The sequence below is a fragment of the Fukomys damarensis genome, unplaced genomic scaffold, assembly GCF_012274545.1.
Source record: "Fukomys damarensis isolate Sample0158 unplaced genomic scaffold, DMR_v1.0_HiC HiC_scaffold_31, whole genome shotgun sequence".
Taxonomy (NCBI): Eukaryota; Metazoa; Chordata; class Mammalia; order Rodentia; family Bathyergidae; genus Fukomys; species Fukomys damarensis.
In genome coordinates this window covers 20,109,999-20,182,087 of record NW_022900943.1, presented here as the reverse complement: position 1 = coordinate 20,182,087, position 72,089 = coordinate 20,109,999, and the positions used below count along the sequence as shown (strand labels likewise).

The 72,089-nt window shown below is 39.2% G+C and overlaps 1 protein-coding gene across 1 annotated transcript; it reads left to right on the top strand.

Annotated features, from left to right (window-relative positions):
- Positions 1-31,527: 31,527 nt before the first annotated feature.
- Positions 31,528-45,099, top strand: CUNH9orf57 (chromosome unknown C9orf57 homolog). The gene is made up of 4 exons (XM_033757736.1): positions 31,528-31,594; positions 32,255-32,365; positions 40,539-40,661; positions 44,603-45,099. The coding sequence occupies exons 2-4, from the start codon at positions 32,314-32,316 to the stop codon at positions 44,728-44,730; spliced, it is 303 nt and encodes a 100-aa protein (XP_033613627.1). The 5' UTR covers positions 31,528-31,594; positions 32,255-32,313; the 3' UTR covers positions 44,731-45,099.
- Positions 45,100-72,089: the final 26,990 nt, after the last annotated feature.

The window sequence follows — 72,089 nt, the reverse complement described above, 5'->3', positions numbered from 1 at the left end:
CCTCTGCCCATTAGAGAACTACAAAACTAGAACAACAATTTGAGATTCTATCTCACCCAGAAAGAAAGGGTATCAAGAAATCAAATAATAATAAATGCTGGAGAGGCCTGGCAGAGAAAGGAAGGCCTACTCTTCGTTGGTGTTGTAAACTAGTACAACTACTATGGATATACGTATGAAGAGTCCTCTAAAAGCTAAAAATAGAAATTCCATTCAACTTAGCTATTCCCCTTTAACTTTCCCAAAAGTCATAATATTACAGTGAAACATGCATACTCTTGTTTATAGCAGTACAATTCATGATAGCTAAGTCTTAGAAGTGGCTATGTTCATCAACAGATGAATGGATAAACAAAATGTTATTTCTATACATTGGAGTACTACTCTGCCATAAAGAAGGATAAATGTTAATTCATTTGTAAGAAAATTGATTCACTTTGAGACCATAATGCTAAGTAAAATAAATCAGACAAACAAGCTTAAATATTACATGGTTTTTTTAAAAGTGAGAACTCCAAAATATAAATAAAGTGCAAAATAAAAGATAATAAAAAGTAAAGTTATAAAGATCAAAATGTACTAATAGATAGTATGAAATAGGAAGCTAAGGCCCAAAGGGAAAGGGGAAGTGGGAGGGGGAAGGGAAGGGAAGGGAAGGGAATAAATATGAGAAAAGGAAAAAAAAAAAAGGAAACAAAGTCTTTGTAAATAGGGAAGAGTGGAGGGGTGGAAGGGAGGGCAGAGGAACAGGGAAAAAATAAGAACCAAGATATATCATGTAAAGGTACAGATTCCCAATGATGAATGCCACCATATTGTACACCCAAATGTACCAATAAACTTAATGAATTATAAAAAAGATAATAAGAGGTTGGGATATATATATTTTACAAAGGGAATGAAGGCCAAGAAATGGAGAAAAGGGGAAGAAAGTAGGGAAAGGAAGGGAGTGGAAAAAGAACTAATTTGTGGTATGTACATCTACTAAGTTTCCATGAGGAATGTAACCATTATATACTGTAAACATGTACTAATAAAAAATAAAATAGGACTGGGGATTTAGCTCAGTGGTGCCTCTGCCTGACTTGCAAGCGAAAGGTCTTAAGTTTGATCCCCAGTACCAAAATAACAATAATAATAATAATAATAATAATAATAATAATAATAATAATAATTTATATCCTATATATATACTTGTAATTTATATTTTTACCTTACAAACTTCAAATATATTTCCAGATGCATACAAAGGACTTCAAAATAAATAATGTCTGCCAAATCTATGATTCTAGATTGGTAATTTTACTTTTTAAAATATTTTCATGTTTAAGTTTTCTAGTTGTCTTACATGACCAGTCCTTCGAATAATTTACCAAATATTTTAATGTATATTAATTTGCATAAAAATCTCTTTTAGACTAACTTTTCCAATTCTGTTATTCATATATTGAATCCCCTAGATTTATTCTCTACAGCACTTACCAGCTCTTTTAACTTAAAGCCATCTCTGTTTATACTCTATTTTTTTCCTAAATTCTACAATGATTACTTGGGTCTTGGGTTCCAATTCATTGATTTGTTTGAAAGTTGACAATCAGGTTTTCTGCCGTCTCAGTCTTTTCTGATTTTAAATTTCTTCCCATTTGATGATTACTTATTCTGATGTCCAATATGCAAAATCTTCAACAATCAGAATGTTTAAAACTTCATGTAAATATATTTTATATCATTACCCGGATAACAGCCAGAGAGTTGCCTTTCTTTTTGTGACTTTCAGTCTTTTCTTATTTACAGCTATTTACTGAGTTAAAGAGGGAGGTCAGGCCTGTCTGATATCAGTGACTTAAAATCTTTCAAAGATTATGTGGGTTTGAAATTCCAAGCCAACAAAGATAAAGAGGAGGGGGAAATATTTCAGTTTACTGTACTTTTAATTTTCTGCTTCACAAATACAGTTGCCTAATAAAAAAACAAAGAAGGTAAATAGGAGTATATATGTCCCCTCGGCCAGAGTTCCTTTGAAGTATGTGGTGGCAGCTAAGGTTAGCTAGGACAGCTGTCCCCTTCTCTCTCTGGCAGAGAGAGAGAATTACTAGCAGGCAACATGGCATTCAGGGTCAGCATAGAGTAACCGGGAAGACCCCAAGGCTCCTGCTCCTTGTGGTCCCCACGCACTCCCTTACCTATCGTCTCCAGCTCTTGCTGCTGCACTGAAGGTCAGGTTGGATTTTGCTGAGGTCCTTTTTTCACTGAACTTTCAGACTGCACAGAAACCTGGAGAGGCAGGTCTTTTCTCCACAGCCCCATCTTTATGGTGCTTAGCGAGGATTGCATTGCCAACATGTAAGAGGTTCCCTGTTTATAATATCTGTAGGTTATTTCCATAGAGAATGTGGATAGCACAAAGGATAGTTAAATGCATCCTCAAGTTGCCATTTTTAACTGAAAGCAATCTCTTTTATGAAATCTGGGACAGCTACCAAATTAGCACCCACATGCACTAGTAATGGCTGGCAAAGTAAGGAATCGGGGGCAGAAGATTTATGCTATATTCTTATTCCATGTCTCAGTCATCACCTCCAGGCAGATGTCTTCTACAAGAACATCAATTTAGAGGCCAGGAATGTCTAGGAGAGAAAACCAAGATGTTTCCCACAATGCTTGGTCTTCCAATATTTTTGATGTCTGGAAGCCACTGGATGGATGAAGTGTTCAGTGATGGTCTGCTGCTTTCCCCATTCTGGGGTCACATTTGGTGCTGCTGTCAGGCTTCAGGAAAATAGGGCAATGCCTATATAAAACCTCTGTTTTGCCATTTCATGTAAGTGACTTTACATTAGTGAGATTTACCATCAGGTGAATGACAACCCAAGTCATTCCTCCCATCTGGAAATTCTTTTCTTCTAAATTTAGACAGTCGGCACCCCATTGCACACGTATGTCAAAATAAGGACTTTTGACAAACATTCTCAGGTTGTTAAAGTGATGTCAAAGTTTCCTTTTAAAATTTTAGAAACACATAAAAAGCTTAATCATTTTACATTTAGGTTCTAGTCCTCAATTTCTGCTTTGGGTTCTGGCTGGATTTCCTTTATCTCCCACTAACACAAAGCATTAGGTAGATAAGTGCTCAAATTCACTGACTTTGAAGCAAAATTTGCAGAAGTTTGGCGTTTGGCTAAAGCCTCACAACTTCAGCAAGAAGAGAAAATATGCTAAGATTTCAGTTATTTCTGAGAGGTACATGGAGGAAAGTATACTTGAGGGGAAAAGCCTGCTGATGCCTGAGGTTTGGTACAGAGATAGCTAGAGGGGGTGACATGTACCGCAGCGTGTACCAAATCTAACTTCAGGAAAATTGCCATGGCCTATGTCATTACCAACGCTTAAGAGCAAAATCAGAAGCTTTTCACATTTATAAATGACTAAACAAATTTCCCAGAGTAACAGTGTTTGATACTGGTTACTAGCACTTAATAACATTTTTTCAAGTGGCTACTATGTGTCAGTCACTGTACTAAGAGTCAAGAATGCCGAGATTAATGAGACTTCCCCATGAAAACACGGTAAATTGAGGAGAATGATGCACCCACGATACCGTATCATCCCATGTAAACAAATTTATAATAGTTTATCAGTATCATCACAGAAGTGTCCACACCAAGCTGATTTACCCATCTAAATTTTTTTAGTTTTTTGAAGTCCAAATAAAGATCCATAGCTTACCACTGGGCCAAAGCTTAATTTTTACTCCTTATTTATCAGATTTCAAATGATGTTTCTCTGGCATCTTCCAAAGATGACCAATTAGTTTGCTTTTAGTATAATTATAAAACTATGGCTTTAAACCTATAAGATATGATAAAAAATAACTATAGTGTATGTTTAAATTATTAAAAATTATTATAGTAAAAGACATTTTACTTAACTTCCCTCAAAATACACCCCTTGCTTTGAATACACTTATTTCAAGGTTCTTGCCATTTTCTTAAGCAGTTTTAGATGTTCTCTGTCATCAATACCTGAGGTCGTACTGTAGCTGCTGCCTCAGTGTTCTGCACTGGATTCAAAACATGTTGACCTTTCAGGGTCATTTTGACTTTGGGGAAGAGCCAGAAGTCACACACTTGCAGAGGCGGTGAATAAGGAAGATGAGGACACAGTGTGACGTTTTTATAAGCCTCCTTTTCATTGAATGGCACCTGGCAGCAGCATTCATCACATTTTTTTTATCATTCTTTGTAAAGACACTCAGCAAAGAGGGCTCCCAGGACTGCTTCAGAAAGTAGCAAGGACGACTGGATAAGTGCGTTCAAAGTGAGAGGGAGCACTTGAAGAGAGACTAGTAACTACCTGTCTCTCACTGTAATAAAATTTAAAGATGTAAACATTAATTGTATATGTCAATCACCCCTTCTGTTGACTTTGGCTCCTGAGTACTTCTGACATATCCCTGATGGTCTTCCATAAATTTCTTAGTTTTTTTGGAATAACAAGATATTCCAGCATGTTTTCACATTTCATATCCTAGACTTCAGAATCATTTTTCCAGTGATCCCAGATTGCTATAACAGAGAAATAACATTTTACGTATCATAAACTGGATATACCAGGGGTGTTCACTACTATAGGATTCATCATTCATTCTGTCTTTTCAGTGGTTAGAACTAGGGAGTTTATTATTTTTAAGATGAACAATCATAAATACGTATTTATACATTCAATACCATGTTATAATTTAGTTATCACTTAATATCATTAATTACTAACCTGTATCTCATAGCAGTGACACACACACAGAACCTCGGCTCTCTAGATATTTGATTTTTTTTCCATACAATGTACAAAGACATCTCTGAAAACATATGGACACCATCACCGCCAACATGATTCCTGAAAGTGAATGAAAATAATTTACTTTTCTGTGACTCTTTTTACCCTTAGGATATGTCTTTAACGTCTACCCCTATAAAGAAATGCTAATTGTGTTTTAAAGTCCTTTTTAATAATATCCCTCTTTCCTTGATTATTACACCAACTAGATACATGGTAAGGCTCCTTTTTTTACTATTACTTTCAAATTCAGAGGTTAATATAATTGTTTAGTTTTGCTTTTATTTTTCTTTAAAATATTTAGATAGCTCTGAAGCCAAACCTACAACACAGGTTGTATCCCTTCTGTCATGTTCCTTCTTCCTCTTATAAGTAATCATTTACAACCTGCTTTCGGGGCTGGGAACAGAGTGGAGTGGTAAAGCATATGCTTTACATGTTTGAGGCCCTTGGTTCTGTTCTCAAAACAGCAAGGAAAGAAAAAAAAAGGTTTCATTGCTCTAAAAATATTAGCAATAAAAATTGTAGGTAAATACATACATTTACTTATATAAATGTATATTGAGGGCTGGGAGTATAGCTCAGTGGTAGAGCACTTGCCTAGCATGCACCAAAGCCTGGGGTTCAAACCAAAGCAGCACCACAAAAAATAACTAATTAACTAAACAGTTTTATAATAATGAGTACAAATATACAAACATTTATTTATTTGGATCTTTTGGCAAAATTTAGTTCCAGATGAATAAAAGTGAGTCAAAGAGCCATATGGAGCAAAAGAACTACCCAGATGACTCCTGCCAAGGTCCTTGTCCCACAGAATCATGATAAATAATAAATAATTGTTTTAAGAAAGTATGATTTTGGGTGGTTTGGGTGGTTTGGCAGTGATAGATAACTGGTACAGTAGTGTAGCCAGGAACTCATGCCCTAATAGTGTACAGAGAAGTTAATTTTGTTTTGTTTTGTTTTTGAGACATGGATGGCCCTGTTTTGTACTCAGAAAGAGTATGTTTTGTTTTATAAGAAACCATCATCGAACGGTCTTCCAAAATGGCCATACTATTTTGCATTGCCACCAGGAATCAATGAGAGTTCCTTTTGGTCCCTATCTTTACCTGCATTTGGTGTTACCAGTGTTCTAGATCTTGGCTACTCCAATAGGAGTGAAGCGGTATCACACTGTTTTTCTCTTTGCATTTCCCTGAGACTATGTTTCAGAGCATCTGTTTCTGCATTTATGTGCAATCAATATAACTTCTTGGATGAAAGTCTGTTAAGGTGACTTTGGTCCGTTTTGTAATTGAGTTGTTTTCCTATTGTTGGGTTTTAAGTTCTTTGTATGTTTTAGATAATAGTCCTTTATCAGATATATCTTTTACAATTTTTTTCTCCTAGTCTATGGCTTGTCTCTTCATTCTGCTTTTTAATTATTTTAAATTTTATAAATTTTAAGATTCACTTTTTTTTTTTGGATTGAACTTGGGTCCTTACGCTTGCAAGGCAGGCCACCGAACCGCTGAGCTAAATCCCGGGCCCTCACTTTTATTTTTAATTGACACATAGTAGTTGTACATATTTTTGGGTCTAGTGTGACATTTCGTACATGTATGTAATGTGTGATGATCAGGTCAGGGTCACTGGCATATGTGTCATTCAGAGGTGTATCATATCTTTGTTGTGGGTACATTCAAAATCTTTTTCGAGCTATTTTGAAAGGTTCAATTACTCACTAAGAGCCATAGTTATACTAGTATCATATACAACATTACAAATTATTCTTCCTATCCAACTGCATTTCTATAACTATTAACTACCCTCTCTCTAATTCCCCCACTCTTCACCCCCACCAGGCTCTGGTAACTGTTACTCCATTCTTTACTGCTCTGAGAACAATTTTTTAGTTCCACAAATAATTACAGCATGCAGTATTTGGCTTTCTGTGCCTGGATTATTTTGCTTAACATCACGTCTTCCAGTTTCATTCATTTTGCTGTAATGACAAAAATTCATTTTTTTATGGCTAGACAATGTTCCATTTTACATATAATCTTTTGTTCTCCATTCACCTGTTGATTGACACCTGGGTTGATTCCCACCTTCACTATTGTGAATAATGCCTAGTAGTAAGATTGCTGGGTCATACTGAGAGAGAGGAGAAGGACCTTGTGTCCCCCACCCCCAAGAGATACTTAAAGTCTCATATGCCCAATGGTTTCTCCAGGAGATACTTGTTTTGCCTGCAGCAAGCTTTGGTGCTGAGTCCATCCCAGATGATTCCTTCCCATCACCTTACTGGAAGACTCTGTCCTTCAGTAGATGCTTCAGATACCCTGGATCCAGTCCAAATGGAGCCCCTCCCCTACCCACAACTGAGAAGAAATCCTGCAGTTAGCTAGCAGGACCTTGCACAGGATGAGCCAGTTTTATTATCTAGATAAGCAAACCTTCCCATGCATTTATCATTTCAGTCCATACGTGGCTCCCTCTTATACTGCAGCGTAAGACCCAAACAAAGCCCCAATGGGTGGACTGTATCTTGCTTGATTATTATTCCTATCTGTGGTAGAGCAGCCTGAGCTAATCATGCTAAGAGCTGGTAACCCGAAAGGTGGCACTGCTGAGAAGCTACTGGTGGGGGCTGGTAATGCAGAGGGCGGGCAGCACATAGAACAGAGAAAGTGAGGGAGGGCAACAGAGCTGCAGGAGCCACTACGTCCAGCTGTTGGAGGAGTCCCAGAGTTGCCAGTAGCCACTGGCTCTGATTGCCATGACAGCCTCCCGGGGGCTGCTAACACTAAACGCTGAGAGCCACTGACATGCAAAGCTCAGGGATATTAACATAAAGGGAGCTGGACCTTGCCTATTCCTGCTTTCTATACAAACTGAGCCAACGAACGCTCAGTCAATTGGTGACAATTCCATTTCTAGATTTTTGAGGAACTTCCATACTGTTTTCCATTGAGGCTGTGCTAGTTTATATTCCCACCCTCTTTTTACATTCTTACCAGTATGGCTTACTTTTTACCTCCTTGGCAGCAGTCATTCTAACTGGGGTGAAAAAATACCTTATTGGGGTTTTGATTTGCATGTCCTTGATGATTAGTGAACTTGAATTTTTTTTCATCTATTTCTTGGCCATTTGTGTATTATCTTTTCAGGAACATCTTTCTTTGTCATTCGTTTTTGCTGACAATTTGTTTGAATTCCTTAAGTATTATGGATATTAATTCCTTTTCAGATTAATAGTTTATGAATATTTTCACCACTTTTTAGTTTCACAATATTCTATTTGTCAATGTTTGCTTTTTGCTGCCTGTGCTTTTGGGGTCCTATCAAAAGCATCTGTTCTCATACCAATGTCCTGAAGCATTTCCCCTATATTTTATTCTAGCAGTTTCATATTGTCTGATCTTACATTTAAGTCTTTGATTCATCTTGAGTTGATTTTGTATTGAGATAAGGGTCCTCTTCCTTTCTTCTGCAGATGGATATCTAGTTTTCTAAGTACTATTTATTAAAGAGATTTTCTTTTCTCCCATGTTTATTCTTGCTGCCTTGGTCAAAACTGAGTTGGTCATAAGTACATACATTTATTTCTGGATTCTCTGTTCAATTACTTTGGTCTATATTTTTGTTTTTACAAAAGTAGCAAGCTGGGTTTTTTTAAACGATAGTTTTGTAGTATGTTTTGAAGTCAGGCTGTGATGCTATCAGCTTTGTTCTTTCAGAGTAAAAGAAATTAATTTTAATAAAGTCCAGCTTATCAGTTTTTTTCTCTTTAGATCCTTCTTTTGTGGTATTGATGTACAAATATTTAGTGTGCATCAGAAAATATCAGGTTTCTTTTCTTCTTTCTTGGAGAGTAACAGGCTGAAGAATCATTGATAGGATCATTAGGTTGACTTAACAGAGGCATTTGCCTCACAATCAGTGTGATCACAAAGATACCATTCTGCAAGGAGAAGCATAAAAATATATCATTTCCCGGGTGTGTATGATGGCCTAATAAAAATCATTTACACATATATTTGTACATGTGGCAATCTTAGACTTCCTCCACTGAGCTCTAGCATACTAGTGTGTATAGCTTTCATTTAATACATATTACTGCATTTTTTGAAAGCTCTTATTTAACACACATCTCAAAGTCCTAGATCTGCCACACCAAAGTGCCATAAGTTAGACTGGTTAAAAAACAGAAATGTATTATTTTGCATCTCTGGAAGTTAGAAATTTGCAATGAAGATGTTGGCAGAAACATCCTCTCTCTGAAGGCTCTGAAGGAAGAACTTTCCTTACTTTTCTCTGTGTTTTTGGTGATTCTCATCAATGCTACATGGCCTTCTTCCATGTTTGTGTTCAAATTTCTCTCTTCTGAGGAGGACGCCAGTCATTGGAGCAGGTCCCACCCTAATCCAATGTGAGCTCCTCAAAATTTTTTATATGTTGTGTTAATTTTTTTGCGTCTCTGCAAGTCAACTTAAAGGAGGAAAGGTTTAGTTCCAGTGGTTTTAGTCCATGACTAGCTGGCTACATTACTATTATTGGGGGGGGGGGCAAAGCAGTAATACCATGGCAGAGAAAAGCTGCTCACCTAACAGCAACTGAGAATCAGAGAGCGAGGAAAAGTTCCAGAGAGTTCTGAGGTCTAGAATCATTTCCAAAGTCTTACTCCCATGATCACTCCCTCAGTTGATCTCCAACTCCTGCTTCTACCGCCTCTCAGTAAAGCCATTGAACTACAACTTCATCATTGGATGAACCCCTTGGTTAAGTTAGAGCCCTTATGATCCTATCACCTTCTAAAAGTCCATGCTCTAAACATAGGAACTTTAGAGAACGTTTTAGATCCAAACCATAATATATGTGAAAGATCCTATTCCCAAATATGTTCACATTCACAGGCACTGAGGGTTAGGACCTGAACATATCTTCTGGGGGAACACAAATTCAATTCAACTCACAACATGTATGAAGTATACATATGTAACATATAGTACCTGAGAGACAAACTTTAACCAAATACTTGTTGAGTAAAAGTTCTTCAAAAGCCCGCTGCTCCAATGTCTGGGACAGAATACCCAAGCCATTTGAAGAATCAGAAAGTAGACTCTTTAAATTATGCAAATATAGACTCTTAATTTTAAAACACAGTTAAGCAAATATTGCTTAAATACTGGTAGACAATGCTCGTCACTTGGAAAATGTGGGGGGTTGGGGTGGATCAATTTGCTTATGAAGGATATTCTACAAGGCAAGGGAGCGAAGACTCTGCTGTTCTCTCAGGCCCTTTGGAATGAAAGGGTTCTTTGGGGATGAACTGAGTTACCTCCAAGCTAGGCAACCTGGGAGGGCAAGACATAAAACATTTAAAATACAATTAACTGAACAGAAGGAAGCCTAAATTGAGGAGCTGTTTCAACACAGAATGTAGCAAATGTCAGGACTCTCTCAGGGCCCTGCCTCCAGGGCAGGCTGTGATTTGGAAAACAATGGCAAATCATGAGAAAAATAGGTGCGTTGTGCCTACTGCATGTGTTTGACACCCAAAGAGAATCTCTTGGGTTTTTAAAAAATAAACCCCTCCTTTACATGACAAAATTATTTTCAGTAATAATAATGAAAGTAAATAAGTACATGTTGCATGTAAACTAAAATTTGAGCTTACCAAAAAAGATGGTACCCCATCACAGGCTACATCTTCTTACTGCTTTAAATTTTAAATAAAAATAAGAGTTCATGGGCTGGGCATTTAGCTCAGTGATTCTGCCGCCTGCCTTACAAGCACAAGCTCCCAAGTTCTATCCCCAGTACCAAAATCCAGCCAACCAAACAAACAGAAAAATAAGAATTCACATGGAATGGCAGGAATCAAAGTAACTTACATTCATTCTTTTACATTTTTAAACCAACAATGATTGTGCATATGGCAATAATTTCCATTTATTGTGAAAATGTAGTACCACAGGACTATGACGCATGAACTGCTCTGAAGCAAACTGGAACAATTCCAGACTTTTAGGAGCTCATTCATTTTCAAGAGCGAATTGGCCTCCATGGGAGTTCCCTTGAAGAAAATTCCATGCATCACAGTGTTTATTAAGAGACAACAAGAACAATGTGGGGCTGGGGATTTAGCTCAGTGGGTCTGCTGCCTGCCTTATAAGCGCAAGTTCCTGAGTTAGATCCCCATACCCGCCCAAAAAGAACAATGTGGTCATCTGAAGCCCGCATAGCACTGAAGTGCAATAGGAACCCTAGCACTTATTTAGAACAGTGGTTCTCAAACTTCAGTGCTTTTCAGAATCAACCAGAGAGCTGGTTAAACAGATTTCTGAGTATACTCCCACCCCACCAAGTTTCTGACTCACTCAATCTGAACTGGGGCCCAGGGATCTGCCTTTCTATCAAGTTCTTGGTTGAAGTCTATGTTGTTTCTCCAAGACTACAACTTCAGAACCACCGTTTTTTGAAATTTAAGCCAACAAAAGACTTTCAGGTAAGTGTAGCTTCAGCGATAACATGTCATCACCAGCTCAGGGTGAAAATGAGACAGTCTGCCTTCTGATCACTGGTATTACTATAGATACTACGTTAGTTAGGAAATAGTATAAGACAGCTAAGCAGGGCTGGGACCTCAGCACAGAAGGTAATTATGGCTGGAGGCACAGTCACTGAAGGCCAGGCTTCAAGAAAAAGAGGAAGGACTATATCCACATATTTCCCCTAGGGATGAACAGCAGTGATGATATTTGAAACAGGCATTAATCACCTTGTGTGGAGAACCAAAGCCTCCCTACCCAGTTCTTCCTGGAAAATCGTCATTCATTCCAAATATGCTTGCTACATGACTTGCTTCCCCATTTGATCCTCATTTAATCAATATTACCTAAGTGACTATACTTGTAATCTCTTTGTTTGTTTGTTCATTTGGCACCGGGGAACAAACTCAGGTCCTTGTGCCTTGGGAGTCAGGCAGCGGAACCACTGAGCTAAATCCCTGGCCCTACTTGTAATCTTCTTAGTTAGTCAATGTTTTGTCCCACCTCATGCCCACATTGTGATTTCCCATTGGATCAGTATTACCTAAGTGACTATACTTGTAATCTCATTTGTTGACCATAATTTTGTCCCACCATAAAACACCCTTGAGAAGCAAGGTCACCAGGTAAACCACTTTGTGGTCCCTCTTCTATCTCTTTTAGACAGAAGCTAACTTTCTCTCAAGAAATTCTTACTACTCTTAACCTCTGTCATTCCTGAATTCATTCTTCAGTTTTAGAGAGCACGAAATTAGCGTTTCAGACATCTAGCAGGTTGGGAGTTACAATATTTTGGAGGTCCCTATGATATAGGGGGAATAGATGCAACTCCCAAACATACTAGATATCCAATGCACTGAGTTTGTGTTTCCCAAAATTGAAGAATGCATTCTGAGGAATGACGGAGGTTAAAGGTTGGAAATTTTATTGAGGGAGAGACAACTGCTGAGAGAGGCAGGAGGGGACCCAGAAAGTGGGTCGCTGCAGACTCCACTTACAGGGGAGGTTTCATAGAGCCAAATCTGGGGTGGGTACAAGGTGGACAAAACTGTGATTAACCAACAGGATTACAAGTATAGTCACTTGGGCCGGGGATTTAGCTCAGTGGTTCAGTGGCCTGCCTCGCAAGTGCAAGGACCCGAGTTCGATCCCCGGTACCAAAAAGAAAAAAACAAACAAAACAACCAAGTATAGTCACCTGAATTGTTCCAATGGAGAAGCAAGTTATGTAGCACGCGCATATGGATGACATCATTAACCCTGATCAATAAATCAAAGTTTTAGTCTAGTCTTTGTCTTAGTAGTCTTAGTCATAATCTCAGGTTTAGTCTTAGGGGTGAAGAGATGGCCCACACTTAATAAGATAATGGCTTATTTATGGATCTCAAAAGGGTGGCAGTCAAGCTTTTGCTCACCCCTCAGAGATACATAGGCATTTTGCCTTAATTCTGAGGCCTGTCAACAGATGTGCCTTTAGCCAGTTTTGATGTATTCTCACCTTTTGCACTGATTCCCATGAGGGCCTAGCCCTGTCTGACTACAATATTTCTACCTAACTTAGCTGTCTCTATCACATATATCATACACCTTATATCGTGATGTATTACTGTTTTAGAGTCTCCACAGGCCACAGGTAGACGGCTGTCAAAACCCTCACCTGGCATCACAGTAGCTTTATCTTGTGATTAGATCAGCACAAGGATTTCATCTGCTGCCTACAGGGGTTATCTGTTGAACGGCAGGACTGACGCACAACAATCACTCCACACAGCCACAAGAGATCCTATGACACTATGGAAATGATGATGATTCCTCTCTTCTACCTGTGGTTTCCATTCCATCATCTCCCTTTAGATTGAACAAGTCTTCTTGGATAATACAGATAGAGGAAGTTCCAGAGGAATATTGCACTGATGATAACAGAGTGATTAACTTGGGGGAAAGGCAAAATGAAAGTGATGTACATGACACATATTGACCATGTGAAAATATTTAACTGATCTATGTCATGGTTTAGCTATATGAATGAAACAAGAAACTTGGAGAGATTTAAGCTTTAATAGACTTGCTGAATCAGAGTTTTGAATAAGGAGCCTTAGAATCTGTATTAAACAAAAGTTCCTCTGAGCCAGGGATTTAGCTCAGTGGCTTTGTGCCTGCCTTGCAAGCACAAGGTCCTGAGCTCAATCTCCAGTACATTAAAAAAAAAAAAAAAGTCCCTTTATTCATGAGGAAGTAATCACTCTGTACTGAAAATATGTACTAATAAAAAAAATGGAAAAAAGTCCCTTAAGATAATTTTAATCTTGAAGACCAGTAGCATATAATGAAAATGTGAATTCATTTTAACACACCAGGAAAGTAGAAGGGATCCTGTGCCCTGCATCCTAGTCAGCATTCTCAAATTCAGTTTCTTTCCTTTGATTCTCTTAAGACCACACTGCTAAATCAAAATCAAAAGCCAAGAGATAATTGACATCATTGCTATGTATCATGTCTCTGCTTGAGAATGTTTCTGGGTTCTTGTTGATATCTGGCAGTCTTGCCAGCACATCCTCAAATAAAAAAGCTGCTTCTAGCAGGGAATTGGAGCAACTCCAGCTAAGAATCAATCCGGCAACAAACAACTCAATTTATGATGGTATAAAAAAGCCTCAGCTGTGGAATATGCTTAATTAAAAAGAATCCAGTGAAGATTGAGGTGTGCTAAGATGAACACTCTCCTCTCCTTTCTCTGCCCTCTGCACACACACCCACCTTTTCTTTTCATAGATTCTCACAGAATACTCAGTAAGAAATTATTTAGTTGAGCTGTTACTCAGACAACAGACTGCTATCTAGAATATACAAAGGACTTTAAAAACTCAGATCCACCACCACCAAATTTAAAGACCCAATCCAAAAATGGGCATCTGAAACAAATGGGCACTTCTCAGACAAAGAAGTAGAAGCAGCAAATAAACATGAAAAATCATTCAACATCACTGGTCATTTGAGAGATGCAAATGAAAACAATGCTGAGATTCCACCTCACCCCAGAAAGAATGCTAATACTAAGAAATCAACCAATAACAAATGCTGGCAAGGATGTGGGGGAAAGGAACCCTGCTCCACTGCTGCTGGGAGTGTAGGCTGGTGCAACCACTGTGGAAATCACTGTGAACATTCCTCAACAAACTAGATTTAGAGGTCACATTTGACTCAGTTATTCCCCTGCTGGGCAGCCCAAATGCCTATCAACTGATGATTGGATAAAGATTTTTAAAAATAAAATGGAATACTACTCAGCCGTAAAGACAAACTAGAGACATTTATAGCTAAATGGATGCATCTTGAGGCCATACTCTTAAGTGAAATAAATAGGACACATGTGTAAATACCAAATTGTTTCTCTGCTGTAAGAAACTGAAAGTGTAAATGACGGCCAAAATGTACGATAGATATTGTGAAATAGGAAGAAAAATATTCAAAGGTAAAGGGATACTAGGGAGAGGGGAGTAGGGGAAAGGAAAGAGGGAAAGAAAAAGAATGAAAAAAGGGGGATGAAATGGAAACAAAGCTTTTGCAAATGGGAGAGGTAGAATGGTTGAAAGGAAGGAGGGGGAATAAGAAAAAAAAAAAGAACCAAGATATACCATGTACAGGTACAGATTCCCAGTAATGGATGTGATCATGAGGTATACCTAAAATGTACCAATAAAGTTAATGAATTCAAAAAAAGGAAAGAAATTATTTGGTCTGTTATGTGGGCATTTAGGCTGTTTGAGTGAATAACAGCCTGAAACTGGGATAATCTTAGAGGACGAGGATGCCCCCAACAGCCCTTGCAAAGGCAGAGAAGCTTAAGAAAAAAGACAGAGTTCTTTCTGAGACCTACCATGAGGCCCTCTGTGCTCTGCTGCCTTTCTCCACTCTAAAGGGGAATCAGTAATAGGAGCCTGTCCCCTGCGCCCTACCCCATCACTGAGCTCCTCCTGGGTCAGTTAGGGTTAGCTTTAGCTGCAAATAATACAAACTCTCACATACTAGGGATCTAACCAATGTAGACATTTATTTTTCTTCCACAAAAACAAAGTCCAGAGCCAAGTGATTCACAGCTGGCTGATGAGACCACGGTTGAAACTGACCTTGCCTCTTTCTATCCTGCTGCTTTACCATCACCAAAATTAGTTTTCTCTCAAGTAGGTTCTTTGGTTTCCAGAAAATCAGGTTTATAATCAGGCCAGTAAGAATGAGAAGAGCACATTTCTTTTTAAGGGCGCCTAAAGATTGCCCAAAACTAAGCCACATCTGTCAAAGAAACTTGGAAAATATAAGGGCTACTGAAGGTGGCCGTGGGATTAGCTGAAATCTGGGGTTCCCTAAGGGATAACTGGAGGGTAGACAATTGGGAACAAACCCATCTTTGAGCCCAGCTCCTTAAAGGCAACCACTGTTGCTAGTTATCTGGTGTAGACTGTACGAGGTATTTTACATGAATATACACACGAATGTGCACACCCGTTTATATTCCTGCTTTTTGCTAAACAAACAGAAGCCTAGACATTACACTTTCCTATTTCTTGATTCTCTTTCTTCTGCATAAAATATATTTCGAAGATTATTACTTATCTGTAATACAGATTTATCTTTTATTAATGGCTGCAGTTTCCCACTAAAGTGATAACTAAAATCCTATTAATGACATTTAATTATGTTTTGTTGTCTTGTACCATAAATGACTGTTTTTCTAAGTCTGCTCACATTTGCAAAAAAATCAGTACAATATATTTCTAGAAGATATTACTAGCTGTAAATTTTGATAGCTACTATCAAATTACCTCCAAAGTGCTACATATTATACCTCCTCCAAAAATACATGAGAATGCCTACTTGCTAACATTCTGGCCTCACAGTGTGCTATATATATTTTACTTTTCACTTGCCTGTAAAGTGAAACATATTATCTCTGTGAAATTCCACTTGCAAACATCATGTTCTCAGTCACTTTAAAAGCCATTTGCATTTTTTTCTATGAACTGTTAGGTGATTTGATCATTTTTCCTTTGAAATGTACATTTTCTCATCAATTTGATCTCTTTAAATATGAAAAAAAAATTATCTTTTCTGGCAGATGTGCTACAAGCATTTTTTTCTGGTTTGCCCCTTGACTTTTAATTTGATAGTTTGCACACTAAAATGTGTTATTTGCATGTTTTAAATATGTGACTCAGCTTTTCAATATCTTCCAAATTGTTTCTTGCATAGAAAGGGCTTACCTATTCTGATACTATTTTAAAAAGTTTCCTGGGCTGGGGATTTAGCTCAGTGGTTCCACCTCCTGCCTCGCAAGCACAAGGACCAGAGTTCCATCCCTGATACAAAAAAAAAAAAAGTTTCCCAAATTTTCTTCTAGTACATTTGCACTTTCATTTTATTTAGGCTTATTTTCTTGTGTGGAATTTGTTTTGTCATTAGTACTGAGGAAGGAATCTTATCTTATGCTTGTGATAAGCTGTTTTCAGCTTTGAATTATATTATATCTGATACAAGAAACAGATAATTAGATGACCTGAGTCATCTACTGCATATCGTCTAGTTGCATATGTTGCTGTCAAACTAATGAAGTATGAGCTGAGATTTGACAAATTATCAGCATATATACAACAGGAAGAACACATTAATAATGCAAAAGCATCCCAAATGCACACTTTTATCTTTCAATAAAAAGCTGTGTGTATAATTGGAAGCTGTTGTTTTTCTTTAGAGACAAAGGATGTCATTGAGTTGTTTTTCTAAACTAAAACCTCAGTATTCATACTTAATTGTGGTGCTGGCATTTTGTGATAAGTGGGTTTGGGGTTACATTTGAGTAACACGGTCCCTGAAAGGGACTGACCACACTGAGGCACATCCTTGATCACAATGGCAGATGGAGAAAGCAAACAGCACTGAGCTCTGAGTCGGATACAAGGAGAAGGTGGGAAGTGGCTGTCAAGCAGTTTGTTGGACTTACCACCAAAGCTTTCAGGTCAGCCCCCACCTCTCCAAAGCTACACACAACTGGCCTGGCTTCTCACCACAAAGGGCAAGATGCCTAAGTTCTTCCTGGCCTGAACATAAACTTCTCAGGGGTCCTATGTCTAGCCTGAGCCCTCTCTGCAATTGTTTCTTGTGGCCTTCTCCCAAACTGTGGTAGGGTGACCCCCAGGGGTCCTGTGTCTAGCCTGAGCCCTCTCTGCAATTGTTTCTTGTGGCCTTCTCCCAAACTGTGGTAGGGTGACCCCCAGAATCCCCAAAGTGTAGTTGTTTTGTAGCTCAGTCTTAACTACTTAACAGTTTATCCCCAGTGTCACTCAGGCGGCATGTTTATTTATGTACTGACCGTGCCAGTATCACCCAAGCAGGTGTCATTTCAACAGGTCAATTCTTGTTTGAAGGAGATACAATCATATGTCTATTTGTTTTATATCAACTACTTTTTGCATACTTTTAATTTAGAATGTATTCACCTTTGCTATTTGTTTCTAGTGAAATCTAATAACAAGTTATGGTTACTTTTTTTTACTAATTTGTCTTTATTTTATTTATGAAGAATAACCTATAATTTTCTGCTCCAGGCTATAAAAACTCTTACATAAGTACGTTAGATATAATTTTTGTACTTCTCCAGAACTCAGTAATAGTCTTTTACTATACAAAATGGACATTTTGGGACATTGAGGCTGAATAGAAGTGCCAAAACATCTGCAAAAGAAAAACTGAAAAAGGGAGAAATGTTAGCATATCAGGAGGGAAAAAGTCTGCGTTATGAAATGGAAAGAAAAAAAATATGTTTCCTTGTTGTCAACTATTCATGATGCAGAAATGATATAATTGGAAAGAAGAAATGAAATTTTAAAAAACTTCAATAGCGATCAATGATTATAATCTATGGGTGGTGCTGACAGAGTTGCCCAACATCTAACAAGCAATCCTGTAATCAAATAGTGAGGAAAATATTATTATAAAATATTTATGCACCTTCTGGACCAAATAATAAGAAACTCATTTGTTATTTATTCAAAACAAGGGAGTTCAAAAAGTCATTTGTGGGCTGGGAATGTAGCTCAGGGACACTGCGCCTGCCTGGCAAGCACAAGGTCCTGAGTTCAATCCCCGGTACCAGAAAAAAAAAAAGAAACATCAACCAGGATGTCTAGCATCAATGTCTTCACCATTACATTTAGTGAGTAGACATTTTATTCAAATTATAATACCCACAGAAAGAAGGCAAAGACCAACGTTACAGTGTAAAGTGTGTTGTTCAAAGAAAGACAATAATTCAAAGAGAATTTGGAAAGAGGCTAGATATTATGTCCAAACTGCAACACTGTGTTGTATATTGAATGTTTTAAGATATGCCATACACAGCAAAACTATTGAATAAATTTGATAAAATTGTCACTTTTATATTGTTATAACAATAATAATAATCTTGTTATACTACCTTATAAATTAACAAATAATATTCAATTTTTGGTTATCCTGTATTTAAATAATTGGACTGGTAAGTAGTTAGCTCCCTTTCAAAATAGCTCCTGATAAAATCTGTCTCAACTATGGTAGGCACTGCACTGGATTCCTTCTCCACTTTTAGCTTGCCATGTGGAAGGAGTAAAGCCCCATGCTGTTTTTGCAGGTTACAACAGACATGACTTTCTGGGGGGCTACCTCTGCTGGCCCGTCCACTGTTTCCCCCTGGGGCTGCCAACCCTCTCTGGACTTAACCAGGTCCCCTTCCCGGGAGTGAGGTCAGCTTTCCCGGCAGCTTCATCCTTTTCTTGGAATTGTACTCAGTGTCTCCAGTACCTCTGTAGTTTTTAGTTTTCCTGTCAGTTTCCTCTCGATTTCTGAAGATCTACTCTTAAAATTTCATCTGTTGTTTGCCAAGTGTCTGGGAACACAGGTTCCAGAGAATCTGTATTTACTGCCAGCCTTTGCTCTGCCATTTTTAATGTCGTTAGTTTTTTTTTTATAAATATTTTTGAAAATTCTTTCTATACTCTGAATATCAACGTATTTGTATGAATTCTAAATACTCTCTCTACTTTTGAAGCTAATTTTCCCCTTTATTTTTGCATTTATTAAAGTTCTTTTTTATTTTTTTAAAGTTCTTAATTTTAATGTAGTCATATTTATTATTTTTATCTTTTACCATCAGTACTTTCTGTTTCTTGCTTACAAAATCACTGTGCTGTCATCATAAAGATAATTTTCTGTATTTTCTTCCAATAGTTTTGAAGTTTTGGCTTTCATATGTACCAGAATTAATATTTATCATGTGAGGCAGGAATCAAATTTCAATTTGATTACCTATTACAACAGGCATATTTGCCGCAAAGTCCTTATACAATGACCTGCAATGTCATAGCTTCCAGATTTCATAATGTCAACTTATCTCTTTATCTTTACACCAAGGCTTGTGATCTTATTTAGAAAACTTTTCAGAAAATCTTGGTACTTGGTCATAGTCTTCTCATCTCTTTTAGAATCAAATCACAAGGCAAAATTAGCTTGATAAGCGTTGCCATCTTGACAATATTATGTTCCTAACTACGAAAGTCGCACACACCCTTGCCCAGTGTTAGCAGGCTATTGTGGAATGAGCTTTTTGCCCCTCCGTAATTCAGCTGTGTTACACTGGAGGCAGCAGGGCCTGACTGAGTTCAACCCCGGTCAAGGTCAACTGACTCCAACTAAATTCTCCCCTTCCGAATTAACCATTTGTTCTCTTCAGCAAAGATATGCTTGAGCCCTCATTACTCAGTCCTGCCTGCTTGATACTTGTCATCAGCAGGTGTCCCAAGGCCTGCCCAGTTTCCCCCTTCCCACACTGGTAATGAATAAACACTGGATGTCCTGGGAGTCCTTTATCTTTGCTGCCCAGAGGAGCTTAGATCAGCCCAAGTCTCCGTTTCTCTCAAGTCTCTGTTTCTGAGTTTCTTTTAATCCCCACTTTCTTATCTCATGGACCTCATACCAGCTTGCAGGAGGCCAAGGCCACTGCCGGGGTCTCTGGCAACTCCCATTACCCTTCCTGTATGATATCCCTCCTATATTAGATTGAATGTTGACACGTCCATATTCTTACCACTGGAACTATGACTACAACCTTACTTGGGAAAGGATTTTTGCAGATACAATTATTGATCTCATGATGATATAATCCTGGACTATTTATGCAGCCTTAAATCTAATAAAATGTCTTAAGTGACAGAAGAGGAGGACAAAAATTATAGAGTTCTGCAGCCACCAAGAGTCACCAGAAGCTGGAAAAAGCAAGGAAGATTCTCCTCTAGAACCCTCAGAAGGAGTATGGTCCAGTCAATATCTTGATTTTGTGTCTCTGGCATGCAGAACTGTGAGAAAATAAAGTCCTTCTGTTTAGCCACCAAGTTTGAGTTAATTTGTTCAGGTAGCCCTAGGAAACTAATATATTTTCCATAAAGCTTTATAATTTCTTTTTAATGATCTTGCATTATTTTTTATATTTATTTCCAGATTCTCTTTTGTTGCTATTGTAAATAGCCCATCTTTTAAAATTTTACTTTTTTGTGCTTTATTGATGATATTTAAGAAGGTGATTAGTATTTTGACATGGATCTTGTATCCAGAAATTCTGCTAAATTCTTTAACAACATGTGATGGTGTCATATTAAAAACTTGCATGTAAGGAAGAAAAAATAATGTGCTTTATAGTTCAGTCAAAATATTTACTCCTGGCAGGAGGAACTTACTCCTGGTACGTTAGAAAAATAAAATGGATCTTCACTGTTAGACTAGATCTAGACAGAAAGAACTCCATCTCACTAAAGGTCATCAGCTCAATGACTGAGTCACCTGTGAGTACCATGGCTGACTGAATGCCAGTGTAGAACTCATGGATGTTGAGGATTGACTCTACTTATGTACGTTACTTCCTCTACCTAAAATCCACCCCCACTTCTCCCCTAAACCTTATCTTTCACAACTCAATTTAAAGTCACTTCTTCAGAGTCTTCCCCCAACATAAATTAGAATACCCTTTTACTGTTTCTTTTCATCCCCAAACCTTTCCTTACCAGTATCCATGGATTTTTCACTATTAATTTATTTTATTTTAAAATTCATATTCATTAGAATTCATCTCCTTTTGTTGTACATCTCTGAGATTTAACAAATGTATAGCCATGTCACCGCTACCACACACAAAATAGACAACAGCTTGATTACTTATCTCCAAATTTCTTCATACCATCTTTTAGCAGCCAGTCTCTCCTTTCACCTGTATCCCATGTAACCCCTCTAGTTTTGCTTTTTTCCACACTGTAATTTAAGTGGTATCAAACAATATGCAAGCTTCTGCTTCTGACTTGTGGCATTCACTCTAACGTAGCTGAGATCCATTTTTGCTGTTTGCGTATCAATAGTTCATTGCTTTTTTTTTTTTTTTTCAGCGTCCACCGATGATCTTTATTACTGGACACCATGTGGCCGAGGCGCAGAGACAGGCACCTGATTTTTTTGTTGTTGTTGTTCATTGCTTTTTATTGTTGAGTCATCCCATGGTGTGGGTGTGCCATGGTTTGTTTATCCATTCCACTGAAGGAGATAATCCTGGTGTGAAGCAATTACAAGCAAAGTTGTTAGAAAGATTCATGGACAAGTCTCTGACTGAAGACACGTTTTTAATTCTCTTAGCTAAATATGTAAGAGTGAGATGGCTGGGTTACCTAATAAGCATATGTTTGATTTTATTGAGAAATTCCAAACTATTTCCCAAGGAGGACATGAAATTTTGCATTCCCACCACCAACGGTGAAGACACATTACTTGCTAACAGCAGCTTCTGTTTTATTTTGTTTCAGCCTTCTAATAGGTATATATTGGCATCTAGTTATGATTTCAATTTGCATTTCCCCAATGACCAAAGATGTCAAGTATCTCTCATGTGCTTATTTCCCATCTACATATCTTACTTGAGAAGATTTCTGGTTTTGCCAGTATCAGTCAGTAGAGAAACAGACTTAGTGCAAGATATACAAATACATAAGAATTTACAAGATTGTCTTACAATGGCCACCAACAAAGTCAGGTGTGGCAGAGTGTACAAGGGCTGTCTGGAGACCCTAAAGGCCTGCAGCTCAGTGTAACATACCATACGAGCCCACATCAGGAGAAGGGTCTGTGATGGAAAGCTGAAGTCTGCACTGGAAGCTAGGAAACCAAGACGCAGGTGAAGACTGGAGCTCCTCCAAAGAAAGAACTAAGTCTTCCTTCTTTGTTTCCCTCTTATACCACTGTGGCAACCATCCTCTCTGGGGCTCTTCTACATGCAGAACTATGCTGAGACAACTTAGTTGGGTATTTCTTGCTCAGGTTGACACAATCAGTTACTAAACTGTCCATTTTCCTAAAATCCTGGACTATTTGTTTTCCTAACACTGAGTTTTGAGAATGTTTTATATATATTCTAAATACAAGTTCTTTATCAGACAGGAATTTCAAATATTTTCTTCTGTCTATAGCTTCTTGTTTTGTTCTTGTAACTGTCTCTTGGAGGAAAAAGGTTTTTAGTTTGGGTGAAATCTAATTTATCTGTTTTAGTCTTATTGGATATGCTTTCTGTATCTCATAAGTTTTTGATTCATCCTTACAAAAATTTTCCTTTTTCCTTCTGGGAAATTATACTGTAGTTTTGCATTTTAATTTATTTCTATGATAATTTTTAGGTTTTTTTTTAAAGTGTGAGGTATAAAGTGTTTTTGTTTTGAAAAGTACAGATAACTGTTTTAGCACTATTTGTTAAAGAAAATACCCTTTCTTGACCTTTGCTAAGTCAGTACCTATTGACCATGAGTAATAGACATAAAAGTCTATTTGATTTCATTATGATCAGAGAATCTATTTTGTAAGATTTCTATTCTTTACAATTTTAAGGTTTACTTTACAAATTATTAGTGATTTGTCTTAGTAAATGTTCCATGTTACAATGGAAAAAAAATCTCCAAGGCTTTGATATCCTTGCTGATTTTCTGCCTATCCTGTTGATCACTACAAGGCTGGATCTCTTGGCAATTACCGTTCTAAAGTTTGCTGCAGGGACTACAGTACACATACTTTTCTTGATCTACTTATAGCTAGTATTCTGCTATCTCTAATAAAACCAGGTGCCTTTCATACACATCGGTTCCTTCACATCTCCCCTTTTATATTAAAGTTGTCTGTATTACATTGTAACCTCTTTCGGTCAGTGCTAACCTTTTTGCTTTCAGCTATTACATATATCCGAAAGAACTTAAACGGAAAACATCTACCCTATTTATCCAAACCCTTGACATTTCTGTTGCTGATTTTTATTCTTGAAACTCCAAGACTCTCCCAGGTGTCAATTCCCTCCAGTCCAAAGAATTCAGAACTTCAGTATTTCCTTTACAGTCAGTCCGATGGTGACAAATTCTGTTCATCTTCCTTCGTCTGAGATTTTATCAGTTTGCGTGCATTTGCAGAGGATATATGGTTTTCTTGGATGTAGAATTCATGGTTGATAATTCTTTTCTCTCAGTAGTTTAAATTATGTTCCTTAACTCTCTTAACTTTTATGCTCATTTTCCTAAACATTTGTGTTATTTGCTTTTCTAATACCGAGTCTTGAGAATATTTTACATTTTCTAAATGTAAGTTTTCTATCAAATAGATGATTTTCAAATATTTTCTCCTGGTCTATGTTTATTTTTTCATCTTGATAAGAAATCCATAGTCATTTGAATCATTATCCTGAGCTTATTTCTTTTCTTTTTAAAAATTATTTTTATTTGGTTTTATTAAGAGTTTGTTAATTTTGCTAGCATTTTTAAGAGCCAAACTTTGACTCCATCCTTTCATTTCTGCCTCTTTTTTTTTACATTTAAATTGACTACAGCTATTTCTTCTTCTCACTATTGGTTTGGAAGACATGTTCTCTATTTCTATTCTCTTAGTCACTAAAATAAAAATAGATACTTGGCTTACCAGAATATAAAGTTAGTCTTTAACTATCTCACATACAAATATAAAGGTTTTGGAATACTTTAACTGGCTCTACCTTGTTGTTGCTTGTTATGCAATGTGACCCTGTATTTCAGCTCCATCTTAATTTTAATTTCATATCATAAGCACAGTTAGTATTTGTACTATTAGTACATCTGTACATTTTCCTATATGTTACCATATCTTTTCTATTTTATCTTACACCTCAAGAGATCTCTTGAGATGTCTTGAAGCATCTTTACCAGATTGTCTGGAGCAAGGGTTTTTTTTGGTAAACTATATTTCATTTGTCTTTTATTGAAATGGCTTTGTAATTTGTCTTCATTCTTAAAAATTGAACATTTTTCTGAGTATACTTCCCAGGTTTCTGGCTGTGGCGTCTCAGCACTCTGAAGACACCGTGCCATGGTTTCTGCAGCCCATCCTTAAAGTAAGGCATCAGGAACAGCATTGTCCTTCTTTTGGAATAGCTTTTCTCTGGCTACTTTGAAAATCCTAGTTCTGTAATTATCAAAATTTCATCAAATTACAACCACTGAAATTTTTTTCACCTCATATTTTAATCTTTTTGTACCTCTTATCTATCAATCTGTCACATTTTCACAGATGTTTGTATTTCTAAGCAGTGGTTACTTCTTTGTAACTCTATGTATACTGTTATTTACTAGATTTATTTTCCACTTCTTTAATTCTTACTTCGGCTTGAGTTATTTGCTCTTTAGCACTTCCATTGTGTTTTAAATTTCATTTATTTCGCTATCCAGAAGGTAAGTTCCATGAGATCAAGTATTTTTGTGTCATTTGTTCAATGCAGAAAATGTAATTACTAGGAGAGTCTGTCACACAACAGATGCTCAATAAATATTTGTTGGCAAACAATATCCCTAGAAATTTTATGGTTATTCCCAACCTATTTGTTCAGTATTCTCTTGTTGCTTGTTGTGTGTTATATCATCTTTTTATCTTAAACAATAACATTTTATTTTGTATCTTATATCCACTAATTCCAAATATAAATAATTTACTGCTCTAGTTCTGTTGTTTCTTGTTTCTGCTTACCCATGTTCAAAGTAACTTGTTTCCTTATATGTTTTAAGTTTGCCCGAATTTTATGTATGGGAACTCGTTGAGACCTGAAATGAAAAAGCAGGACTCCAGGGAAGCTTTGTGTTGGTTTTCTAAGTGCCTGCAGACACTTTCAGGCTATGTGGAACTACAGTCCTTCATCAGTGCTTCTTAGGAGCACGAAAATAATATAAATTCTACCAAGTCCACACAAGAGGTTTTTAGAAGAAAACGTTTGTTTTCTTCAATGCCTATCCAGCAACATATCCAATGGTGCTATCTACTGAGGAACAAGCTTTATTTTTCTAGTTCATCTTTTTTTTTTTTTTTTTTTTTTTTTTTTTGTTTTTTTTTTTTTTTTTTTTTTTTTTTTTTCCAGTACCGGGGATTGAACTCAGAATCTTGTGCTTGCAAGGCAGATGCGGTGTCACTGAGCTAAATTCCTGACCCTTTTCTAGTTCATCTTTACACAAGCACACATAGCCCTTCCCTATAAATGTCCTGCATTTATACCTGCTGATCTCTAATAAATCTGTGTCTTTTGCTAATGCTGCACTCTGCTTCAAATCCTTTATGCCCCAAAACTCTAGACCACTCATACAGTGGCTTCGGTACATGAAGAGGATTCAGGCTGTGTTTAATGTATCAGTCTGCCAGGGGATAACAGCAAAGTACCATCAACTGTGGTGGCTTAAACAGCACATAATGATTTTCTCACAGATCTGGAGGTTTAAAAGTTCAACATCAAGGGCTGAGGATTTGGCTCAGTGGTTCTGCTGCCTACTTTGCAAGCACAAGGACCTGAGTTCAATCCCTGGTACTACAAAAAACAAACAAACAAACAGAAAAACCAAAGGAATCAAAAGTTCAAGATCAAGATCCATGCTGACTCTGCTTCTGATGCGGACTACTCTTGGCTCGCTGTGTTCTCACATGCCCTTTCCTCAGAGTATGGTTGCAAGTGTAGACATAAAGCAAGCTCTCTGGTATCTCTTGAAAATCAATCAGATCAGATCAGGATCCCATTCTTATGATTTAATTTAATTTTAGCTACTTTTTTAGTGGCCCCACTTCCAAATATAGCGATGCTGGGAGTCAGAGCTTTAACATAAGAATTTGAGAGAGACATGAATGTTTCTTCTATAACAATTATCTCCAGGTTTTCTTGTTATACTTCATTCTTAACCTCATAACATTTCCACTGGTTTCCTAAAAGGCTCATGTGATTATTCCAAACGTTTTTTCAGTAAATATTTTCAGATGTCTTGTAGCCAATGTGAATTTCAGAATCACTAGCTTTCCACATTGCTGGAAAAAATATATCTCTCCTGTATGTATAATCTTAACACTAGACAGTTCCACCCAAACTCATATGCACTTAAAATAACAAATCAAATTTATATCTCCACCTTGAATTTTCTCCTGGGATTGAGACACATAGCCACTTGCTACTTAGCATCTTTAGCTGGAAGTTTATAGAATATCTAAAACACAGTACCTCAAATCAGAACTCATAGTTTTTCTAACAAATTTATGCTTCCCCAGACTTCACTATTTTTTTTCTTCATACTGGAAATGCAACTCAGGACCTTGTGCTTGCAAGGCAGGCAGAGCACCACTGAGCAAAATCCCAGCCCTTGACTTCACTATTTCAGTTAATATCATGATGAACTATTTCATCATGGTTGCTTGGGTCCCACATCTACCACTGACTCAGTGTGAAATCTTGCAATCTCTGACTTGAACTTCCTCGAATGGGAATAAAAAAATCTCTTCTATCCCTAATATTGGAAGCCTTGTTAAAGATAACTATGAATCTATACATGCTTTATAAAATGTGAAGTGAGGAACAACTGCAAGCTTGCATCATTATTATGATGATCGTGGCGATTAGTGGGACATTATTTGATCAGAACTTGTGTTAATGATGTTAAGATGCTCTTGAAGAAAAAAAAATAAGTGGTTGGTAAATTCAGGGAAGATCAAGTTGAAGTTTTCTTTGGCCCTTTCTAGATGCTAGAGATTAAACCCAAGGTTTTATGCATGCTGGGAAAGTGCTCTACTACTGAGCTATATCCCCAGGCCTAAAATAAAGTTTCATTATCTCAGTAATACAAAACTATTAATATTCCAAAGTATATTTAAGTTTTCCATTGAGAATAGCATATACTGCTTCTTTCAAACTTACCTGCCCATGAAACATCTTTTATTCAAAGCATCTCATAGGATTAGAGGTTGAGGAATGAATATCAAGTTGAATTTCTTTGGCCCTTTCTAGATGCTAGAGATTAAACCCAAGGTTTTATGCATGCTGGGAAAGTGCTCTACTACTGAGCTATATCCCCAGGCCTAAAATAAAGTTTCATTATCTCAGTAATACAAAACTATTAATATTCCAAAGTATATTTAAGTTTTCCATTGAGAATAGCATATACTGCTTCTTTCAAACTTACCTGCCCATGAAACATCTTTTATTCAAAGCATCTCATAGGATTAGAGGTTGAGGAATGAATTGGGGAAATATCTAGAAAACTCAAAAGTCACCTACAAGATACAGTAGACTTTTACACCAAAAATGGAAAGAGAAAAGAATTCCTAGTGTAGATGCAAGCAAATCATTGCCAACATTTTTTAGCTTCAAAGCGACATAACTTGGCATGGCACAGAATAAGATGAAAACAATTCCATGGGTAAATCTCCTTCCTTGCAGTGAGTATTATTGGGCTTTTGAACCCTGCTCTCACCATGCTGGGCATAAAATGAAAATTATGCCCTTTCATGTTTTTTATTATCACAATATTTATCACAAAACAGAGGAAAGCTTCCAGATTGTGGCTCACTAGTGGTACCCTGCATCATAAGCATCTACATACTCATGCGGATGAGCACATCTATGTGCAGACCTGCTCTTACTGTGCATGAGACTTCAAGGTTCCTAGGCTATAAAAAGTCATTTCTGACTGAGTATGAGTTGTCCAGCTGAAATACTATGATTCCTTACTCTGCTCCCTAAAACTGGAGAATAAAATAGAGCTACTAAGTTTACCAGTAGCTAAAACCATAGAAAATTGTAATCCAGACCCCTTATTATAGAGGATCATGTAGCGAGTTGCTCAAGATCTCCAGGGACCTTTGTATGCTCACAGAGGTGACCATCCAGGGAGGCAGACACCTGTGCCCTGATGTGCCTGGAGAGAGTGCTCCCAAGATGCTCCAGCTACCCAAATGTAAAGAATCCACTTCTAGCTAGCGTGGCTTCCTGGACTGCATTGGGAAGGCTGCATCCTAGAGACCAGCTACTTCTAACAACCAGCGGACAAGTATCTGCAGATACAACAAGACAACCAAGGAACTTGTAGACAGAACTGGAGTCTGATCATCCACTCAGACCTTAAACAACATGTTGGACTAAAGCCTGCACCAGCGCTGGGAGAGTTCTTCCAAATGCACAGCCAGTCCCAGTCACTCAATGTCATCTACCCTTCTCACAAACTCTCATCCCGACACTATTCTGGGATTCTCTCCCCAATCTTCCCACTGCCATTTGACATCTGCCTATAATGTGGAGGCCAGAACAGCAGATACCAAGATAGCATTTCTTCACTCGAGGTGTGAAGGTTGCTAAGAGAGCACACAGAGATAACTCCTGTCAAGGGCAAGTGGAGTGCTGTAGGTAGTGGAGGCCAGCACTGAGCTGCTCCTCATGCACAGACCGCTAAGGTTAGCATGGCCGCCTGAGTCCTCCACTCTTCTCTCGCCTAGTGCCTCTCTGCTTCTGCCCTGAGCTAGTACAACGCCTTTTGGCCATATGGACTTAACTGCAATTCACTTAGGGAACTGCCTCATGGATGAGTATTCATACTATATCTATCTTTGAATATGTCTTTATCATAAATTCACAAAAATGGCATTACAAGAGGACTGAGGCTATAACTCATTGATAGAGCACTTGCCTCGCTTGTACAAGGGCCTGGGTTCCATCCCAATATAAGGAGAAAAAACAAAAGAGAGAGAGAAGAAAAAGAAAAAGAAGGAAATGGACAAAACATTAACTTTTTCTAAGGCTTTTGTTACACATTAATAAACCGTTTTCCAGAAAAGTGATATCAATTTAGAGCTAGTCTGACATACTAAGTTTTAAATTCCTAGTGCTTACCACTGTGTCTGGACCACAATAAGCTATCAATCAATTTTTTTCTCTTCTACATATCCTTGATGTTTTGCTTTTGTTTTAAATATCTTTTTTATAAGCTTTCCTTTGGACTCAGTGAGTCACTATAAAAACTTACTCCTTTGAAAGAGGATGACATTTTCTGCTTAGCCAATCAGCAAAGATAATATTCATGTAAATATAAATTTTATTTATATTAATCTTGGGGATATTTCTCTTGATATATATTAATTTGATATCTATATTGCCTTTCCTTAGGGAAAGTTTGGTTTTCCTGAAAACGTTCAAAGCTGATGAAAATGTTCTGTATTTGATCTGAACAGTAGACATGTGCAACTATTCAACTGTAAAGAATTACTGAGAAATAAACCTTAGATTTGTGGATTTCATGAGATAATATTCAGAGGTATATATGTGTTCATTGCTTTCTCATTAGGGATAAGTCAGAAGAAGGCATGAAGTTTTAAAGAACAGAGAAAGATATATGTATGAGTGAAATATAAGGGATACAATAGGTAGAATATGATACCATTTTATTATTTAAAAACTCTAACAGGGCTGGGGATTTAGCTCAGTGGTTCCACTACCTGCCTTAAAAGTTCAATCCCTGCTACCAAAAAAAAAAAAATTAAAAATTAAAAAATTGGATTTAGCTCAGTGTTTCCGCTGTCTGCCTCACAAGCACAAGGTCCAAAGTTCAATCCCACTACAAAAATAAATAAATAAATAAATAATAAAAAATCCAACAAATTGATAATGTGGTTACATCTTAAGAAGACATCAGGCTGGGGATTTAGCTCAGTGATTCTGCCGCCAGCCTCGAAAGCGCAAAGTCCCGAATTTGATCCCCAGTACCAAAAAAATAAAATATAAAAAATAAACAAAGAAACCCCAAAAACTTCAATTTGGGAAAAAATGAGAATCCAGACTGGTCATGTAAAGGTACAAGATCCCAATGAAGAATGTAACTGTACTGTATACCTAAAATGGACCAATAAACTCCATGAGAAAAAAAAAAAAAGACGACATCAGGTTTGGTAGGAACATGTCAAGAATATTTCATGCAATGCAATATATGCATACACTAATTCCCAAGATGAATGTAATTACATATACTAATACAATTTTAACTTATTAATTTGGATAATAAACATATTTAAAAAATCAAATTACTTTTATGCACACCAAGTACAGCTCTACAAATTATATCTTTTTTTAAAAGTTAAGACCAAGGCTGAGAGGGCTTGGGATGTAGCTCAGTGATTCCAGCGCCTGCCTCGCAAGCTGAAGGACCAGAGTTCTATCCCCAGTACCACAAAAAAAAGTCTGAGGATGTATCTCAGTGTCACAGCACACAATTAACAACACAACACCCTGAGTTCCATCCCCAGCACCAAAAAGGAAAAAAAAAATCCAAATGAAAACTTTATATAACAAACAGATAAAATGCCCACATAACTATGTATATCCAAACTAACTAACCAGCACCACAGTGAACCTAGAAATCTTTAGCCAAATTTACAGTTTGTTGACTGGCTTAGCATTATTATATACATTTAATAAGCAAAGAGACTGAGTTCCATACAGATGAGAGTGTTCAACTACAAAATTTTCCTGTTTTCTTGGACAACTTTTATTGTTTACTTTTATTTATTTGTTTCTTATTTATTTATTAGTTTATTTTGGTTTTTTGAGACAGGGTCTCACTATGCAGTTGAGACTGACCTGGAACTCACTATGTAGCCCAGGCTGGTCTCAAACTCACAGGGATCCTCCTCTTCAGCCTCAGAAGTGCTGGGATTATAGGCGTGCACCACCATGCCCAGCAATTTTTACTGTTTAAACAGTTTGGAACTTGGTGGAATAGGCAACTTGCTGTTGGTTTCAGTTATAATTGGATTCAACCCATTAGGAATTTTACTTATCAAACAAGGAAAATTTCTGAAGAAGATAGGTAGGTCAAAAATAACTGATGTGGATATTTTCGCCAATCTGATGATTCCTTTCCTTGCATTTTAATGAATATCAAATTTTGCTAACTCTCAAAGGGAAGAGATGATATTTTCCCTTACATATGAACTTTGACAATAAAAGCAGTAGTATTTATTTATTTTTGAGACAGGGTCTCGCTATGTAGTTCAGGCTGGATTGTAACTAACTATGTACCTCAGGCTGGCCTCAAACTTGAGGTGATCCTCCTGCCTCAGCCTCCAGAGTGCTAGGATTAAAGATGTGTACCATCATGTCTGGCTGAAAGCATTAGTTTTTGAAGAAGCTTAAATGAAAATTTTCCTTTTGATCACTAGTTAAGATTTCTAACAGGAAATTATTCTACCAGCATCATCTATTTCACTTTATATTTTTACACTAAATAATTTTAATTTAGGGGAAAATAAAGGGAAGGAATGGTGTTTGGTAATAAGGAGACATCTCACCTTAAAAGGTCCTGAAATTAGAAGATTTATGGTAAATTTTTTATAAAGACAGGTGGCTGATTTTTCTTCCTTCACAAAATAAATGTACTTCTACTTTCGTAATGAAATAAATGAAACTCGGCGGCCATTTCCCCTTTTAAGATGGCTAAAATGAATGTGTAACCATATTATCTCCCCAGGACGGAGTTAATGGTGGGATGCCTTTCCATCCACCTTCCTACTGGCTGCAAACTGAAGAATGAGAAGGATGATCTTTGTTGGTGTGTTTATCTTATTCTGTCTCTTAGGAGGTAAGTCATCAAGAAAGCATAATTCGGGCTGGGGATTTAGCTCAGTGGTGCCACCACCTGCCTCGCGTCCCAAGTTTGATCCCCAGTACCAAAATAAAAAATAAAAAAAACAAAAAAGAAGGGACAATTTCTTAAGCTACTGCAGAGTTACTATATGACTTAAGTGGAAGGCGGATTTAAATATGTTAACTTGAAAAGCACATCACCTTCTCTTGCTTCTTGCTGTAAACCCTCTCCCTCTGACTCTAAAGAGTTTCTGCCCTATGAAATCTGAGTGCACCTAAGCACTAAAGTAACAATAACAGGAGCTAGCATTAATCGAGCACTTACTATATTTTAGCCTCTGTTCTAAACATTTCACTTGTATCTATTAACTCATTCAAACCTCATGACAGCCCTGTTAGGTGAGTCCCCTCCCCCCATTTTATAGAGGAGGAAAATGAGTCAGTAGATAGTGTGTTACATATTATGATTCCTAAACTAGAACACACATACCAAATTAGACTGAAAGTACTTATAATGATGGCAAAATGAGTAAATTAAATTGGAAAGAAGAAGCACAAATGCAGCCTCCTAACACTTTTCCTATTCTAAATGCTGTTTTTCACCAATTTGAATATTTCTTTATAAGAAGAAACACATAAGGATATAACAGAGTTTTCAGTTCATTTGGAGAAATGAAAGAACTCTTAAAGTGGCTCAAATGAGTAATGGACCAAAAGTTAACAAAACTGAGTCTCTCAAAGTTAGAGGATTGCAGCCAGAGATTTAGCTCATTGATTCCAGTGCCTGCCTGCCTTGCAAGAACAAGGACCTGAGTTCGATTCCCAGTACAAAAAAAAAAAAAAAAAAAAAAAGTCAGAGGATTGCAGAAGGAGCAGAGAAGGTGGCTGCAACAGTGTTATGTCGGAGACTCAGTGCACACAGGCATCACTGGGGGTGTAAGGAAGAGTTAGATCCAGTAGGTCTCAGATGAAGCCTGAGACTCCGCATTTCCCACAAGCTCCATGTGTGGATGGTGCCCATGGTGTGGAGAGCACAGCTCAGCAGGAGGAATCTACAAGGCTTCTCAGAAGAAGAGAATTCCAAAATTCATACTTGGAGACTTTCGGTTCCAAATCCTTAGGTCAACAATTCAAATGCCTAAAATGTTTGGCCAGATACTGTAAGCTGGAGAAACCAGGTAGCTACAACCCAACAGGAAAGGCTCTGATTAAAGGGGGCAGTGGATACCCAGCTATGGGCGTTTGCCACTATGGAGAAAGCAGAGCGTACCCCAGAGGCTAAAAACACAAATAGCCTAAGAACTGTCCCAATTTTAAAATATTGACAACTAATATAATTTTTGAAAACTATATGCAAGAGAAACACACCATGTCTAGCCCACAAACCTACAGTTAAGGCCTCTATTTCCTACACTATTATTGCTAAATACAGTGCTCAACAGTTCTGATTACTCCTGAAGAGACAGAAGCAAAACCACATAGCTTGGGTCTCTGTTGCATTTTAATTTCTTTCTTTTTTTTTTTTTGGTTTTTTGAGACAGGGTCTCACTATGTAGTTGAGACTGAACTGGAACTCACTATGTAGCCCAAGCTGGTCTCGAACTCACAGCAATCCTCCTGCCTCAGCCTCCTAAGTGCTGGGATTACAGGTGTGCGCCACCACGTCCACCTTGCATTTTAATTTCTTATACTTCTCCCCCACAAAAGAGAGGAGCATATGCTTAGGTGAAAAATAAAAAAAAAATGTTTTTTCAATGTTTTGGATAGCATGAAAAATGATTCCAGGGATTGCATTAATTGTGCTGAACAAAAGGAAAATGTGAACACAAAAAGAAAATTCAGCCTAAAGGGAAGCTTTGCTGTTGATACTTAACTTCTTCTTGGAACTTCCCATAAAGTAGAGGGTAGTTATTTTCTTTTCTTTTCTTTTCTTTTATTTATTTATTTATTTATTTATTTATTTATTATGATACTGGGGATTGAACTCAGGTCCTTGTGCTTGTGAAGCAGGCGGCAGAACCACTGAGCTAAATCCCCAGCCCGAGGGTAGTTATTTTTAAAGACTGTCATCATCCTGATTTGTAATACATGCTTAAATATCTATATCTATATATGACTGTATATGACATAGATAAATAACTGTATCTGGCTAGGCGTGGTGGCGTATGCCTGTAATCCCAACACTCAGGAGGCTGAGGCAGGAGGCTCTCTGAATCCGAGACCAGCCTGGGCTGCATAATGAGTTCCAGTTCAGTCTCAACTACATAATGAGACCCTGTCTCAAAAAACAAAAAAAAGAAACAATAATAATAATAATAATAATAATAATAATTGTATCTGGGTTGTTCTTCCACTAATAAAGTCATAGACTAACATACTTCAGAAATAATCATATAAGAAAAGTAATTATTTTACATCTAACTTAAAACATTGTATACTTAGTTGTTGAATTGGAATATATTAGGTAGTAGATATGTTAATAAAATCTGTACATTTTTAGATAAAAAGAGACTAGAAAAAGGAAATGGGATCTGAGAACATAATTGTAAGTATTCTGGCAACTGAAGAACTAGTCACCAAAAAGATTTGCAAATTAAGGTATAATCTTCAGCAGCAGTGCCGAACGTCAGGCAGAGATTTTAGCAGGGCAGAGGCTGTGGAGGCGAAGTGTGGGAGCAGAAGGTGGGACGTCTGATAGCGACAGAGAAAAGTGGGCACAGGTCTTGCCCCGACACAGTGCAGGGCATGTGAGCTCCCACCTCTGGGCCCCGAGCACTAGATCTGAGTACGGGGTGGGTCTCCAGGGCGAGTGGTGAGACTGATGATCACAAAAGCAGGAGGAAACTTCCTCTGGTGTATCCTGTAGAACAGCAGATTTCATAATCTCTCAAGCAGCTGACCCACTCCAGAAAAACCAAAGCCTCCAGCAAGAAGAGGTCACTGAAGTCCTGGAATACACAGAGGCAGCTGGGGACATAGTGTCCTTGACAAGAACAAAGGCGCGGACTCCCACAGAATTTTTTTGGTCTTTGTTTTTGTCTCTGGCATTCATCCAAGTTTAATTAAGGCTGCAGCTTCCCTTTATATGAAATGTGGGCAAATATAACTGGCTGAAAGGTATATTTTGGGACACAGTCACATGTTAATTGTCTAGGATAAGCTCCTTTCTTAAAACAATTTTTGTTGATTGAGCATTGATTAGGAATTGAAAATTTGTCATACTCAGTGGGAAAACAAACATGAATGTTCTTAAGTGTCACTAGAGGAGGATGAACCTAAGAATAGTCAACAGAGGTTAATAAGACTCATTAGACAGACTGTTTTCTATTAAAAGTTACCTCTTCTAAAAAATAAAAAGTAAAAGTTACCTCTTCTAACCCCTAATTTGGCAAAGGGAGGTATAAAATGTATCATACAAAATGTCTACTAATCTTTTCTTTCAGGGGATCAATTATTAACATTATTAAATTATAAATTATTAACTATTAAAGAGCTTTTGTACCACAAAAGAAATCACTAACAAAGTGAAGAGACAACCCACAGAGTGAGAAAATATTCTAGCCAGTAGTCCCTCAGACAAAGTACTAATATATAGAACATACAAAGACTTGAAAAAAATCAGACCCCCAAATTTAAAGACCAATCCAAAAGTGGGCATCTGAAAGGAATAGACACTTCTCAGAGGAAGAAGTACAAATGGCAAATAAATATATGAAAAAATGCTCAATATCACTGGTCTTTCGAGAGATGCAAATTAAAACAATGCTGAGATTCCATCTCACTCCAGAAAGAATTGGCTACTATCAAGAAATCAACCAATAACAAATGCTGGCAGGGCTGTGGGGAAAAAGAAACACTGCTCCACTGTTGTTGCAAATGAAGATTGGTGTGACCACTGTGGAAATCAGTGTGGCAATTCCTCAAAAAAATAGGATTAGAAGTCCTATTTGACTGAGCTATTCCTCATCTAGGTATCTTCCCAAAAGAATTAAAGGCATCATACCACAGCAGTATATGCATACCTGTGTTCATAGTGACACAGTTTGTAACAGCCCAAATGCCCATCAACTGATGAATGGATAAAAAAGATGTGGTTTTTCTATACAATGGAATATTACTCAGCCATAAAGAAGGAAAACTTGAGAAATTTATAGTGAACTGGATGCACCTTGAAGCTATACTCTTAAGTGAAATAAATAGGACATTTATATGTAAATATTGCATTGTCTCCCTGGTGTAAGACACTGAAAATGTAAAGAGGGACCAAAATGTATAACACACAACATGAAATAAGAAAAAATTTGTTCAAAAGAAGGGGGAACTAGAGAAGTGGGAGGGGAAAAGGAAGGAAGAAAAAAGAAAAAATGAGAAAAGAAGGAAAGAAATGGAAACAGGGCTTTTGTAAATAAGGAAGGGGAAAAGGGGTTGAAGGGAGGGGAGGGAAATGGGAAAGAAAGAGGACTCAGTGTACAGGTACAAATTCCCTATGACGATTGTGATCATTATGTACACCTAAACTGTACCAATGAAATTTTTAAAAACATAGTGGCGACCATCATATATTGAAAGATAGGAACAGTGAACATGAGGTTACATTTTGTCTCAATTACAGATCTGAGCTATTTTTTTAATGGTGATGAGCTCCTCATCACTGGCCAAGGCTTCCGTAGGAGCTACTATAAAGCAGAGTTCCCCAACCTCTGGGCCACAGACTGATATTGGTCTGTGGCCTGGTTCCTAACAGGAGGTGAGCATTGAGCAAATCAGGAAAGCTTCGCCTGTAGTTGATGCTCTCATATTACTACCTGAGCTCTGCTTCCTGTCAGATGAGCTGTGGCATCAGATTCTCATAAGAGTGCAAACCCTCTTAAGAACTTTGCATTTGAGGGATATAGGCTGTGTGCTCTTATGAGAATCTAACGCCTGGTACTGTGGTGGAACTGAGGAGGTGATGCTAGCTCTGGGAAGCAGCTGCAAACAGAGATTAACATTAGCAGAGCAGTTTGACTACTAGGGACCATAATAAATCAATAGACTTCAGATGCCTATCAAAACCCTATCAGTGAGTGGCAAGTAATAATTAAGCTGCATCGGGTGGCAGGTTTTATAGTGGCAGGTGAGTTGATGTATGTCAGTTTTACAACTGCACCTGGAGGAGGCTTAAGTCAGAATCTAATATTTACTTTAATGCATATGTGGTCTACCCATTATTTTATTTACCATTTCTGTAAATTTTCCTCCACATTGTGCTCTCATCTCAGGCACAGTTCTGGTAACTCCACAAACTAACCCTAGCCAAAATGAGTAAAAAATAAAAATCAATGAAGAGCTTCTTTGAAAAGGGGGAATGAGCCAATAATGAGATTAACAGAAGATTCTATAACTGATAGCAAAAGAAGAAAGCTGCATTTAAAGGAAATGTCAAGAGTCCTATTTAAATTATGACTTCATTGCAACAGATGATTTATATTCTTCAAGCCCACTCAATGTCATATGTGGTGACCTGCTGTCCAGCGAAGTCATGAAACCTTCAAAACTGCTTTGCCACATGCAGACCCAAGCACTGTACATTAAAAGACAAGCCTTTAGAGTTTTCAACAGAAAAAAAAGTGAACACAAAGAACAGAAGCAATTATTGAAGGCCACCACTTCACCAAATGTGTTAGCACTAAAAGCATCATTCTTAGTGGCTGATCACATCGCTAAAGCTAAAAAGGCCTTTACTATTGGTGAAGAGTTGATCTTGCCTATTGCTAAAGTCATTTGTCTTGAACTTTCAGGAGAGGTTACAGTTTTTAAAAAGCCAGCATGTGATCATCTTTTAGCTAGCACCATCTACACAAATTGATGAAATGGCAAAAGATATTGAGACACAATTGTCAGAAAGAATTAATGAGTCACTGTGGCATGCAGTTCAGGTTAACAAGTCTACTGATGTTGCCAACAAGGAAACAATGCTTGCTTTTATGTGATTTTTAGGAGGGTGTACATGAATATACACTATGGGCACTTTTTTTGCAGACCAACACCACAGCTGCAGAACTATGCAGGTCTTTGAATGATTATATATCAGGAAAACTGAATTAGTCATTTTGTGTTGGTATGTGCATCGTGTGCCTGTCATGACTGGATAGCATGCTGGTTTCACTACTCAGATCAAAACGGTCACTCTGAATGTGAGTCTACACATTGTGTTATCCACAAAGAAATGCTGGCTAGCCAAAAAATCTCACCTGAACTTGACAATGTTTTGCAAGATGTGGTTAAACACAATTAAACTACATTATAGTACATATGCTTAACTTATTTTTGTTCATGCAGTTCTGGAAGGAAATGAATGTGGAGCACACGTCTTTTCTTATATACAGAAGTGAGATAGCTTTCTGAAGGTAGATCACGGGCCAGAATTTTGGAGTTACAATGACACAGAATGGGTCACAAAACATACTTACTTGTGTGACATATTCAACCTGCTGAATGAAGTCAATCTGTTACTTCAGAGGAGAATGACAACTATATTCAAGTTGGCAAATAAAATGGCTACACTCAAAGCCAAATTGGAATTATAAGAGTGACAGTGAACACTGGGATTTTTGACATGTTTCAAACATTCGCAGAGATTTGAAAAAGACTAAGTCGAGATCTTCTTTCTGTCAGCTGATGCATGGTCTGCTACCTCTGCTTTCTAAAATGTTTGAGCATTACTTCCCAACCACAAAAGACCTCCAAACTTGGAAGGAATAGATCTGTGATCCATTTGTGAATAAGCTAGGCCTGCCAACTTTGTTCATTCCAGAAGAGGATCGACTGCTTGAGATCACAAATGACCATAGCCTTAAAATAGTTTGTTTGAGACAACTTCAAATCTCCATATGCTCTAGGTCAAAGTCAAGGCAGAATATCATATTACACTTGATCTTAGCCAAAAGGCCGAGAACCGATAAGGCAGAACATCATATTGCCACAAGCAGCAACCAGAATGAGTGCAAGCAGGCTGGAAAAGAGCAACACACTTTGGGTGTCACTGCTTTTCATCACCTCTAGATGGAACCATCTAGTTCTAGGAAAACAGGTTCAGGGCTCCCACTGATTCTGTATTATGGTGAGTGGTATTGTTATATCATTATACATTACAAAGTAATAATAACAGAAATAAAGTGAACAATGAATGCAGTAATGCACTTGACATCACAAAAACGTCCCTTCCCACCACTGCATCCATGGAAAAGTTGTCTTCCACAAAACTGGTCCCTGCTGCTAGGAAGACTGGGAACTGTTGCTATAAAGGGCTCTTGAAATGATAGACCCAGTGGGTCTCCAACACTGGCTCTAGCCAACTCATGTCCCTTCAGCTATGTCTGCCTGTCTACAATATAAATTCCCAAGGCCCTGCCTCCTATGTACTAACTCAGGTCCATGGTGTCTTAGGAATCCATGGATTTTATTTTAACCACTCAAATAAATCAGATACCCATGGAAATTTGGAAACCAATCTTCTAGATAATGTCTTTCCAACCTTACTTATATTGCCTAAATTCACAAATTTCTGGGTAGTTCTACATAACCAAAGTTAATAACATCTTTGAGCCACTGAATTTAAGTATTAAAGATAACTAATATGTATCATTAGTCAAGTAATAAATATTCATGAAAATCATGTATAATATGCTACCTTAGGCACTGAAATGAAATATGCTACCTTAGGCAATTCATTAATGTATTATAGGCCATGAAAGTTCCCTCACTAAATTCTCAAATTAATTCATTTTTTTTCTCATTGAGTTTATTGCTACATTTTAGGTATACAGTACAGTTACATTCATTATTGGGATCTTGTACCTTTACATGACAGGCCTTGGTTCTCATTTTTTCCCCTTGTCCCTGCCCTCCGTTCACCCCTCCTCTCCTCCCCCTTTACAAACACTTCAGAATGAAAAAATGGAAATGAAGTGTTGGTAATTTAAATTTTTTGAAGTTTTATAATTTTTAAACATTGCTTACTAAGCACAAGCTCCCGAGTTCAATCCCTGGTACAAATAAATAAATAAATACATAAATACTGCTTACTTTTTAAAGGTGAAAAATCGCTCTAATTTTCTTCATTTTTTTTCTCACTCTCTGGTTTTCGTCAATATTTTCACCTTATTTTTTCGTCTCTGTACTTGGAGATGTTGGAAGTGTGCTTTGTAGGTCATGCAATCTCTCAGTCCCCTTCCATGGATGCCTTCTAGACTTTGGAGTCTGCAAAACAAAGCCTGGTCAGTACTGTATACAAGAGAGTCATGTAAAAGGTAAGCCTTTATAAAAAAAAGTAAAGTGCAGGGGCAAACCTTATAACAGCAAACATTCACTGAGCACCTACTACGTTCCGGATGTTATACTAAGGGTTTTGCTGGGACTGCACTACACCAGCAATGCAATGATATGAGCACTAATGCATCTACACATTGCCTCATTTACACCATTCTCATCTTGACTTTTTTTCGGGGGGTGATACTGGGGTTGAACTCAAATCCTTCACATTCCCAGACCTCTGTGTGTGTGTGTGATGGAATTTTGCTAAGTTGTTAAACTTCCCAGGCTGGCTCCAGACACCCATAATTCCTGCCACAGCCTCCCACACTGGTGGGAAGCCGGGCTCTTACAAAAATTAATATATATTTTGTGGAACCCTTCTAAACACGCTGCTATGTAACACCACAGATCACACACCAGTGAAGCTTTTTTAAATATAAAAATCCAAATGATGAAAACAGTACAAAATAAACTGAAGGACATAATTTAAAGTTGCAAACAAACGAGGCCTCTTTAACATACAAAAACCAAAAGTCAGAAAGGAAATGATAGTTAAATTTGAATATATCAACACTTTCCAATTTATAAAATAAACAATAACTTCAAAATATCAAAGATAAGCAATAAACCGGGTGGAAGTAGTTAGAACATGGATAACAGAAATAAACACATCAATATCTAGCCAGAGTAAATAATTTCTAAAAATCAGTTTTGTAAAGGACTAACCACCAAAAAACAAAAAAATAAATCAAGTAATCATGAAAGGAATTCTTAGAAGAGCAAATATAAATAAACCTTTAAAAAGGTTGCTTGGCCTTGTTATTAGAAAAAAAAAGTATAAATTACAGAAATAATATAAGATTTTAAACCCCTCACTCATATTGGTAAGACACTAAGCAGGCACGGTAGCACACATCTGTACTTCCATGTACTTGGGAGGCTAAGGTAGGAAGACTGTGAGTTTGAGGCCAACCTAGGCAACTTAGTGAGACTCTGCCTTAAAATAAAATATAGAGGGCTCGGAATGTAGCTCAGTGATAAAAGTGTCCCTGGGTTCAATACCCAGTACCACAATCAATAATCAATCCATCAATTTTAGTGACAGTGTGGGGAAATGGTACCTCTTATACCTTTCCAATGATAGACCTGATTCAATATATTTAAGACAATTTGTATATTTTCATTAAAATTTAAAGGAGTACAGCCATCTACGAAGGAGCACTTTTCTTTGGTAGCTACAACAGAGAAATATTATAAGTAAAGGTATGTATCAGAATTACCATTGCAGCACTATATTTAACAGTGAAGCAATGGGAATGGCTTAAATATTTACCTAGAGGGAACTGTTAAAATATGTTATACTCAAGCCATGGAATGATGTGATACAATACTTGGAATAAATCAGATTCATTTGTTAATATGGGAAAAACCTTTAAAATGTTGCTCTGAGTACTAGTCAGGTTTCTTGCTGCTGAGATGCAGTACCCAACACTCATACCTGAAAAGGGAGAAGTTTAATTCGGCTCATGAGTTTAGGGGATTCAGTCCATGGGCAGCCTACTCAAAGGTGGGATCGTCACAATGGAAGGGCGTAGTGGAGCAAAGCTTGTCAGTTCGTGGAGGTGGGAAGTAGGGCAGGGAGCAGCAACTGTTCAAGGTGGAAGGCCTGGAAGCTTGTTGGTGTGAGTCTGCCCCGGAAGGCAGAGGAAACCAGACACTGATGTCCAAAGGCAGCGGCAGCCGAGACAAACCTGCTCACGCAGTCTGGAGCTCTTCCAAAAGAGCCAATTTCCTTCCTTCCCTTTTATTATTCTATCCAGGCTATAAGTCTAGTAGTTGGTGCCATCCACAAGCAGAGTGGGTCATCCCTTAGTTTATTGGCTTGCATGCCGATCATCTTTGGAAACATGCCACAGACACATCCAGAACTATGCTTTATTAATCTCTAGGTATTTATTAAGCCAGTCAAGTTGACACAGTTCACATTCATACTGTGTAAGAAAAAAGTCAGTTGCAAAATTGTACAGACAGTATATCACATATGAAAACACCTGATCTTAGCCAGAAGGCCAAGAAGTGATACCACATATGAATACAGATCAACAAAGCAAAACTCTAAATTTCTCCATGGAATTACAACTACAGAACACAATTTAAAGGGAATAAAAGTGAGCTGGGAGGAGGAGAATCATGGGCTTATTTCTCAAGGGCTTTTGTTATTCAGAGGGTTACTGAGATCTGTTCAACAACCTCCCCTCTAAGTTCTAGACCCCTTCTTTATCTACGTCAAGGCCCCTTATTACTATGAGTCATTGGCCCTCAGATCTTGCCTCCTAGACCAGACCTCTCTCCTGAATGAGGACAGTCATCTAATTAGACCAACATCAAAATAAGAATTAATTCTAAGCCTGGGAAAGAGCTAGAAGCTTACACAGCAGAATATTAACAATACTTCCTGATGGTCAAGGACCTAGAATGAATGAAAGACCACAATGGTGTGGGAAGAAGAGTTTCTTTCCTTGGATATTTTGCCATTTCACACTGAAACAAAGTAAAACTTACATTTTTTAAATAGTTTTTTTAAATAGGATTTATTTCTCAATTTGGACATTATTGACATCTGGGGCAATAACAGTAATTCTTTGTTATGGGGAGCAGTTGCTATCATTTGGAATTTCAAGGTCCCTGAAAGGTCCAGGTGTGTTGGTCCCCACATGCTGCTGGGAGCCAGTGGACTCTTCAGGAGGTTGGCCTAGTAGGAGGAAGTTAGGTCACTGGCTGCATGTTCTAGGATGGGATTTCCTCTCTTTTTTTGTTTCCTGGCTGCCATGAAGTAGCTTCCTTTGCTGTGCTTTCCCACTATGATTGCATTGCCTCACCACAGGCCCAAAAGCAACAGGCCAATTGACCATGGAATGAACCTTCTGCAACTATTAGCCAAAATATACTTTTCTTTTTAAATTGGTTATCTTAGGTGCCCAGCTAGCTCAGTCGGTGGAGTATCAGACCCTTGGTACTGGGGATCAAATTTAGGTCCTTGCGCTTGCAAGGCAGGTGGTGGAACCACTGAGTTACATCCCTGGCCCAAGTATGAGACTCTTAAATCAGTTATCTTAGAAATTCTGTCATAGTAAAGGAAAGCTGACTAATACAACAGTCTTCTGTATTGTAAGATGTACTGTAGCATCCTTACTATGCATCTTCTTCTGAGAATCCCCGGAGCATCTCCTCTCCCTACTTGGCTGCCTTGTCCAGTTGCGATAATAAAAATGTCTCTGGGCCTATTCAATGTCCTGGGATTGGGAGAGCAAAGACATCTCCAGTTGAGAAATCATTGTTTCTCATTTGCTGCTATCAGGGTCCTTTTGTCCTCCTTCATATAAGTGAAGCTCAGGGTGGCAGAATTGCGGAAAGTCACATCCTCTACTATGCATGCACTTTTGTGCATTTTTTTTTGTTTATGTTTTCTACAGTGAAGATACTTCTTAAGCCAGGGGAAAAATCAGTGGGTCATGGATAAGCCTCCATTTCTGAGAAGCAAGTCCATATCTCCATGATTCTTCTATGGATTTGACTAACTGATAACTTCTGACCTGGCTGAAATCAGCAAGCTTCCAAACAGCTACAAACACTTCAGAAATTTCTACACCATCAGTGGCAATCACATGGCTTTTATTAATCTGAAATGGAAATATCTTTTGTTTTATAATTTCAAAACTCATGTATTGCAACTAAACTAGTTTAAGCGGGAGTTCTTAAAGGCAAGATGATAATATGGACCATTTTGAGGTAGAAACTCTAGATTTGATGAACATAGAGGTTTTGCTGTGTGTCTTTAAAAAAAAAAAAAACAACCTGTTAGTTGTAAAGCATCTGTGGCTGGGTAGGTTGTGCCTCCAAGACATTCCCCCATCTCTACCTCTTTTTTTTCTTGCAGGTGGCATTCAATGGTTTACAGTTAAAGGTTGCACGGAGGATCACTCAGAGTGTTTCAAGAAAGAACATATAAATGCTTTTGAAACTCACTCTACTCACTGCTGCCTTCAACCAATGTGTAACTTTTGAAGAATTGGTCCATAGTTAAGTCAGTCAGTCTCAAAGTTTGACCTGTTTTTCACAAGATGGCAGCTACTGCCAATTAGCCCTCTTCAAAAACCTCAGACTTTTGTATGCCACGGAGCTGATGATCTGAAGTTGACTCTGGCATTTAAAGTGCCCAACTCCTCTCCAACCATCTCCAACTCAGAAATAATTTTTTCAACACCATCTCTCTCCTCTCTTCCTTTTACTTAATTCCATTTCCTGCCCCTGGTAATTTCAAGGCTACAAACAAGTGAAAATGAGTTTTCAAGTCAAACTAATCACATTATTTCTAATTAGTTTATTTCCCTAAATATTTCCATTGCAAAATACATTTAGGAATGAATCACAAGATACCAAGTGACCTGAGAGAGTTCATTCAGTTTCCAAAATAAATGCCTTGTTCCACTGGAGTGATTTATGGTATGGAGAAATTGACTTAACAAGTACCATAGGGGAAAAAATAAATGAAACAGTAAACCAGGCCAGTAACAACTATGTACCCAAATGGCAAAAAGACAGGGTGAGGGTTGGCATTTATTTCCTACATTGGAATCAGGGTTTGTCCAGATTCTGCATGTCCATATTTTAACCATGCCTAAGTGCTTTATTTACTCTTTGAACATTAACCAATTCTCGTTAAGTAAAGGACTAGGTTCTCATCCACAAAGAGTTTAAAAGGGATGTGAATATATTTAAACTACACTTCACATTTTTTACATATAATGTTTTCTATTACTCCAATTCAATGCCCTACTTTTGCAATCTAAAGGCTATTGTGTTTTAAAGTTAAAGTTGTTTCTCTGTATTTTCAAGAGTTTAGAAAATCCAAAACTAAATGGGGTAAATAAAACTTTCTCTGATTTTCTTTTTCTCAGGATTTAGGACATCTCACAAATGGCCTTCAACACATACTTTTCTATAAACTTGGATGAAGTTTAAAAGCCCAAGAAAACTAACGAGGCTTTATCCTCCACCCTCATTTCATCTCTATTCCTCAGATCATATTTCTGGGCCTAAGAAAAAAATTCCTTCAACCTCATATTTAAATCCAGTGGCCCCTATTCTGTCACTCTTTGCACAATCATACTGGTAAACAGTCGATCAGCACACTTCACAGAGATTCGATGTTTCAGGGTTTTTTTGTTTTTTTGTTTGTTTTGCCCAGTATCGTGGGGGAAATGACAAGATTATATAGTCAGTGGCTTGGTCACCTGCCAGAGGGTTTCCTCAGCACAGCTCACAATCCAGGAGACATCCTAAGAAGAGAGCCAGGAAGCAGGTGCTCATTCCTGTGTCACTAACTAGCCCTTGACCTTGGCACATCCGGTTGACCTCTGTATAGCCCAGGGGAAGGGACCACACAGACTCTTAGATCCTTCAGGTTTTCACATTTTACAACTCAAGAATGATTACACCTTTGCTGTTTACTTAGATCAAACATAAGACCTGGTGCTGCCCACAGCCCCAGAGGTAGCCGTGGCTTGACAGTTAACGATTCTCCAGATCTATATAATCCAGTCAGCTGAAAGGAGAAAAGGAAACCAGGAGAGCAGTCACTGTCTCTGAAGCCAATCTGACCCAGAAGTCACCACAGAAACAAAATGTCTGTCACACCTTGGTGAGCTTGGCCGAATTGTGACCTTCTACAGATGTCTACGTTCTAGTCCCAAGAACCTGTGAAAGGAGCTGTGCAGATATGCTTAAATTAAGGATTGTGAAGTTAGGAGAGGATCTCGGATGACCCACATAGGCCCATGTACCCACAAAGCTCTTAGAGTCAGAGATGACGCTGTGGTGGAAGCAGTCATCACAGGTTTGAAGCTGCCTCGCTGCCAGCTCTGAAGTGGGAGGAAGGGGATCACAAACCAAGGCCTCTGGGCACCCTCTAGAAACCGGAAAAGGCAAAAAGAGAAGCAGCACAGCCTCCAGAAGAATGCAGCCCCGCAGTCACATTTTGGCCTTCCTACCGCCAGAACTGTAAGATAAAATCTTGCTTTAAGTGTAGTACCTTGTCACAGCAGCCGTGGGAATGAACACATTGGTTGTGCAGTGGCTAAGGTGGCGTTAATCCTCCCCCAGGTTGACACATACAGGGCTTGGATTGTACCGGACGTGGTTTCTGCAGGGGCACCTTGGTATCCCACTGTTTTCCTCTCCTCTGATTCTCAGTCACAATTTCCCTTGAAACACACAAGACGGACTACAGGCTTGCAATGATATCTTCCCAGCTGATACCTCCCCCTCAAGCCCCTACCCATTCAGGATTTCTTCAGCTAACAAATTTATTCTTTTCAAATCTTCACACCTAAAGATAACGTGCTACCAGATTAGCTGGAATGTAGTCTATTTATAAGACATCAGGCTGAAGGACTAGCGAATAGCAGGATCATCTTTATTTATTTTATTTTATTTTATTTTTTTATTTATTGGTACTGGAGATTGAACTTGGGACTTTGAGCTTTTGAGCGAGGTGGTGGAACCACTAAGCTAAATCCCTGGTCCTAGCAGGATCATCTTTGATCCTCTGACTACCAGGCTGGCTTTCGTTTTTATTACATTTTTTCTGTAACTGAAATAGCAACTTCAGTGGTCCCTGTCTTTTAACTCATTTTAAAGAAAAGTCTCTACAGTTGATACATCAGTGACATCTGAAGGAACTGGCAGGGTAGAGACTTAAATGATTCTACAAGCAAAGGAGGAATATAACATTCTTCCTAGTGGCATTTGATTACAAGATGTTTGGATCGCACAAAATATGCTTTTTATAACAGACACAGTCATGGTTGCTTCCCCTGCTGTACTGATGAGGCATCTGAAGCCCCCCTCTGGGTAAGTGGCAGAGTGGGAAACTTCTGGCAAGGTGACATGTGAGCCTCGCGAATCCATTCCATAACACATCCTGCGGCTGGGCCAGAAGCCAAGCCTTTGGGATGCTGCCCTCTTGTTTCCTCAGAAATGAGACTTGGAGGGTCTCATAAAAAAACACAAGAGTAAAGAAATAGAAATCAGAGCCTGCTGACTGACCTTTTCTGTAGACAGAAATCATAACTTCTCAGCATAAGTGTATTTTCTAACTTCTCATCCCGATAGATACTAAATAAAGTGAATGGTTCTGTCATCCAAAATTACTGTGCAGAGTAGGGCACAGGGGTGTATGCCTATAATTCCAGCTACTCAGGAGACTGAGACAAGAGGATCTCAAGTTTGAGGCCTGCCTAGGCAACTTAGCAAAGCTGTGTCTCAAAAATTTAAAACTTAAAAGGGCTGGGAGCATAGGGCAGAGCACTTGCCTTGTGTGCACAAGACTCTGGGTTCAATTTTGAGCACAAGAAAGAAAGAAGAAAGGAAGGAAAGGAAAGAAGAAAAAGAAAGAAACTATTATATACAATGGAACACCCAGCAGAGGTGGAACTAGAAATTCTGATGCCAGAACCAGCATAAAACATGGCCTCAAGTCAACTTTGTAATATGTGGCAATTTGTGTTCTGGCTCACGTATGGGTGCTATGAATAATACTTCCCATCTGGTAGCTTCCTATTTTAACTATTCTTGCTAAGTAGGTGTTAAACTTAGCAGTATTCTGTGCATGTATATTTTAGTTCATTCTCTGTTGCTATAACAAAGCACCTGAGGTTGGATAATCTATAAAGAGAAAGGTTTATTTCACTCACAGTTTTGGAAGCTGAAAGTCTAAGACAAGATGGCCACTGCCGGTGAGAGCTTTAGCTACACCATGGCGTGGAAGATGATGTCACGTGGCAGTAGCCCATGAACAAGCCAAAAACACAGGGTAACCGCATTTTATAACTACTGGCTCTTGTAGTAACTAATTCAGTCCTGTGAGAACTAACCCACTCCTCCAAGGCCAGCAATCCCTTCTGCGGGTGGTGGCCCCTTGGCCTAATTATTTCCCAACAAAAAGATATAGAAAGAAGATTAGGCAATGATGACAGAAATTTGAAGCACACTGATTCCATAAATGTTTACTGAGCGATTTCTGTGTGTTACGCACTCACTCTTGCAGTCTCTTTCCCCACGAGAAACATGATGGAGATGTTTATGCATGTTTCTTGTGGGGCAAGAGACTGCAAGAATTGGCATTTGTAATGAAATCTGTGCTACGGATACATACAAGGTAATACGTGGGATTCACAGGAGAAGTATCTACCCCAGTGTGGTCAGAAGAGACTCTCAAAGGAAGTGGTACAGAAAACAATGTCTAAATGATAGGAAATAATCTGAAAGAAAAAATTGATGATTAATTTTATGTGTCAACTTATTTAGGCCACAGCATTCACATATCTGCATTATTATGCATTATCATGGATCGTTCTATGAAGGTATTTTTTTAGATGAGATGAACATTTAAGTCAACAGACCTCAAGTAAAGCTGAATGCCATCATAATATAAGTGGGCCTCATCCAATCATTTGAAGCCTTAGTAGAAAAAAAGACTAAGAATATAGGAATTCTGCTACCAGATTACCTTCAGACTCAAACTACAACTCTTCTCTGATTCAAACTCAGTACCTTGCACCTGCCAGGCAGCTGCAGCACCACTGTGCTACATCCCCCACCCCAGGAGTTGATTCTTTAAAATAAATCTCTCTGAATCTATGCAGATGGTCCCTGACTTACAATCTCTTGGCTTACAATTTTCCAAGTTTACAAAGGTGTGAAAGTATACCCTAACAACCATTCTACTTTTCATTTTCAGTACCAGTGTCCGATAAATGAGATAGCATACTCAACACTTTTATTAGGCTTTGTGTTAGATGATTTTACCCAACTGTAGGCTAATGTAAGTTTTGAGTGTGTCTGAGGTTATAACCAGGAGGTTAGGGCATACCAAATTCATTTTGACTTAGGATATTTCCAACTTGGAATTGGTTTATCAGAAGGTAATCCATTGTAAGTCAAGAAACATCTGGATACATCCTATTAGTTCCATTTCTCTGGAGAATCCATACTAATTATAGATTCTAATTAGTGATCATGCATGCCAGGGCCTTTGAAGCAGGAAAGAAACTTCATGTCCTCGATATTTGGTCAGAGAGGTCAAGACCCACATTGAGTAGAGAGAGCAGGCAGGGCTAGATAAGGCAGGATCTTAAAGCATTCTAAGATTTAAAGAATTTGATTTTCTCTACAAGCAGTGAGAGCCCCTCTGCTGTCTATTTAGTACCTCCCCTTGTTCTGGAAGCATCACGCTTTTCTGGAAGCCCAGCCTAACCCACTCCAACCAAGACACCTCCACCAAAATGTGTTTTACTTATTCTAACTCTGCCCCTGGTTAAGTATTTCTGGATTAACAACCAAGAATTGAAGTTCTTACCTGGAATTTTAAATGTTAAACGTGAATAAAAGGGAGAAACATGAGTCATCTGCCTGACGGGACGGAAGACCTAGAACTGGTGAGCCAAATGTGGAAAATGTCAGTCTGAGGGAAGGAGAATGAAGTCCGTAACACAGAGGGAGCAGCGAACCTCAGCAGCACTTAGTACCGTTTGTTCCCTTTGTTCCTGAAGTCCAACTGCGTCCCAGCCTGTATCACATTTTACTCTGTCCTTCCTTAAAATCTTGTGCTCCAGCGTCCATGTTTGCCTGGGCAAGTTGAGTTTCTGTTGCTTGAGATCAAGGGTCCATACTAACACAGAAGCTCCCAGATAGGTCTTAAGAAGGTTGTGATTTAACAGATTTTTGTTCTAGAAAAGCTCATGGTGCTTTGGTTTGGAAAATGACTGAAACTGTAGGCAAGGAGGACATTTCAGCTTTTGTAGGAAAGGAAGTCATGTGAAACATAATGGTAGCTTTTGTCAAGAAAGTGGCTGTAGCGAGCATCTAAGAATAAGATCAAATTCTTGCACTTACTATGCACGGGGACCTTGCTAGGTACCGAATATAGCAGTGAACAAATTTTTGCTTATAGATCTTCTATTAGAGTGGAAGAATGAAAACCAAAAATATCTGACCTAATTCCTGGAAACAAATACTATGATGATAAAACCGAGCAGGCTAAAGTGAGGGTAGGTGCTCTGATTTAGACAGGATGGGAAAAGAAAGTCATCTCTGAACCAAGACCGGAAAGGGATGAAGGAAAAATCTTTTACCATGTACAGGGTGGGCCCTGGAGGCATCGGAGACCTCTATGTTCTCTTTTAGGAAGTGTGTGTCACTGATTAGACAAGACACTCTGTTAAAGGCAGCTAATAAGAGATAGAACACAGATTTAAAGCTCATGGGAGAGATCTGGCTGGAGAGAGAGAGAGACTTGTTAGCAAGTCTACACTATCAAATGCTTTTGAACTGAAAAGAACAAGGAATGGAGTCCAACTTGTCGATATCAAAATGATGACTGATTATGTAAAGATACAAATTTCCAACAATGAATGTCATTATATCATATACATTAAATGCACCAATAGTTAATTTTTAAAAATGACACTAAGCATCTGGGCATGTGGGTATGAGGCTCAACTACAGATAGGTTTAGGCATCCAGCATACACGTGTAAAAACTGAGGTCAGTGTGAAGTGTAGAGGAGAAGACACCTGAACAGGACTCTCAGAAGGATATAGTTGATGACCAAGTCCACCAGCACAGTATCCAGTCTCATTCATTAGCTCACCCTTGCAGCAATCACACTGGTTTATTGTTTCATTTTCGTATGCCACCAAAATAGCTCACCAGCTTACTAAAGCCTATATACGAACCCCTAAACTTGGGCATCTCTTCAGCATCCTCCTTTGGATCCCCTTTCAGTTAGCAAGAGCTTCTCTTTATTCTTTCTAATAAACTGTACTCAGTTCATTTCCCATTGCTGTGTCCCCAGACTTTATATTTTGTCAACTTTAGGAAAAATACGCAGGGGGAGGAGAAAATTGATTACATCTTTGGCACCCAACATGGGGCATAGTTCTCCATGGAGAAGTACATGTGGCGGATATGACAGGACCTCACTTTCTCTATCCTTTTTACATTCTAAAAATCAGTGGGTACCCTGCCACCAGATAAAAGCTACAAGAGTGGTGCCACTCTCAAAGCAGGGGACAGGTTCCCTGGCAACTTCTTGGTTGATTAACCAAGTCTGCTGGCACCAAGGACAGTGGGAATGTTGGGCAGGCAGGGAGATGAATCCTTTCTGTGGCAGATCTCTGGATGCATGAAACTGGTAAAAGGCAGTGTGCAAACTATGGGACTCAGACCAGGGCTGCTCTCTGGTGAGTGCTCAAAGGTCCTCTGGTGGAAGCCAGGTTCTGACAGCACAACTGCAGCACAACTGGGTATTCATGAAGTGAAAGGCAAACTCTCTTGGTTCCTTCCAGGTACCCACTTCCCTGGGTGACCCTGATATTCCTCCATCAGAGCCCTCTCATAGGTCTCAACCTCTTCCTTCAGACTCTGGGAGAGGGACTGCGACTTCTCTGTGGCATGGCCAATTGGCACACATCCCTATTCTTTTGTTTGGTGGCTACTCTGTAAGGCAGTTAAGGCAAGGACAGGCTGATTTGGGCTGGCATGTTTTATCTCTAGTTTTCAAGGCTGATTATTTTCTAGCTAGCTCTTATTTTCTTTACATCCCTTTTTTTTTTTTTTTTACCAGGGATTGAACTCGGGACCTTGTGCTTGCGAGGCAGGCGGTGGAACCACTGAGCTAAATCCCCAGTGGCTAGCTCTTATTTTCAAGGAAAGAGGGTAGCTCACTAACTCAATAAAGCCTGTATATAAACCCCTAAACTTGGGCACCTCCCTTGGTGTCCTCCCTTTTAGCCCGTCTTAGTTAGTGAGAGCTTTACTTTGTTCTTTCTAATTGGTTAAAACATGTTGCCCTTGAAAGGCACCAGAGACCTTGTGTCAGGAAATGGGTTCCCCACACCTTGACTTCTTCCTCTAGTTGTATCTTGGTATCCTTGGGGTATCTGGTTTGCAGACACCAAAATCCATACAAAATGACATAGTATTTACATGCAACTTACACACATCCTCCAAAATACTTTAAATCATCTCTAGATTACTTAAAATATCTAATACAATGCAAAAGCTTCATGAACTACGGTTGTACTATGCTCTTGATGGAACAATAGTAAGTAATAAAAGAAGTCTGACATGTTCAATACTCACACAACTATTTTTTAATATTTTCAGTGCACAGATGTGGAAGTCATGGGTATAGATGGCTGTACATTAACTGGAATGGACAGAAAATGAGAAAGAAATCTGTGAAGGTCCAAGTGACTGCAAAAATGGAACATACTTTGAGACTTAGTATATGCAAAGTTGGTATTCCGCAACCCTGAGGCTTAGTTAAGAAGGTCCTTGGCATATAATGATCAGAGGATTTGGAGCTAAGAAAACAAACTAAACCAAGCCTGCAAGTTTAGTTCATCTATTTAGTAATCTTGTATTTGCTTGAACAAGTGGCCCTCCCAGCAGAGAATACCTGTTAACCAACCCTCCATCACTGGATCTCAAGCCTTCCGGACTTCCTTTGCCTGAGCTGTGTGCTTCTGCCATCTGGTGGCCCCATAGCAGTAACTGCACTCATCTTATCTGTACGCTCTTGCCTGGACCCACCAAGCCAGGATGCTCTGCTTACTCTCTTTCAGTCCCAGTGTCTCACATGAAATCACGCAAAGAAAATAGCCTGAGCTTTATTAAAATGTTCGCCAAATGGTATTTGTAGCAGGTAAATGAGTCAAAACCTGTAACAAGTCCTGTGGAAACAGTTTGAAGTCTGACAGAGTGGGACAGAGTATACAATTTGGGATGAAAAAGAAAAGGGGAAATGATTCTTGTGGCCTAATGAACTCACTTGGCCAAGGAGATTTTATAACTCTGAAGTTCAAAAAAGAATTGAGAATTCCATATGTGCTGTTGAGAACGATGGCTCTGACACCATTGTGATTATAATCTTTAGTCTGAGTTGTTGTTCTGAAAATTCAATTAAATACTTCTGCAAAACACCTGCCCACTGACTAGCAGACAGTAAGCGCACAGTCTTTGGTGGCTTTAACTTCTATTTACTTCAGAGGTGATTCAGTGTCAGAGTTCATTTTGTTAAGGCAAACTCTCGGCATATCATGTGTTTACAGTAAAAGAGATGCTAAAAATTAGGAGAGGGGCTAATAGGCAGAAAAATCTGAGGGAAAAGTTAGAAGTGGGTGTTTTTATTTATAGAGAAGCCATTTAAATGTTTTTAAGCTTTTAAAAGTTTTTCCTGCCAGGGATTTAGCTCAATGTCACCTCACCCGCCTCGAAAACTCAAGGTCCTGAGTTTGATCCCTGGTGCCAAAAATAAAAGTCTTTCCCATGAAGAATAATAAAAGATCACTGTCATACCTCAGGTCTACTAAAGAGAGAATATGAAGCCAAATATTTTACCAGTAATTAATTATGTCTGAGCCAAAAATACCTCAAAAAGGTTCATAGATCCCAGGCTGGGGATTTAGTTCGGTGGTGCCTTGACTAACTGGCAAGCCCAAGGACCTGAGTTTGATTCCACTACCAGGGGAAAAATTTACAGACCCCTTTATGTTTTTAATCCTGAAAGTATGGTATCTTCTCCACTCTCACAGACTAATTCCCACATATAGATTGGTTTATGATCTGAGTTGCCACCAAGGAACAAGCATAATGTAATCAATCCACTGAGGGTTCAGTGTTGCTCCTGATTCTCACACACTGGACATTCAGCATCAGCAGGAGCTGGCAGGTTGGTCTTGGAGAGAGGCAGCCCCTCCTACTGGGCAAATGTAGAGCCTCCATCCCCACCAGCATACATCCCGCATCCATGAGCCGCTGATTAAGCCTTCAGTGGTCGAGAAGAGTCACTGACTGATATTTACCGGTTAAGACAACTTGTCCAATGTCTCCTCTGTCAGACGCTGTCTTCTCAGTAGCATGTGCCTACTTCTGTAGGCCCTTCCTGTTTAATTCATTCACACTACCATAACAAACTACCATAAACAAAATGCCTTGCAAACTACAGAAGTTTATTTCTTGCAGTTCTAGAGGCTGAAGAGTCCAAGATCAAGGTGGCAGCAGATGTGGTCATTTCTCACTATGTCCTTATATGGTGGGAGGGGCTAGTTAATTCTCAGAGGTCTCTTTTATAAGGTAGGACTCTCAGGACCTAACCACTTCTCTAAAGTCCCAAAAGTGGAATACATCACTCTGGGGCTAAGTTTTAACAAATGAATCGGGGGGGGGCATAAATATTAACATCACAGCAATCCACATGTCTCCAGTCTTCTAATATTGCTGGTTTTATACTTCTGACCAAAGAACCAAGCCATCTTCCCCTACCTAGAAGCCTATGTATGTCCATACCCCTGGCTACCTTTCCCATACAAAGCCAACAACCAAGTACACTGGTTGCGTGCTCTCTTCTATTGGCTCTTCTTTTTTGCCTGATTCGCTTTCTCCTCTGGCTCACTCCTTTCTTAGAATTAGATCACAAACTATGATTTGTGTTCAAAACGCAGGATAGGGTTCGAGGTTCTCAGACAAATCCATGCAAATTTTTTCATCCTGAAGCCTTGACTGCAGCACAAGAATTAAGTACAGATTGCAAATCCATGTGTTCTGTACAGCTCTGCCAACTTGATATTACGTCTTGGGCCTGATCTTTAGTACATACTGTGCTAAAGGGGTGGGAGGGCAAGACTCTTTATATGCTTCCAAGGAAGCCTTCTGGCACTTATAGTTTCCCTTGAGCTAATAATTGGCTGACCCACATCTCTTCTCCTTCGAAGACTGTGGCAAAAACCCAGCCAACTCCGTCATCTCTGTAATTCAACTGCCCGATACTACTCAGGTGCTGAGCTTCTGAGCAAGTCAATGCTTCTGCTTCCATTTCGCCCCAACCCATCACACTGAGAGGCCTAGCAACTGTGAAGCTACAGGATGAAAGGAGTTAACATCACCTTCCTCACCAGCAGCCATTTCATGGGTCTGCTGTGTAGGTCTACTGCTGGGGATTTGCATAGTTTGTGATCTAATTCCAAGAAAAAGGAGTAAGCAAGAGAAGATAAATCAGACAAAAATGAAGAGCTAACAGAAGAGAGCATCATCAAGATCACTCCCACCTTGATCATCCAGTACCTCCTGGAAAGGTACAAAATTCCTCCGTGAATTGTCCCCCAAGGATAGAAGCCTGGAATGTTTACTTGTTGGCTCCTGTTTCTTCTGGTTGAAGAACTGCCCTGGGGACATTAACAACCCTCACTTGCAGGTTGCACTTGGCAGGGCCACCCTTCAATCTTAATTAAATCCATATTCTACCAACACGGCAAATCCTCAAGAATTTTCAGCTCCTTGCACACAATCTTTTCTTTAGTCCAATAAGTCTCATAAGCATACAGATAGCATTTATGATGGTTTGAAGTTTTATTATAATCCATTCATGGTAACACAACCTGTTGACTACATAAATTCAATGCGATAAGACCATTTTATAGCTTCTTTTCAGTTCTTTTCATAAAACTAGAGAGCACTAAAAACAAACCAGAGGGTAGAAATTTTAAGTGTACTGTGAAATTAAATATAGCTATTAATTTAACTAAGTTCAATAGTTCTACTATTATATCATTACCTTATTGCTTAAATTTTTTATTATTTGGGCACTGAACTTGAGGTTTCAGAAAGTTGCTCCTGTATGAATTTCATGTATATTAAATGCTATAGTAAAAACCCAACAAGCTTTTCTTTTTTTAAACAGGGTCTCACTATGTTTCAGGCTGGCCTTGAACTCACTAGGTAACCTAGGCTGACACTGAACTCAAGGCAATCCTCCTGCCTCAGCCTCCTGAGTGTTGACCATTGGGATTACTAGTGTGTGCCACCATGCCTGGCTTGCAGTTGTCATTATAAATACCCTTTTCAACACACAATTATATCTAATAATATATTTGAATATTAGAAAAAACGTGCATTAGAAAACAATCAAAATTTTAAGACTAATGAGAAATATGAAAAGTATCTGTAGGAAAAAAAAGAGCTGAAGAATGTGTATACACACGTGATCATGGAATTCTCTTGGTCAAAAAACCAAAGTAACTATGGGCCTGCCTCTTTGTAAATTTGAAAGATAGTAACTATCAAATGGGCCAGATCAAAAGGAAAACATGAAAAATAAGTCTGGGTGGCAAACAGGTCTGCTGCTATAGGTGAAGAAGACTTCCTCGTGGTCCTCACAACCACCTCCCTCATCCCCAGCAGGCACCACTCCGTCTTTGTGGGAGGAACTGCAGCTTCGGGCTTCTGAAGCTACGTGGTTGGCCAGGCCTGCGGGAAGGGTCCTATAAGCCCCTCCCAGCAAGAGCCCAGAGCCACCTTCTCAATCCGAGTATCTCAGCAGACTGAGTCCTAGCAAGGACATGTTCAGTGCTGCTGAGCCCAGGGTTGAGCACTTCGCCGGCAGCTTACGAGATGGCTCCTCCTGCAGACTGTAAGAGGCAGCAGAATGTAAGCTAAGAGTGTAGGTTTGGGGTTTAGGGACGTCTGGACTGAATTCCCAATTCACTGAGTCACGGTGGGTAGTATCCTCTGAACTCCTAATCAGCTACCACATGAGAAGGTTAATAACAGCTACGTTTCAAGGCCACTATGGTTATCAACACAGGTAATCTGTATAGAGCTCCTGTACACATGTCCACTCAAAAAAAAAAAAAAGGCACATTATGGAGTCGAAAGTGTAGGCTCTAGAGTTCTTAAGACTTACTGGTTAGACGATGCTTGGCGTATTGCTAGCCTCTGTGCTTCATGTTGCGGTTTGGAGATGAAATGTCCACATAGACTCGTGGGGAGAAGGCTTGGTCCCAGTGCAGCAGCGTCCAGAGCAGACGTTTTGAGGGACAGACTGAATTACAAAGACTGACTTCCTCAGTGGATTAATCCCCTGAGAGTCATACTTTGATGGCACTACCGGCAGATGGAGGAACCTGTAGGAGGTGGGCCTACTTGGAAGAAACAGGTCACTGGGACCAGGTCCTTGGGGTCTATCGCTTGCCTTGGCCTCTTCCTCTCTGCTCCCTGGCTTCCACAAGATGAGTAGCTTTTCTCCACCATTCCCCCCGCTTTTTTTTCCTTACCAGGGGTCAAACCTGGGACCTTGAGCTTGTGAGGCAGGCAGCGGAACCACTGAGCTAAATCCCCGGCCCTCCACCACCCCTTTCACCATGATCTTTCCATCTCATCACAGCCCCAGCACCAATGGTACCGCTGACCGTGGACTAAAACCTCTGAAACTATGAGCCAAAGTACACCTTTCTTCCTTTAAGGTTCTTAATTCAAGTATTTTACCACAGTGATGGAAGGTGACTGAAACACTTCATTTTCGTTCTCTATAAATTTGGAGTAATGACAATACTGTCCTGCTCCCACTGATGTCTTCCTGTCTCAGAAACTTTTCCTTTCCTGAGCCTGTAATGTATCTTTAAAGACTTTTCTTTGCGTTTTCTGGCTTACTGATTTGTAAGACCTTTAGAAGACACAGTAAGTCATCCTTAAGACTGAGGTACTGTAATAATCACTGTTGTCCTTACCTTTTATGGTTTGAATATGGTACGGCTTAAAAATGCTTCCCCTCAGGAAGTCATATTAACTTTGGGCCCACCACATAATTTTCAGTATTTTCTAATCATTAAGTACTAACTACCTCATTGTTTGTAGAAAGGATAAAGAAATAATGTACTCGATATGTACGTAAGTCCTATTCTGTGGCTCTCTTCTGTCCTTGGGACACAAGCTGAGCTTTTTACGGCACTTGTCTGGAGGAGCTCGCCCCACTACTTCCCTTCCCCTCCCTCAGCGGAGTGCACTGACTTCTTCCACTCACCAGACACCCCAAATCGACTCACAGCTCAGGAACTTTACCCTTACGTCTCCCTCCAGTTGGACGACTCTCCCCAGAATCGGTTGGCTGGTCTGTCTCTGGGCACTCAGGTCTCTCACTCATCAAATACCATCCTCAGGCAGGTTTCCCTCACCCGCTCCGTTGAGTGCTGTCACTCCCCACTGTTTCCTGTCACGTCGCCTTTCATTTTCCTCCTCTGAAATCGTTTTGTTCAATTATTCCTCTTAACAGTTGTCTGAGGCAAAGGCCTTGTCTGGTTTATTGCTCTCCCCGGTGTCCAGGCCATGCCTGGGCCATGGGAGGTGCTCACTAAACATCTGTGTTTTCTCTGTAATGAACACGCTTACATAGGAGGCAAGTGCACGGAGGCTGGATGACAGGGACTGGCCGTGGCCAAGGCAGCAGAGGAGCTGCCTGAGTCATGAAGGCTTTTTTTCTTAGGGATGCTCTGAAGGCAGCACCATGTCAGAAAAAAGCCAGTGATTGGCAAGGCATATAAAGTACCTCTGGGAAGAAAAGTGTTGCAAACCCTACAGCGAGGGAGCCAGCACTTCACAGCACCCATAAAAAGGCAGAGAGGAAAGCCGGACGGAGGCAAAACCACACAGAGCAGAGAAGGAACAGTGTTACAAACTGGGTCTGAAACTGGAAGGGTGACATGCCAGGGATCGCTGTGGCCTGGTTCACCCCAGCAGGAAGGTGCACTGTAACTGTGGTGTCACATGTGGTGACTTTTGCTCAACTTGCTTATTGTTAACTCCTCCCCAGACAAGACAGCCCCCAATATTGTGCACTTGGGTTGGGGCCCCCCGCCGCCACTTTCATGGACTACTGGATTGGAAGCAAAATATTCCTGGTGTGTTGTTATCTGCAGATTCACTCCCACCTGAATGACACTCCGATTCTTGTTACATTTCACAAAGACCGGGGAAACTGCGTGGAGCATTAGTGAGACTGGAATGGTTATCATGTGCCACTGTTCTTATAAAACTACTCCGAAAAGGCAAAAATGACAGATGCCTGGCATGTGGAAGCCAATTGATAAGACCTCTGAAAAAGTCTTTCCTAGATTACGTTACACACTTTACTGGCTTTGGAAAATGCTGTCATCGATGGTGTTATTCAGTGAAGGTGTTTGCTTTTGGCCCCAAGTGTGATTCATTTTCAGCAGTGGGAACAATGTTGGTGGTATAGAGGGCCGGGGATTTAGCTCAGTGGTTCCACCACCTGCCTCGCAAGCGCAAGGACCCAAGTTTGTTCGCTGGTACAAAAAAAAAAAAAAAAAAAACCAAAAAACAAAAATTAGAATGCTGGTGGCATAGATGAAAGACTTCAACAAAATACCAAACACCCACAACTTAAAGGAAGAGAGCTCAGTGGTAAAGTGCTTGCCTTGCTTGTACAAAGCCCTGGGTCCAATTCTCAGCACTCCCTAAATAAATAGGCAGAGGTTTATTTTGGCTCATGGTTGCACAGGGCATGGCGAAGGTTTCTGGCAAAGGACAGCTTCTCAGCCCCTGGCAGCCTGGAAGCAGAGAGAGAAAGGAGCCAGGGACAAGAATACACCCTTCCAGGTCACATCCCAAGTGACCCACCTCCTCCAACCAGGCCCCAACAGCACACGAAGCTGTAAACTCATCAATGGATTGATCTGCCTCCAGGAGCCAGGCACTTTCCAAAAGCCCTGTCTCCGAACTCACGAAACGGGGGCGGGCTCATTTTAGATCCAAACTATAACCCTGTCAGGATCTGCTTTCGACCCAGTCCTCCTTCCTAGACATGGAACTGACTTCTTGTTCCAGTACGGAAATGGGCCGGTGTGGTTCCTGTGCTTAACGAACTTGGGCCAGGTCAGTCTGATGCATGGTCGGTTCCCTTCGGTGGATCCTGGTTGTGGGTCCCAGCCAGTCTCGGTAGCCTCCGGGCCTGTACATGTGCTCTTCCTTCCTTCTACTGGGAACGGCCTCTTCCCAAATCTTTATGTACCTGCTCCTTCTCCCAGCCCCAGTCTTGACTCAAATGTTGTCACCTCAATCAGATCCTCGCATTGGAAAGTAAATTCCTGGAGAGCAGGCACCTCTGCCTGTCTTATTTACCTGCTATGTCCATCACTTTTTTTTTTGTATCGGAGATGAACTCAGGACCTTGTCCTTGTGAGGCAGGCATGGAGCCACTAAGCTAAATCCCCAGCCCTGCCCATCACTTCTGAAGCAATGCCTGCCCCACAGTAGGTACGCAATAAAAACCAACTCATTCACAGAATAGCATATAAATTCAGATTTCTTGCTGTTCTGTTTAGATCACAATTTTGTGCTGCAAAGATTTCTAATATCTATTTACTTTGTCAAGTATCTGCTTAGTTTCAAGCTTCAGAGTATTGACTTTAGTAGATTAGATCTACAACCTTGGGCAAATTGTCTCCTTTTCACCTCTATTTTCTCGGTAAATTTTACAAATCACTTCTTCCTCATAGGCTGATTTCAAAATTAAGATACAACATCTAAAAGACTTAATATGGCACTCAACGTGTTCTCAACCAAGACAACAGATAATATTATAAATTAAAGTCAGTGTTACTATTGGTGATTTTAAAACCTGTGTATGCGCTTGTCCTAGGAAGAGCGAGGAGGCCTCATGAACTCCGCAGGTGGTGGCTCCGTGGATCAAAGGCACCGTCCACACTCTGCAGTCTACACCCACTTATTTATGAAGCAGCAACTCCGAGCTAATCCTAAGGGACAGGTGGGGGTTGGAAAGGCTCAAAAGAGGCCCTTGCGAGCATTTACTACTGAAAAGAACTTGCTGATGGGAGACGGAGTTTGGCAGCTCCAGGCACAGAAAATAGCTCCACGTGGCCGGCAGTGAGTTCTATCCATCCCTTTATTCATTTGGGAAGCGTTTTTTCAATTTGTCTATTCATATGTTAAAGGTTGGGCTCCAAAGGACCGGAATGTGGTCCCTGCCCTGAAAGAGCACCGGCGCAAGGGCAACCCGCACACGGAAGCAAGGGGGCGACGGGCTCGGTGAGTGCGGGGAGCACGCGGGGCGCAGGACTGGGCGGACTAGGAGGCCACTTCGGGCACAGCCACTGGGTGCTTCTGCAGGGGGCCTGACGCAGAGCACGCCAGTAAATATTCACCTGAAATACGCTCTGAGTCACTCATCTGGAAACCTACACTACAAGTCTCTTCGTGTGGGAAGGGACATCGCGGCTTGGAACCGGGACTCTCACCCCGGGCTCCCTACGGAAGCACAGCTCCTCCTCTGCGGGCTCTGCGGCCTGCGGCCTGCGGCCTGCAGCCTCCGACGGTGCGGTTCCGCTCCATTCTCCAGACCTCGGATCACGCTGCGGGTCAAAGCGTGGGAAGCCGCTGGAGAACCAGCCCCTCGACAGCCGGGCTGAATCGGGTCCCGCAGCTCCCGATTCCTAAGTCGGCCCAGAGAAAGCACTTGGAGAACCACTGCTCACAGGCATTTAAGATGCTTGTAAGAAGCATAAGTGGAACGGGACCAGAATTTTGAAAGGGGACCTTTATATACAGGACCAGAACACTGACTGAAAGGATATATGGGGGGGCGGTGATTGTTAGGAAGCTCCAGGAAGACAAACAGGTCCACAAACAGTTTTCACATCATCTTATTACAGCCACTGCGCTCCAAAGGCCCTGAACGTAGCCCCGGCACTAAAGGAGCTCTGTCTAGAGGAAGAGCATCTGCGATGGGCAGGAAGCAAGAGACTTTGTTCCACGGAAGGAGGAAGCGAGCGGGCCAAGAACTGGGGACATGGTCATTTAAAATGTCTTTTCTAGATTTTATATATTAAATTTATAGAAGCTGAGGTGTAGCTCAGTGGTAGAGCGCATGTGCTGAGTTCTATCCACAGCACCAACACAGGACAGAACCTGAACCAACCACCTGGAGTAATGCAGCTTATACAGTACCTTGGAACATTAAGTCCTAAGTAATGACTGGCCCCTCCTCCCCAGCCCCTTTCCTCAGGGCCGTGTACATCTCCTATACACTGAGCAAGAGGTCTTCAAACCCTAGGCCCGTCAACAAGACCAAAACACACAGTACAACACAACGACAGCAGAAAACTCATCTCCCATTCAGAAATAAACTAAGTTTGTTTACCACCAAAAGTCTGCATTAAAGAAACATTAAAAGATATTTCTGGGACTGGGGATTTAGCTCAGTGGTTCTGCCGCCTGCTTTGCTAAGTGCAAGGACCCGAGTTTGATCCCCGGTACAAAAAAAAAAGATATTTCTGATGCTAAAAAATGATCACAAAAGATAGGAGGAAATTGATAATGGTATCCCTGGTACCAAAAAAAAAAAAAAAAAAAAAAAAAAAAAAAACCTAAAGAAATTAATGACTGCCAAACCAGCACTCCAAAAAGTTCTGAAAGACATTCTAGAAAAAGAAAACCAAGATAAAAATTCCAAGAATCCCAACAGAATAAATCCACCTGGCAAAGCAAGCAATTAAATGGAAGGGAAAGAAAAGAAACCAACAATAGGAACATAATATAATGACAAGGATGAGTAAATATTTATCAATTATAACCATCAATTTGAATGGTCTCAATTCAGCAATATAATGAAACAGATTGGCAGAATGGATCACGAAACAAGATCCAACAATATGCTGCACACAACACACATATTTCACTAAAAAAGAAATTCACAGACTGAAAATCAAAAGACAGAAAACAATACTCCATGTGACAGGAACCCAGAAAAATCTAAGGCTAGCTATTCTATTCACAAAGTAGATTTCAAACCAAACTGATCAGAAGAGATAAAGGTTACTAAACACTTATCAAGGGAACAATCCAAGAGGAATAGATAAAAACCATAAATGTATGGGCTGGGGATTTAGCTCAGTGGTTCCAGAGCCTGCCTCGCAAGTGCAAGGACCCGAGTTCGATCCCCAGTACCACCAAAAAAAAAAAAATCATAAATGTATACACACCAAACACACCCACACCCAACTATAAAAAAGCAAATACTAATGGACATAAAAAATCAGATAAGCACTAATACAATTGTAATGGAGGACCTCCACACTCCACTGTCACAGACATGCAACTACACCCCAAAAAATCAACAAAGAAATATCAGAGCTGAACCAAATCTTTGAACAAATGTTGGTATCTACAGGGTATTTCATAACAATAATAGAACACACTTGTTCAGCAGCACATGGGCCTTTCTCCAAAATGAACCACATACTAGCTCACATTACATGCTTAAGTAGATGGAACTGAAGTTGTCCCATGCATTTGATCAGATAGTAGTGAAACAAACTTGGAAATAAATAGCAAAAGAAATCTAAGAAACACATGGAAGTTAAAAAATACCCTCTTGAAAAACAAATGGGTCACAGGTGAAATTAAAGAAGAGATTAGACAGTTTCTACAATTGAACAATAAGACATACCAGAACTTACAGGACAAAACAAACACATTCCTGACAGGGAAGTTTACAGCAGTGAATTCCCACATCAGAAAAACAGAATGGGTTCAAATAAATAACCTAATGTTGAATGTCAAGGTTATAGTAAAAGAAGAACAAGCTAACCCCAAAGCCAGTACAAGGAAGGAAATTACAAAGATCAGAGCAGAAATTAATGCAGTTGAGACTATGGAAACAATACACAGAATCAAAGAGTTGGTTCTTTGAAAGATTAAATAAAATAAATAAACCACAGCCAGCCTCACCCAAACAAGGAAAGAAAAGATTCAAATCCATGCAGTTAGGAAGGAAAAAGGCAAAATCACAACAGATCCTGCAGAAATCTTTATCACCACTACCTACTTTGAGACCCTATACTCTATTAAGAGGGAAAATTAAGAAGAAATGGATAGATTCCTAAATACATATAAATTACCAACACTGTCTCAAGAAGATATAGATATTCTAAACAATCCATTATCAATCAATGAAATTAAAGAAGGAATTAAAAAAAAAAAAACTACCGACAAAGAAAAGCCCAGCTCCTGACAGATTCACTGCTGAACTCTACAAGAACTTTAGAGAAGATATAATGCCACTACTCCCCAAACTCCTTAATGAAATGCAAAGAAAAGCAATACTCCCAAAGCCATTCCTGGAAGCAAGCATTATCCTGATTCCGAAACCAGAGAAAGTCCCAACCAAAAAAGAGAACTACTTAACAATCTCTTTAATGAACACAGATGTAAAAATCCTCAATGAGATACTGGCAAACAGAATGCAGTAAATCATCAAGAAGATTATACACCATGACCATGTAGAATTCATCCCAGGGATGCAGGGATGTTTCAACATTTTTTTTTTTTAGAACCAACATAGTGAAAATGGCCATACTCCCAAAATTACTATACAGATTTAATGCTATCTGCACTAAAATACCCATAGCATACTTTACTGAACTAGAGAAAACTAATCATAAAATGTATATGGAACCAGAAGAAACCCAGAACATCAAAAGCTATTCTGGGCAACAAGAGCACAAGAGAAGGCTTCACAATCCCCAGTTTGAAGTTAAGCTACAAAGCTACTGTGATAAAAACATCATGGTACCAGCAAAAAAACAAGAACAAAACAGATTTGATGATCAATGAAACAAAATAGAAGACGCAGAAGCAACTCCAAGCACACGCAGCTACCTTATCTTTGACAAAAAGGCCAAATACCTTCACTGGAAGCATCCCTTTAACAAATAGTTTTGGAAAAACTGGCTTTCCATGTGCTGAAGATTGAACCAAGGCCCATATCGCTCACCATGCATTAAATTAAAATCAAAAGAGATTAAAGGTCTAAATATTAAAACAGAAACATTTAATCTGCTGGAAGATAGAACATAGGTACAACTCTTAAAGGCATATGTGTAGGCAAAGACTGATAGACAAATCCACAATTGCACAGGACATATTATAAAGAATCAACAACTGGGATCACATTAAATTTAAAAGTTTCTGAGCTGGGCTTGGTGGCGCACGCCTGTAATCCTAACATTTGGGAGGCTGAGGCAGGAGGATTGCTGTGAGTTTGAGACCAGCCTGGGCTACACAGTGAGTTCCAGGGCAGTTTCTACTACATAGTGAAACCCTGTCTCAAACAAACAAACAAACAAACAAATCTTCTGAGGCCAGGGATTTAGCTCAGTGCCATGGTGCCTGCCTCACAAGCCCAAGGTTCCAAGTTTGATCCCTGGTACAAAAAAAAAAAAAAAAAAAAAAATTTGTTTTAAAGCTTATGCATAGCAAAAGAAATCACCAACAGAGTGAAAAGACAATGCACGGGGAAAAAAAAAAACTCGCCAGCTACCTCTCAAAATACTAATACGTAGAATATATAAAGAACTAAAAAAAAAAAAATCAGACCCCGCCCAAATTTAAAGGCCCAACCCAACCTAAAAATGGGCACCTGAAATGAAGACACTTCTCAGATGAAGAAGCACAAACAAAAAATAAATATATGAAAATATATTCAACATCACTGATCATTCAAGAAATGCAATGAAACAACACTGAGATTCCGCCTCACCCCAGAAAAAAATGGCTATCATCAAGAAATCAACCAATAACAAATGCTGACAAGGCTTTGGCGAAAAAGGAACCCTTCTCCATTGCTAGTGAGAGTGTAAATTGCAACAATCACTAGGGAAATTAGTATGGAGATTCCTCAGAAAACCAAAACTGGAGGTTCCTTTTGACCCAGCTGTTGCTCTTCTAGGTATCTTCCCAAAAGAGTTAAAAGCATCATATCATAGTGATATATGCAAACCCATGTAATTAGCAACATAATTTATAATAGCTAAATCTTGATAGCAGCCCATAGGCCCATCAACAGGTGAATGGAAAAAAGATATGGTTTTTATATACAAGTACTACTCTGTCATAAAGAAGGATAAACTTGAGACATTTTTAGGTAAACAGATACACCTTAAGACTAGAATTATAAGTGAAATAACTCAGACACTGAAGTTCAAATAACTTGTGTGAGAAACCCAAAGGGTAAATAACCAAAATGGAGGATAGATATTGGGAAGTAGGAATAACATGCTCAAATGAGAAGGGAAACAGAGGAAGGGAAAAGGAAGGAAGAGAAAAGGGATTTTTTAAAAAAGGGAGAAAAATGGAAACAAAGATATTGTAAATGGGGAGGGGATAAAAGGATGAAGGGAGGGGAGCAGAATTAAGATATATTATGTACAGGTAAAAATTCCCTGTGATGAATGTGATCTTTATGTGTAATAAACATGTACTAATAAAAATAAACAAAATGTCAAGCAAAATAAAAATTTTAAAAAAAGAACAAGCTTACAACATCTTAACCTAGTGATGAATACAACATCAACTCAATGTGTCCGAATGAGGTGCACTGTGAAATAAATATATGCATCTGTGTTGTATCCTTGCCCCAAACATTTAACCCAAATTTATTCAGGCCTGTAGCACTCATTTCTAGTTCATAGAGATTACATGGGTTAAAAGAATAAATAAATAACACCACAAGGAAGTAATCAGACATTTCTATAATTTGACATTCTACCAGACAATTGACCTGACCCATAAAACTAGACTATGTCAGAAAAAGAAAAGGAGGAAGAATATTCCCAATTCAAAGACGTTTAAGAGACATAAGTCACACTGACGAAAAACTAAGTATAGACCAAGATGGGATCCTAGTTCACACTAAACAACAATAAAGGCTATAGTGTAAACAACTACAGAAATCTAAAAGCTGATTGGGTGCTAAGTGATACTAAGAAATTATGATTAATGTTATTAACTGTAATATTGGTAGTGTGAATATGTAAAAAGGTCATTTTTAAGACATTTATATTTAATTATTTAAAGTATTATAATTTCTATAACTTATTTTTAAATGTGTAAGGCAACAAGTAAAGTGTGAGACAAGTATGATAAAGTGTTAACATCTGTTAAACACAGGAGATGTGCATTCATTAAGCCAGGACCACTCACATTTTAATGTGCACACAGATCCACTGAGAATCCTGTTAAAATACTAGTTGTCATTCAGTAGGTCTGGGTGAGACCTGGGATACTGCATTTCTAATCAGCTCTGCTACAGGCCCAGAACCGACATTTTGAGAGGTAAGTTATTACATTTTCTCTGCGCATCAGTTTCAAAAACAATTAAGGCTATTCATTAAAGAAATAGAAATGAGGGCCAGGGACTTTGCTTTCAGTGCCTGCCTCGCAAGTGAAAGGTCTTGAATTAAATCTCCAGTACCAAAAAATAAAAAAGAAACAGAAATGAGTGTGGTAATTCTAAACAGAAGAAAGTAAAAGTGAAATGAAAAATATCCAGAACAAAACAATAATAAAAAAGAGAGAATATAATAAAAGCACGATGAGAAATTACAAAAAAAATTTAGAAATAAATTTGAGGAATATTTTAAAAATATAAATAAACTCAACTAGCCAGTTAGGAGACTAAGATTATTTGGCCACAAGATTTAAAAAAAAACCTTTTTCAGGGCTAGGGATTTAGCTTAGTGGTTCACAAGGTACTGAGTTCCATACCCTGTATTACACAAAAAATTTTTTTTTCATGTTCTATATACAAGAAACAAATCTAAAACACAAGGACATAGAATACCTTATAGTAAAAGAATTGAAAAATAGATATACAGTCTATGTATTAATATACAGATACTAACCAATTTAAAAACTGCTATAGCTATAGTGATATCTCCAAAATAGAATTTAAGGTAAGAAATTTTATTTAGGTACACATCATCAGATTAATAAAAGTTTCAAGTACTAAGTCGTGGTGTTTTCATAAAATGGAGAATAGTGAAAAAGAATGAACCAGAATAAAATGCTATATTTCTAAAAGGTATGCATAAATGACACATGCAGGTATAAGTGTGTATATGTAATATATATATATGATATCAAGACATGTACATATCGTAGAAAATTATAGAGACGTGCATGAGAATGATAAAACATGAATTCACGTTAGTGAAGCTTCTGGTGGGCAGTACACAGAGATATCAAGCAGAATGAAGCATTTTATGTAGAACTAGGTTACTGATGTGTACATCATTCATTACCTCACTCTTCATATTTCATAAGTTTTATCAAATACGATGGAATAAAAGCATGCCTCTATTCACCATTTCATTATAATGGACACACACACACACACACACACACACACACACATAAGGAATTCTTAATAGCTCCACAAATGACAACAAAAAAGGATATAAATCAATAGACTAAAAATATTGGAAGTTCTTTGATAGAGTAGGAAGGGTAGAAAAACCCCACCTAGCCCAAAGAAAAAAACAACCCTCTCCAAAGAGGAAAAAAAGCTCACAGTCGTGATTTAAAGCATAACCTGGTTACTAGAGTCTAGAAAACTCTAGTCCTTGAATGACTGATTTAGCAATGAATTAAAGGACCAGCCTGAGGCAATCACTTCAGAATAACTGGGCCAAACTCACTTCCTCCTCCCTCTTTTCTTCCCTCCCCCCCCCTTTCTTCCCTCCCACTCCCACCTCCCTCATGTCCTCACCCCAACACCAAGGACGAGCTGTGGCAGGCAGTGGATTTTTAACCAGAATAAAAACCCAATGGTTCTCTAACCCAAAGATATGTACAACTACAGTGTGGCCTGTTCCAAATGTATTGTATCAGCCTTACAGATGTTTGGCCTGCAAAGCCAAACTTATTGGAAAATTGAAAATAATTCAGCTCACCTGAAAAATCAAAATGAAAGTATATTATTATATGCATGTATGAAAATGCCACAATGAAACTATTCTGTATAATTAATAGGCACTAATAAAAACATGCACATATTAGAAGACTAAAATAAAAATTATAAAACAAAATAGTAAGGGGAGCCCCGTGGCCCCTCCTTTCCGAATGACGTCTGCCAAACCTGAGATGAATTTTTTCAGGTTTTGAAGTTCTCACCTATCAGCGTCAATGCTTTGCCTGCCTAGTCCCTGCTAGTACTTTCTTCTTTTCTTCTGCCCTAGACTCACGTTTTGCAGGCTTTTTCTTGCCAGATAAGCAAGTCGCCAGACCCTTTCTTTGGAATTCCAATCTGATGATGTTACAGGCTAAACTGTATGCCCCAACAATGCATATGTTGAAGTCTTTAACTCCCTGGTACCTTGGAATGAAAGAAAGTGCCGGGGATTTAGCTCAGTGGTTCTGTGTCTGCCTCACAAGAGCAAGGTCCTGAGTTCGATCCCAGATACAAAAAAAAAAAAGTTAAGAAATCGAGACAGATAAGAGGAGAGATGATGGGGACATAGGGTGACGATAGCCATCAACAAATTAATGGAAAATCAAACAAATTAATGGGCTGGGGATGTAGCTCAATGGCACTGCTCCTCCTTTGCAAGCGCAAGGTCCTGACTTCAATCTCTGGTATCAGAAAAAAGAAAAAGAAAACAAAATTGAGGGAGGAGGCCTGGAACAGATCCTTCTCTCTCAGCTCTCAGATGAAATCAACCCTCGACAACTGCTTCATTTTGGACTTCTATTGGAATCTTGCTAAAATGAAGGTTTTTATTCAGTAAGCCTAGGTGGAATTTTGAGATTCTGGGTGTTGCATGCAACTCTCTGAGGTGCCACTGCTCCCGATGCACAGGCCACGCTGAGTATCAAGGCTGGAGGTCAATGAGTCCCGGCTTCAGTTAGCCAACCTAGCAGATCCCTGATTCACTCCTAGGTGGCCGTCCCACATGTTAAATCCTAGTCCATTTCTGCAAGTTTGGTCCCATCAAGTCATGCTTTTTTCTTCCTTGGTCTAACACCCTTAGGATCCACTTTTCTTTGTGCTCTCCAGGTCCTGACAATACAGACTCGTACAATCTTAATCTGAACTGCCACCCCAGTTCAAAATAAAATCGAATCAAGGCACTACTTACAAAGACGTAGGTAGGGTAGGCCAGGGACGGCGAAGCTTTGAGAGACCGAGCGTCCACGCTCCTTCTGACGTCATCGCCAGGCGCCACTACTACTTTCGGAGCATGCGCATGATCTCTATGTGCCCTGTTATCGATGCTCAACTGCTGGGTCGGTTGGGTCTTTGCTGGAGCTAACAAGCCGTAGGTTCGCCATTACTGGTATAGGTGATCTACAAAGCATGGCACTTTGAAATACCGTGAAGTTGCTAAGAGGATAGCAAAGTGCCATCCCTAGACCTAAAAAAAGCAAGGGGAATACTTATCCTGAACTGTAAGACAGAGGGTCTGTATGTAGAGAAGAGTCAGAACCCCCAGCCTGACCATAATAATCTTATAGCAAGAGAGCAAGGGGATGGGGCAGGGGATCTAGCTCAGTGGCACCATTCTTGCCTCACAAGTGCAAGGTCCTCAGTTCCATCCCAGGGACAAAACAAAACAAAAACCCAAAAAACAAAAACCGCAAGGAACTACTCTTTCAGGGTCTCCCGTTGACCGAATCCAATTGGAAATCAAAAGGCAAGGACATTGACTAATGTAATTCTCATAGGTCAGCCTCCCAGATGCATAGTAGGGTTGAGCACAGTTAATAACGAATCTAGAGGGACAAATGGAAGGCATGTTGGTGTTTTTCATCTATTTCTTGAGAACAGACCCACATCAATGCACAAAGAGCATTTACTTTTCTGTCTTCAGTGGTGGGGACTGTACCCAGGGCTTCGCACACATTGGGCAAGCCCTCTATTACTGAGCTAAAACCTCAAACTTAAAGAAGTAATTTTTATGGCAATATATTATACCATTGTTTAAATACTCCATCTTTCATTTAATCTGCTGCTGATAGACATTTAGGCTGCTTCCAATATATGCCTGTAACAAACAGTGGGTATCATTGCTCATGGCCCTGTAACTCTCAAGAAACAGCATCAACAAGTAGGAAGGGGAGTAAACAAAGGGGAGTGGCCCCCACAGAAATGATGAAACAGGATTCAGAAAAAGCACAGCAATTCAGGTTTCAAGGTCAGAGCTTAGAGATGCACTAGTCAGCAATGGCCAGTGGGTTGTTTTTTGTTTTTTTGTACTGGGGATCACGGGGTTTTTATTTTAGGGTGTGTGTGGTGGGAATTGAACTCATGGCCTCGCTCACACTATGCAAATGCTGTACCACTGAGCTATATTCCAGCCTTTTTTTGAAAAGTTTTCATTTTGTGCAAGGAGTTTGCTGGGTTGTCCAGGCTACCCTTTTAGTTGAGATTCTCTTCCCTCAGCCTCCCAAATAGCATGTGTGCACCATCATGCTGGACTGTCCTGTGGTTTCAGAAAATTTACTTTTGGGTTTTCATGTTCAGGCGTTCCAACTAACTGTAAATCCCTAGGGGGAAGAGCCTGTCTTATCATTCCAAGCCCCTCCCATAGCAGCTGGGAGAGTTTAGCATGAGTGAAGTAATAAAGACTGCTGGGCCAGGGATCTGGCTCAGTGGTTCTGCCACCTGCCTTGCAAACACAGGGGCCTGAGTTCGATCCCAGGTACCAGGAAAA

Coding starts and splice junctions, on each gene's coding strand:
- CUNH9orf57 (XM_033757736.1), top strand. CDS start 32,314: ATGAGAAGGATGATCTTTGTTGGTGTGTTTATCTTATTCTGTCTCTTA. Junction 32,366..40,538: donor CTTATTCTGTCTCTTAGGAG/GTAAGTCATCAA, acceptor CTGTACTTGGAG/ATGTTGGAAGTGTGCTTTGT. Junction 40,662..44,602: donor ACAAGAGAGTCATGTAAAAG/GTAAGCCTTTAT, acceptor TTTTTCTTGCAG/GTGGCATTCAATGGTTTACA.